This window comes from Dendropsophus ebraccatus, chromosome 10 (genome assembly GCF_027789765.1).
Source record: "Dendropsophus ebraccatus isolate aDenEbr1 chromosome 10, aDenEbr1.pat, whole genome shotgun sequence".
Taxonomy (NCBI): domain Eukaryota; kingdom Metazoa; phylum Chordata; class Amphibia; order Anura; family Hylidae; genus Dendropsophus; species Dendropsophus ebraccatus.
Window position 1 is genome coordinate 90,778,936 of NC_091463.1, and position 63,588 is coordinate 90,842,523.

A 63,588-nucleotide genomic window follows, 5' to 3' on the forward strand; every position below is an offset into this window, starting at 1 on the left:
CCTAAGACAATTCCACTACGCACCAGTTTGATAAATCTCCCCCTATGTTCACAAAATTTTGAAATTGATTGGATGGACGCCATTTAACGGCAAATTACGGATGTAATAACTGCAGGAAAGTGTCCCAGAAGGGTCATAGGAACCACGAGAAACCCCAGAGGAGGGTAAGCGCAGGTAAACGTCCAGGATATTGGCACGGTCACAAATAAACCATCGCACAGTGGTGTGACTCACTATTCTTTTTATTGCTGCAATGCATTTTGGTCTGTATATTGGGTCACAGACCTTTATCAAGCAACTCAGGTTGTAATAACTGTAATTATCAACTAAATTTTAACAGTGTGTGAACATAGCCTTTCTGTGTTTTCTATCCACTCATGGTTTTGGTAGCTAAACACAAACCAAAATACGGAGCAAAAATACTGTGTGGGACCATAGCCTCATGCTGTATAATTCTACTGAATCCTTCCTTCCTTCTCTTCCCTTCCCTTCCCTCCCCACGGCCCGATACATACTTTACTGGGTCTGCACTCCGGCTTGCCTCTGGACATCCCGCTCGCTCAGCCAAACATACGAAATAAGAATTTCTCAAAATCATCTATTTATTTATACTATAAAATATAGATGAAGTTAGAGATGTCACAGTCACATCCATAAAGTATATAGAATTGTTACAGGTGATTTCCTAATGTGCCTTTCTGTCTGTCTCTCCAATGTCTGTTGCTCAGAACATTGACACCTAGTGGGCAATTAATGACAGGCACTCTATATGTCAAGGCGAGCCTTGATGAGTATGTGAGGGAGTTGGATTATGAAAAGAAAATGCAGAAATCTTAGGGAACAATATCTCGTTCTGAACACATAAGAAGTATGGCACTGGGACATGTTCCTTAGCTCCTGTAATATCTTTTATTGTCAGGATGCTACTATGGATACCTAATATATGTTCTGTACAGAGAATTCACATCATATCATATTTGGAAAAATTTTGTATTTAGAATTTTACCTGATTTTTGTACATTTTTCACCGGCCAATCTTTATCTTAGTCTTTAGGTAAATGGGTCCTGATGGCCACCGCCTATAAAAGCCTGAAAACAGTTCTAGTTGAACAGAATATATGTAAAGAAATAACATTTACTCTTGTCAATGATTATGTGCGCTAGTCCATCAAAATAAAAATGTGAGTATGACCTACTGGAAGTTGAGACTATACTAAGCTAGAAGACGTTTTCTGTCACATGCCGACCATATTGGAGTTAAACTTCCACAAGCTGGACAAACTGGAGTTATCTTAGCACATCCCCGCCATGTTGGAGTTATGCTACCACATATTGGCTATGCTGGGTTTGTGCTACCACATGGTGGCCATATTGGAGTTATCCTACCACAGACTGGCCATATTTGAATTATTCTGAAATCAAAGAAATGAATTCCTACAGCATCCAAAATGCAGAAAAAGAGCGTGTTTATTCACACATCAGGGCACAAAATTGCAACGTTTCGGCCATAGGCCTTTGTCAAGCATACAGATACAGTGTTAACAAGATATATATATATGTGAAAGCACTGGGAAAACCCACCCAAGGGGAGGAACAAAAATGGAGGGGGAAAGAGTGAAAACCACAAGGAGAGGAGGTGAGAGGGAAAATCCGGGATGGCATAACAACATATGTAGGTAGTAAAAGATGATAAACACTAATATGATACATAATCCAAGTCAGGTAGTGGTCAAATTCACGTATAAACAGGTGCGATATCGCAATACAATGATGCTCATTCAGTTTGCATAATGTATACAACACCTCCTGATGATATCGCTTGTACGTCCTGAAGGAATCCATATGTCCCGGTTTTGGAAGAAGCCATTCACGCGCGCGATAGCACAAGATAGCTACCGGACGCCAGAGCAGGCTATCAGCGCGTCAGCGTGCGGAGTCTCCCACCGAGCCGGCTTCTTCCAAAACCGGGACATATGGATTCCTTCAGGACGTACAAGCGATATCATCAGGAGGTGTTGTATACATTATGCAAACTGGATGAGCATCATTGTATTGCGATATCGCACCTGTTTATACGTGAATTTGACCACTACCTGACTTCGATTATGTATCATATTAGTGTTTATCATCTTTTACTACCTACATATGTTGTTATGCCATCCCGGATTTTCCCTCTCACCTCCTCTCCTTGTGGTTTTCACTCTTTCCCCCTCCCTTTTTGCTCCTCCCCTTGGGTGGGTTTTCCCAGTGCTTTCACATATATATATATATATATATATATATATATATATATATATATATATATATATATCTTGTTAACACTGTATCTGTATGCTTGACAAAGGCCTATGGCCGAAACGTTGCAATTTTGTGCCCTGATGTGTGAATAAACACACTCTTTTTCTGCATTTTGGATGCTGTGGGAATTAATTTCTTTGGTTTCTCTGCCTGTCTGCAGCCTGGAGGATCAGAGCGCCGGTCCAATGAGGATCTGGACCGGGCTCTTGGTCAGCATAAAACTAGGTGAGGCAGTCTCTCAGAGCTGGCTATTTAGGTTAATACCCTGGTCCCAGCTCCCCCCTGTCTATTCCTGCGTTTCCCGTCCTAGCTCCCTTTGCTTGCTTGTGTGTTACCTGACCTCTGGCTTTGACTTTAGACAATCCGACTGATACTTGTTTTGAGTGCACTTACCCTGTGCAGGGAACTTCATTGTGGTTATCCGCGGCTGCCTAGGGCTGTGTGAGGCTAGTAGGTAGGGACAGTTGGTGGGTTCAGTTTCAGGGCTCACTGTTGTGTCTTGTCCCTACCTGCCCCGTCCTGACATTGCCCCTGCGTTGCCACTAACATCTCTGCCCATCCTATAGACTCCATTCCATGGTTAGGTGGATTCCGTCATCCGCCCAAAGAATTGACATGTCCTATATTCAGGTGGAATAAAGGAATCCACCTGACCATAGAATGGAGGCTATAGGACTGGTTGATATGTGAGTGTCTAGGGGCAAGCAGCGAAATCCGCGAGGACTTCTCACCGTGGATTCCTCAGTGTGAATGCACCCTAAAGAGTGTAATAAAAAATAAACTTTTGACATGTCAGGAAGATATTTCAAAAGTTTTTATCAGTCATGGGTCAGAGTATTCAGACCCTGATCGATCAGAAGAAGACGACCGCTCTGCCACATGATCCTCTTCCCGCTCTGGTTCAGTGTAAAGAAACATACCCCACAGACTTGTATCGTGTAGCTGTCTTCTCACGTGGCACAGAGCCGGGCTTTTTGTGGCTGTGCCTCGCTATATGAAGTAAAATACTAAATCAGTTGACCAATTAAGTCCTCACTACCCCCAGACCACCAGAGATTTTGAAATAGATGAAAGAGAATTTACGTTTGTATTTTCGTCTTTGGTTCTAGATAAAATATCTTCAAGCTTCAAGTTACAAGAGGTTTTTTGGCACCTGCTGTGCCCTACAAGGATCCTAGTGATGGTGGTAGAATAAAGATAATTTCTGAGTATTCAGACTGGACTATTATTTGTATAAAAACCATATAGGAAATTATCAAAAATAAACCATTGAAACAATTGAATATAACTGAGAATCTAAAGTTATTATATTCATAGTAAAAAGAAGTATATTACAGTATAGTGCCCCCCCACACACGCACATCCACCAGCATTCAAGCAGCCTTTGGGTATGTGGAAAATAGGCGTAAACTTGAAGCGGATTCCACTGCACGACCTCGCCTACAGTTCCGCCCTATGACTGCGTGACATTGCTTCTTTTTGAGACCTCAAGAAATTCCCCATATCAACACACCTACACCATCTTATTATGATATAATAAAGCATCACTGACTATAAAATACATAGGATATTTTCCCAGTGGAAGGAAACCTGCAATATTCCATAGCGGTATGCATGAAAAGTTGCTCAAGTCTTCCTTATAGTATTACTTTGAGATGATGCTGCATCTTTTTTGAGCCCATATACCTAACATACAAGGGAAGAGGGTGTTTTTTTTTCTTGAAAATGCTGGGGTAAAGGCAGGTGCAGCACTGGTATCTACAGTATATATATATATACAGTTAGGGCCAGAAATATTTGGACAGTGACACAATTTTCGCGAGTTGGGCTCTGCATGCCACCGCATTGGATTTGAAATTAAACCTCTACAACAGAATTCAAGTGCAGATTGTACCGTTTAATTTGAAGGGTTGAACAAAAATATCTGATAGAAAATGTAGGAATTGTACACATTTCTTTACAAACACTCCACATTTTAGGAGCTCAAAAGTAATTGGACAAATAAACATAACCCAAACAAAATATATTTTTTTTCAATATTTTGTTGCGAATCCTTTGGAGGCAATCACTGCCCTAAGTCTGGAACCCATGGACATCACCAAACGCTGGGTTTCCTCCTTCTTAATGCTGTGCCAGGCCTTTACAGCCGCAGCCTTCAGGTCTTGCTTGTTTGTGGGTCTTTCCGTCTTAAGTCTGGATTTGAGCAAGTGAAATGCATGCTCAATTGGGTTAAGATCTGGTGATTGACTTGGCCATTGCAGAATGTTCCACTTTTTTGCACTCATGAACTCCTGGGTAGCTTTGGCTGTATGCTTGGGGTCATTGTCCATCTGTACTATGAAGCGCCGTCCGATCAACTTTGCAGCATTTGGCTGAATCTGGGCTGAAAGTATATCCCGGTACACTTCAGAATTCATCTGGCTACTCTTGTCTGCTGTTATGTCATCAATAAACACAAGTGACCCAGGGCCATTGAAAGCCATGCATGCCCATGCCATCACGTTGCCTCCACCATGTTTTACAGAGGATGTGGTGTGCCTTGGATCATGTGCCGTTCCCTTTCTTCTCCAAACTTTTTTCTTCCCATCATTCTGGTACAGGTTGATCTTTGTCTCATCTGTCCATAGAATACTTTTCCAGAACTGAACTGGCTTCTTGAGGTGTTTTTTGGCAAATGTAACTCTGGCCTGTCTATTTTTGGAATTGATGAATGGTTTGCATCTAGATGTGAACCCTTTGTATTTACTTTCATAGAGTCTTCTCTTTTCTGTTGACTTAGAGACAGATACACCTACTTCCCTGAGAGTGTTCTGGACTTCAGTTGATGTTGTGAACGGGTTCTTCTTCACCAAAGAAAGTATGCAGCGGTCATCCACCACTGTTGTCTTCCGTGGACGCCCAGGCCTTTTTGAGTTCCCAAGCTCACCAGTCAATTCCTTTTTTCTCAGAATGTACCCGACTGTTGATTTTTCTACTCCAAGCATGTCTGCTATCTCTCTGATGGATTTTTTCTTTTTTTTCAGCCTCAGGATGTTCTGCTTCACCTCAATTGAGAGTTCCTTTGACCGCATGTTGTCTGGTCACAGCAACAGCTTCCAAATGCAAAACCACACACCTGGAATCAACCCCAGACCTTTTAACTACTTCATTGATTACAGGTTAACGAGGGAGACGCCTTCAGAGTTATTTGCAGCCCTTAGGGTGCGTTTACACAGAGAGATTTATCTGACAGATTTTGGAAGCCAAAGCCAGGAATGGATTTGAAAAGAGGATAGATCCCAGTCTATCCTCTATCCTGATCCCTGTTTATAGTCTGTTCCTGGTTTGGGCTTCAAAGATCTGTCAGATAAATCTGTCTGTGTAAACGCACCATTAGAGTCCATTGTCCAATTACTTTTGGTCCCTTGAAAAAGAGGAGGCTATGCATTACAGAGCTATGATTCCTAAATCCTTTCTCCGATTTGGATGTGGAAACTCTCATATTGCAGCTGGGAGTGTGCACTTTCAGATCATATTATTTATATAATTGTATTTCTGAACTTGTTTTTCTAAACAGCTAAAATAACAAAACTTGTGTTACTGTCCAAATATTTCTGGCCCTAACTGTATGTATATATATATATATATATATATATATATATATATATATATATATATATATATATATATAGCTCATACAGATGCAGAAGGCCCTTTATCACTGTAAATATTTTAATAGTCTAGATAAACAGAAGGTTTGTACATAAAGTCTTGCAAGCACTGATAGTTACACTGTGTTGGTTCAAACCTGTTGACACTGGATCAATTACAACAGCCTGGTGTATGACATTGCAATAAATACCTGGCCTAGAGGGAACCATCTTTAGAAGTAAAAACTACATGTGGATACAGTATACTGCAGTCAGTGTGATGCCATTAAAGGGGTTATCCAGCATTACAAAAACATGGCCACTTTCTTCTAGAGACAGCCCCACTCTTGTCTCCAGTTTGGGTGGGATTAGGTTATCCCGTTTCCATTGAAGTGAATGGAGCTTAATTGCAAACCACACCTGAACTGGAGACAAGAGTCATGTTGTTTCTGGAAGAAAGTGGCCATGGACAGCAGTATTTGGCAGTTTTTGAAATGGTTAAAGATTGTGCCTCCCCAGTGGGAATGAATTCATGAGTTATCCAGGGAGCAGGAAAAGTATTTCTTTCCTCACACCCAACACTATTCTTCCCCATCGGTAACATCTCAAAAGTATAACTATGTATTATGATCACAGCATGAAAGTGAAACCAAATTTGCATGCGGCTGCCAATGGCCACCTTTCAGTTTGGCCACGTTGCAGTTTCACCAGCATGTGACCATCACAATTTAAGAAGTTATACTTCTGAGGTGACACCAAGGTGAAAGTAGAGTGTTAGGGAGTGAGGAACGATAATACTTCACTCTACAGATAACCCCTTTAAGCCATTACTCCTGAGTTTAAAATGTCAAATAAAAAATGTGCGCCGAAAAGAAATGTTTCATCTGTTCTCTGCGGAGGTTCCCAGCTTTGGCGCCAAAAAAAAAGTTAGACCAGAGCATGGTCTCAACTCTTCCACCACCACAACACATTGATCTGCCGCTTATTAACATACTGACTTAGAAAGACATTACTGGGGATCCACAAGAAGAGAAAGAAAAAAGTAGCATGGCAAAGATTAATATGGCCCCCATTATGGTGTTGCCACCAGAACAGAAGGGCTTTGGGTTTGGGTTGTGAGATCTTCATGTGACTTTTCCTCTCTGTCAGTTCTAAATTTTAGCAAACAAGATAGATAAATCGATATGGCTCCAGAGGTAGGGCTGGGCGATATGGCCTAAAATTTATATCACGATATAATTTGATGCATGCACGATATAACGATATATCACGATATATAAAAAATTTTTTGTGTGTATACTCACCCCCCCCTTGCCAGTGATCAGCCTTCCCCTGTGCCAGTGATCAGCCCTCCCCTATGCCTTCAGCCCCCTTTGTGCCAGTTATCACCCCCCTTGCCAGTCATCAGCCTTCCCCTGTGCCATCAGCCCACCCTGTGCCAGTGATCAGCCCTCCCCTGTGCCATCAGCCCCCCTTGCGCCAGTCATCAGCCCCCCTTGCCAGTCATCAGCCCCCCTTGCCAGTCATCAACCTTCCCCTGTGCCATCAGCCCACCCTGTGCCAGTCATCAGCCCTCCCTTGTGCCAGTCATCAGCCCTCCCTTGTGCCAGTCATCAGCCCTCCCTTGTGCCAGTCATCAGCCCTCCCTTGTGCCAGTCATCAGCCCCCCGTTGCCAGTCATCAGCCCCCCGTTGCCAGTCATCAGCCCCCCCCCCCCCCCAGTGCCAGTCATCTCCCCTCCCAGTTTTCCAGCCATTTCATGTGCCAGCCATCATGTCCCCCCAGCCAGGGCCATCATCAGCCCCATGCCAAGCCATCTGCCGCCCCCGACCCCTCTGCTACTTACCTTTCCTGCAGGGCTGGCTGATGGGAGTCCGCGAGGCGAGACGGGCCGCGTCTTCTTCCCAGCATGCACTGGGAGACCTGACGTCACACGCATCAGCGCGCTAGCGCGCTGACGATGCGTGAACGGAAGGCCCTGCAGTGCGGTACCACGGAGCGGTAAGTGAGAAGCTTATTCACTACCGCTCCGTGGTATATCGCGATATGACGATATGCCAAAAATCTATATCGTCAACCGAATTGATGACGATATTTTGGCATATCGTTTATATCGCCCAGCCCTATCCAGAGGTTGCACCACTGCTCTTTTCTACAAGGAAAAAAGAGGAAGAAGGGTAGCAAATAAGTGCTCTTTTCATTGCAATGGTGTGCTAGAAATAAGGCTTTTTGTTGATTCTTGGATATTTCTCTTCTATGTATGTGACACATAAAGAAGAACTTATTGTAAAGTATCAGAGTAGAAAGCTTTGTAATATTATGGGTTAATTATTCTGCTTGTCTGTCGTAATATTTAGCTTTATGAAATGCACTTTGTTTCTTTGCCCCCAAAGGACCTCAGATCATTGACCCCTGGTGATAGGTGTTGAGCTAGTTTTTTATTGGGTGAATATAGGGCTATAATAAAGGCTGATCCAGTACACCAGGTCTCCATTTCTCTCGTCTTGTTCAACCATGAGGACCACCACCATCCTCCGACTGATTCTTGGTTGTCTCCTTCATATCACATGGGGGAGCGCCTTCGACCCCTGCTTTAAAGGAAAGGTGCTGCCCTTTGATGTTGAAAATGTAAGTATGTACTCTCTATGCTCTTCCCCGATGAACTACATAAAGAGATATCAAACGTTCTATCAGTTAGGTGTTCGGAACAGGAGCAAATAGAAAAACATGTGGGGTGAATTCAGGAATTAGCACATTCTCTGTCATGTGACTGAGATAGCTGCATATTGTACATCTAAAAGGCAGCAACATATTAAACGTTTAACATCAGCAGAATACCCCTTTAAGGCATATTTTGCTATAAAACATAATATTAGCTCTTAATTCTCCAGTTAGCAGTTATTAATAAATACTTTTGACAGAGACATATCAGAAGTTTTTACCGGTTGGGGTCTCAGTGTTTAGACTAGGCATAGGGGGAGATTTATCAAACATGGTGTAAAGTGAAACTGGCTCAGTCACCCCTAGCAACCAATCAGATTCCACCTTTCATTTTCCAAAGAGTCTGTGAGGAATGAAAGGAGGAATCTGATTGGTTGCTAGGGGCAACTGAGCCAGTTTCACCATGAGTTACACCATGTTTGATAAATCAGTTACTGCTGCAGCATCTTCGGGTCCCCGGCTGAATGATTCTGCCTCCACTTTTGAGACTGACCTTTCTTGACAGTGACAGCCTGCTCAGCCAATCCCTGACAGATATAAGACAGCATCATGACCAGTGATTGGCTGAGCAGGCTGCCACTGCAGAGATACATCCGTCTCTGAAGTGGAGGCAGAATCATCCAGCGAGGGACCCGACGACGGCACAGGAGGACATCGGGAGAGGGCAGAGAGGTAAGAATAGCATATCTGTTATGTTATCCAGCAACATGTTAAAACTTTCAAAAGAGCAGAATACCCCTTTAATAGAGCTGTGCTTGACAGAGACTTACTCGCAGCCCCCATTTAGTATCTAAGCAAGAAAGCATGAAAAAGTGAACAAGGAACTTATTGTACAACATGCAATGATGAGGTGTATTGCTTGCCTTTCAATTCAGATGACTTTGTGCCTCTCTTGATAGATTAGTGGAACAGATTACAAAACACCGCCCGCTAAACGAATCAGTCAGGTGAGTACATTTTGCCTTTTCATCAGTTTTGTCTCCTCCAACACACATCGCACATGCAGCACCTGTGCTAGGTATACAGCCATCTCCCATACAGTACTGTGATTCTTTAACTTCTTCTTCACAAATGGACATAACTGTATACCTGTAATGCTGAGGGTTACTGCAGTCCTACAGTCTACAGTTAGATATTGTACACTGGCTGGGATCTGAGCCACCTCTGATCCTTGTCAATTAACCCCCTAGACACTAGATACCTCAATCTAAGCAATTGTGGCATCTAAGTGGTTGGACAGATGAGATGGTGGGGTCTCTCTCTAATAGCTCATCAGCCTACATGTTGCTCTACATAGGATCACATCTTCAAGTCTCCTAGTGGTAAATAAAAAAAGTGTTTAAAAAAGTGTTTAAAAAAAATCCTAAATTTCTTTTTTACCCAATGAAAAAAGCTTTAGTATTGGAAACAACAGACATACATACTTATTATCTCTAAAGGAAATTGCTATTTTTCTGTAAGATGGAATAAAAAAGTTATCAAAAGGTCACATCTACTCCAAAATTATATAAATGGAAACAACAATTTTTTCCCACAAAAATAAACCTCCTCTCAGTTCTTTCAATGGGAAAAAAACAGTTATGTCGGTCATAATATGGTGATTTAGAAAAAATAAATTACAAAAAGTAAAGTGTTTAAGTGTACAAAAGGTGTGCTATTCCTTCTTACCTCTTCGCCTCCCCCCCCCCCCCCCGTGACACGCGCTGCTGACTCTCATCATCCACACCTCAGTACTACCTCTTATGTTAACACGGCAGCTCCTACAGCATGCCGCACAGCCCCACCTCCTGTTTACGCCCCGACCGCCCTGTCATCACGCTGGGATGTAGGACCTGCCATATTAACATAAGAGGTGGTACTGGGGCGTGGATGATGAGAGTCACGGATGGGGGGCGGAGGTAAAGAGGAATAGCATGCGCCGGGCCCGCCTCCTGTGCTTCACCTGGGCTCATTTGAATATCCGTTCAGCGGGGAAATTAACGGTGACTGGGCATAGAAATTAAAAATGATCCACAGCAGCGTAGTCTACATGTCAGCGCCGACAGATTGGTATGTATATCGCAATATTAGAGGTCAGAAGGTACATTCTCTTTAAAGTTGTCCCAGTATAAAGGCCAATACTGGCTGCTTTGGCAAGGAGTTATTCTGGTTTTCCCATTGCAGGAAGTGATGACATATTACTAGGATATGATATCACTTTCTGATTATTCGGGGACCCAACCTCCAATGGCCATCTGTGGGAATGTGTTGAAATTATCTAATAGTAGCAGGAAGTACCCATGTCAAATGAAAATCATTGAAGGGGGGTAAACCAGTAGTGTAACCTCTCTATTCTCAGGATCAGTAAGGTCCCAGTAGTGATGTTCACTTTCTTTCTAGAATAGAAAACCCATGACAGTACTTGAGGGTAACCTTCATAAACCATGCTGGACACTTGAGGACTTATACTTGCTCCTCTACTAAATTCAGAAAAAAGCCATGATGAAGAGTGTTACTATGCCTGAAATGCATTGGAACCTTTAAAGGGGAACTATGAGCACAGGATGTGTGAGCGGTGGAGGGGGGGGCGGATGACTTAAAGGGGAACTCCGGATAAGAAAAACTTGTTTTCTTTTAAAAGTACATTAAAAGTTATATAGATGTGTCTATACAATGTATTACCGTATCTGTGCGGTTCTGCCACACTGGTAGCTGATAGAAATCCAGGAAGTGAAGAAAAATGGCCTCTCTGCCAATTCACATTGTCTTCTGCTCCCATTGCTCTCCCACCTTAGGAGACAAATATTCCATGCCTCTGTCTCACATTGTGTGTGTTTGCTGATGATGCAGACAGGGGGCAGGGCGTGAAGTCCCAGGAGGCTTGGCTGGATCCCCCAATCCCCTGAGTGATCCACCATCTCTGACCGGCCAGAAGCAGGTGCAGCACTAATTTTACTGATTGTGATGGGTGGGGGACTGTGATGATCTGCTAAGGGAAAGCATTGCATTCTGGGAACTGCTTAACCAGGAAGGACATAAACACAATACAAAACAAAAAAACCCAAACAAATGGATTTTTGGTAGTTTCAAAACTGGGATAGACAGGTAAGTAATGCTTTATGCTTCTGCAGAAGTTTAATTTTTTTCAACCTCTACCTGGAGTTCCCCTTTAATGGCTTTTATTTACATTGTCTAGGAGGAGGATAGCCTTTACAGAGATTTGTTTAAGTTAATTTAGTATTTCTTGTGTCATTTCCATACAGATAAATGGCTTGTGGAACCTCAAAGCCTTAGTGGCCAGAACCACGCTGACTACTCTGACTGTTCTGAATAACGTGCACTATTCCTATGCCAAATTATCTCTGACAGAGAAGGAGGGAACAATTACTGAATTCTTCAATCCGTAAGTTTAAGTGAACAGGTTTCCTCCTCTTCGAGTACTGAATTTCTCTCATTGGGTGAACTGTTCATAGCTGAGTGGTATCCATTATTATTCTGTGGTTGGAGCCCAAATCATATCATGCTATGTATCTTTGTAACATTTGAGGTGGACACTGTTATTATACAGTATAGTGTGGGATATTGTCTGCAATATAGTTGGGCACATAGCGATTATTATGTAAATGAAGCCTTTTGAGTGACCTGAAAACATGTTGTGATATTGTGTTGAATGAGTTTTATGAGGAATGGAAATCCTTAACTAAAGGAAAGGTAAGGTTGTTCACATCTGTAGAGCTTTTGAACTCTTGCTTTTTCACCCACAGAATGGAGGGGATCACTGATGAGCCAATTCATTTACAGAGGGTCTCTGAGGACGTAAAAGTCCTGACTTTTAAAAAAGATGATAAGGAAGGTAAGAGCTCACATGTTATAATATGGGTGGATAGACTTCTCAAGTATCAGGACCAAACCATACTTGAAAAATAGGCCAACTTAAGGTGTATGATTAGGATAAGAAGAACATGGCTGCTATCTTTCAAGTCACAGTCTTGTATGGTGCAGGGTTCTTGCCTGTGTATTCCGAGTGTAGGCTTCGTACATACAGTGGGTTAAGGATGTTATGTCAATGTTATCAACATGACAATATCATGATTATGGTCACGTCACATGACTATGATCTTCAAGGTTCATTACCTAAGGGGCAGTGTAACTAAACATAGAGAGCTCATGTGCGCTCGAACAGAAGAGATAAGCAGCATCTTCTAGTAGAGGTTACAGCTCCTGACCCTCTTTCCCCACATGTGATTTTCTTTGCTCCACATCTCTACAACAGAGCTGTGAATGTGGAAAGTGGTGTGGGGGAGAGGGAAACTGCCATTGATGTGGGAGTTGAAGGGTATCAGTGCTAGTAATGGGGTATGGCTAAGGAGGATGTGAAAACTGCCAAATGGCTAGAGGGATGGGTTATGGTGACAGAAATGCTACACTGTGCTGCTGTTCAGAGGTAAAGAAGTATTTCTTACTTCACTGTGGTGTTGGGTTATACAGGTGGAGCAGTATGCATTGCTATAGCTATAGAACCAGGTAATACAGGTAGAGCAGTATGTATTTCTGCAGTGTGATGTTGGATTAAACACGGGGAGCAGTATGTATTTCTGCAATGTGTTGTTGGGTTATACAGGCATAGAAATGTATTTCTGCTCTGTGGTGTTGGGTTACTACAGGTGGAGCAGTGTGTAGTTCTGCAGTGTGATGTTAGTTTACTACAAGTGGATCAGTATTTATTGCTACAGTGTGGTGTTGGCTAACTACAGAAAAAGCAATAAGTATTGTTGCCTTGCATTGTTGGTTTACTGCAGGTGGAGCAGTATTTTCTGCTACAGTGTGGTGTTGGCCAACTACAGGTAAAGATGTATGTGTTAGTGTTAGATTACTGCAGGTGGAGAGGTATTTATTGCTGCACTTTAGTGTTGGTTTACAACAGGTGGAGCGATATTTATTTCTGAACTGTGGGTCTGGTTTGGAACTGCTCTGGGATATTATGTGCACTACATGGGGGTATTTGGCACTGTGCAGTAATATTTGCATCCTGATGAGGCTCCTACATCAACATGGATTTCGTTGTGGGACCCAAAAACAAAAAGTTTGAGAATCCCTAATTCACATAGTATGTGACAGCTCACCTCTATTCACATCAACGACAATCCTGTTCTTAGGAAGCAGCACATGATAGAACTCTGATGTTTTCTGCCATGAAGATGGATCCACTGTCAGACCAAGCTCATTGATGGCCCATTCTTGCCCCTCTCTACAGCAGGGCCCTCAATTATACATGACCCAAGGAAACTGCGCACTGTGCCTTTGTCTAGTTACAGCTGCGGACCTGTTCACCAGGTTTAGTTCTCATTGGCCATAGAAGAATTGCTTGTTGGTGTCATCCAACCTTAGCTTTGGCTGTTCAGGCATGAAGGGATTGGTAGTTTTATAACAGCTGGAGGGCATGAGTTTGACTCACATAGTCTAGACGACCCTTTAAGAATCATATGGAGGTAGAAGTTGCTTCCAGGCCCTGGTTTTTATAGGGCCCAATGTCCCTTCTGCCTCATAAGACACTAGTATTAGTGTCAGACGTGAGGTCCCTTTATAGATTTTATGCAAAAGTACTGCGGAGACACCATTACTTGTTTCTTAACGTCAGTGAGCCAGCCAGACCTTCCTCCGGGAAGGAACAACCAAGCCAAAGGCGTTTTCCTGTCAAGGAAACCCCCTTAGCAATGTATCCATCCACAGGCAGCTGTTTCAGGGTATTTGCCCCTCATCAGTGTGGAGTAGGATTCTGACTAGTGTGAGCAAAGCCTAGTAAGTGCATTCAGGAGAATGATGGTTGACCTCAGGGAGATCAACCAAACACCGTGGAGACACAATCACATGTTTCTCAATGTCAGTCAATCTAGGAACATTGCCCCCTTTATAGATTTTGCACTGGGTTCAGGAACTTCAAGTTTCTCTATTTGAATAGATCACAATATCAAAATGAAGTGACCATAAATTCCTAAACATGATGTATTGATTCCTCCTCCCTCCAGCCTCTACACTGATCACAATTGTTCAGCTTCACAGCCACGTCTTAATGATCAATCGTGTATCCAATGGCATTATTCAAACATCAGCCCTATACGGTGAGTCCTGTGTATGTAACTGTTCACATTCTCCACTATAGAGATGTCAATGGGAAAAGTTAAAGGAAACCAGAATCACTTTCATGCTGTCTGAACTATTATTCATTGGGGCGCTTCCTAGTGGCTTCTTCCCACCCCAGTCTTGATTGACAGATATCTTCCTGTTAGAGTATAGAGAGGGATCTATCAATTAAGACTAGCAGGGCAGGCAGAACCCACTGGGGACCACCCAGATGACTCATGGTTCAGGCAGTTCTGGTGCTGACAGATTCCCTTTAAAGGGAACCAATCAGCCCAATTGGGCTGATATGGTTCCCTGGAGAACTGTATAAAGCTCCTGAGCAGCCCAGCAGGTACCGGCCATGGCTGCAGCAGAAGCTATATACAGCAGAAAAAGAAGCTTTATTACCTGGGCGCGGCAGGCTGAGGCAGAGCGGTACTCATCTGGGCAGCTCCCGCCAGTGTCTAGTTACTGGTGGAATGATTGACAGGGAGATAGGCCAATATTGGGCATCTCTGCATGTCACATCCCCTCCGAGCGTGCTGACAGGCAGAAAGCGGTGACAAGACACTTGCAGGGAGCAGCCTAGATGACTATCGCCTCTGCCTGCCACGCGCCCAGATAATTAAACTACTTTTTCTGCCGTATAAAGCTCCTGCTGCAGCCACGGCAGGGAACCAGGGAACCATATCAGCCCAATTGTGCTGATTGGTAACCTTTTATGTAACCACTTTAAGTGGTGGTTCTACATCATGTGACCTCATATACTGTCCCATATACTGTACATATGGCAGTAGTACAGCACTTTATGATGGCTATATGGAATTTGGTCTGGAAGGATTACTCAGTTGCTAAATGCTTGATCTTTTTTTTTTTGGGGGGGGGGGGGGGTCCTATTGAATAGTAGTATCGTTTGCCTATTTTTGGAAAAACTATCTACTATTTGGATGAAAAAAAACTGCAGATTCTCTTTAACATCACTTAGAAACAAAGATTTAAAATAAATGATAAATAATAATATTTTAACTGCCCGATGTTACCACTAGGGGGAGCTCACCGCACCTTTTTAAGTTGTTGTTGTTGTACCAGTACATCCATATATAAGGACCCTACATTATTAAAAAATTCTTTTAATGTTACTTACTAAAGGAAAGGTAAGGATGGGCACATCTGTGTATAGTTATTATTTGAAGGTACTCACTTATATAGACCCCTGAGAGCAGTGCCACTTTTTATAGCTATTGTTAGTTGTATTAAATCTAGATTATCTCACATACTGGATCATCCTCACCACCTATCACCTCCTGTCTCTAGTGAGAGCTAGAGCGCTAGCTTCAAATCCACCGATAAATCTGGAAGAGTTCAAAGAATGGGGAAAATGCAAGGAATTAACCTTTTATAAGGAGTTCGACATCACTAATGATTACGGTAAGAAAATGATCATCAGTCACTTCCATTATCATTATAAAAGTTAGGAGATTATTTCATGTCATGTCCGCTGTGTGAAATTCATGGCAGCCATTATGGGGAAGCAATGTGTATCATTAGCAAGCATAGTCTCCATTGATAGTGAACCGCTCGCTTTGGCTACCTAAAGTGATACAAACTTCTACGTGTCACTATGGGTTTAACAGCTTCCACTGTTAAAGGGGTTTTCCGAGCATAACACAACAGGACTACGCTTTATGGCATCAGTTGTATGGTGCTTATGCTACACAATGAACTGGCGTGGAAGCAGTTGGCTCTGTTCACTGTGTAGTGGCCGGACCCAGTTACTGCAGCTCAGCTCCTGTTCACCAGAATGGGATTTGAGTTGCAGTTACACATCACTACCACTACACAGTGAATGGCGGCAACTGCTTCCGCCCCATTCACTGTGTAGTATGGGCTCCAAACAGCTGATGGGCAGAGGGGATGACACTCTGTCGATCAGGGACTGATGAGCTTGGCTGTGGATAGTTTATCTGTATGTTTTATCCAGAAAACCCCTTTAAACTAATATACATTAATGGCTACGGATTTAGAATGTAATGTCCTGAAAGCTCATGTGGGTGTTATGTGGAGGATTCCAAATACTTTTGTCCATATATAATATATATTATTGTGGTTTACGATAACTTGTATTCTTCTCTTTAGCAAATACATGCCCTGGACTTCTTGAAATAAAGACGCCTCTGAATCTGGAAGAATCTAAGGTTGGAGTCCACATGTGTTTTAAAAATTTAAAAGCGTAATATAAGTCAGTGAACATACTCATTCGAGCTCACTATTCGCTCAAGTATCGCGGTACTCGATACTCAAATTAATACCGCGGGGTGGCTTTAATCAGCCAATAAACATGCGAGAGGCTGTGAGGTTCTGCTATGTAGCAGCTCTATGTTGGCTGCTGGTATAGCTGTGATTGGCCGGCTGAATCAGGTGACCTGGGTGTATATAGACCCAGGTCATCTGATGCTTGGCTCTCTTGCAGTCTGTTAGCTGACAGGGAGAGCTGCAGGAGCAGGGACAGAGCAGGCTCAGGACTTAGAATACATAGTTAGGTAGGTGATTACCCAACATAGGCCAACAGTCCTCTTAAGGACTAGTAGGAGTAATTAGTGAGTGTTGGAAGGAAATAGCTGGAACAGTATATTAGAACTAATAATATATGTATACTGTGCTACACTTTTTTGCTGACAGAACTATACTCACTACTGTCCATATTTTTTTCTGCCTAGACTTTTCTCTTTCTTAAAAACAAAGCACAAAAAATTCCTGTGCAATACAGTATAATACAAGCGTTATACAGTCTAACAATTGTCCTAGTGCGACCGGGTAGTGGTGGGGATTGAGTATACACCGCTGTATACTGTGCAGAGCTTTTTTGCTGACAGTACTGTACTCACTACTGTCCAAACTTAAATATAGATATTTTCTGTCACTAGTGTTATCCCTTACTTGAAAACTCTGTTGTATACTGTGCTACACTTTTGTTTGTTGTAAAAGTGGCATAATTCAGGGAGCTAGAAGTCTTTAATGTCTCCATACATGCTCCCCCTTCTGCCCCAGTTCCATTTCTATAGTCTTTCCATTACTTTCTGAGATTTTCAGGTGCACCAGACACCCTCCCCTCTATCGAATAGGGATCCCCCTGAAAAAAAGCTTGAGTCTTCTATTGACCTTATTCGGGTTTGTTACTCAAATGGAATATTCAGATCAGAAAATACTTGACTTATACTCGAGTAATATCCAAGCATTTTACTACTCTCTCATCTCTAGTGGCCATAATCCAAGAATTCGGGGGGAAGTTATCAGTGATGTGATTACTCTATGGGCGTCCCATTGGTTAGGTCTCCAACAGTCAGCCATATTGGTCAGACTACCCTTTTAGAGCTCCCTACCCTCTGATACTGACTTCTCTCATACTCCCTCCACTTCTGTAGAATATCTTTACCACTTGGCATCTTGTGGCTAAATCTCAAAATTCAATGGATCAACATTATAACGTGAGAATCCTCTACACTGCCCGACTGGAGATCAGTAAGACAGAAGGAGAAATTACTCTAAAAGAGATCATCACAGCGTGAGTTCTACCCGAACATTCCCTTCTCCTCAGTGACCCTCTTGGTACTTGATTCCACTTTTTTTTTTAATCAAAGTCAGCCATTTTTTAGAACCGCCTTTGGTCAACCAGTCATCCAACCTGTATATACATCTTGAGTTACTTCCTAAGTCAGACTCTTGTGCCTTCTGTTGCTTCCTATACCAAGGTACACCAGCTGATAGCCACACATGAACCCTGTGAGCTGGCAATGCTAACTCATCCTTTCATGGTCTCCATCCATTTCAGTGGGGGGCACAAATAGCTGGAAAAATCTGACATTTACACAGAAAACAGACTAAGATAACAAACATACCAATGTAACAGAGCAATAAATATTTAGAACAAAGAAGCAGAAATATCTTAGACACTGGAATCCTTTCTTATAGAATGTTCTGGCTTCCTTCCCCCTTAGGCCGCAGGACAACGTTGTCTCAGAGCTGAAGTTTGGAGAACCAACTAAAGGTAAAGACAAAAAATATAAAATGTTAAATTATCTAAATATATGTAGGTATTTGAGAAAACAATGGTGAGCATTCATGCACACACACATTTGTAAGGCCAGATTCAAACGTAACGGATCCACAGCGGATTTTATGCTGCAAATTTGTAGAAAAATCTGCTCTGGCTTGCTTAGGGGGCTCCCTGCGTCTGCAGAGGGGCAGCGCACTGATTGGCTGAGCGAGATGTCCAGCCGGGAACCCCCGAAGCAAGCCAGAACGTTGAGCGGGTAATGTATGTACCGGGCCGTGGGGGGTAACGGGGCGGCATTTACTGTACATACTCGAAGCGGAATGTCTTCTCATTCAAAATGACTGACAAACAATCCGCAGCAGATTTCGCTGCAAATTTGCAGCGTAAAATCCGCTGCGGATCTGTTATGTGTGAATTGTAAGAATGCATATAGAGGGGGCTTTAAGCTGCGGCCGGCTAATTAACTATTTACATGCAGCTGTCAAAACTGACAGCTGCATTTAAATGCTCAAAGAACGGCTTAGCTGGTGGTCTAGTGGGTAGGTCGCCCCTCTCTGAGAGATCAGAACAACTATAATAGAAGTTAAAGTGAAAAAAAATAATAATAATTAATTAATTTAAAAAAAAGCCCTTTCCATAATAAAAGTTGAAATCACGCCCCTATTCCCCATTTTACAAATAAATTCTAAAACATGGGGGGAGATTTATCAAGCTGGTGTAAAGTAGAATTGTCTTAGTTGCCTATAGCAACCAATCAGATTCCACCTTTCATTTTCCAAAGGATCTGTGAAGAATGAAAGGTGGAATCTGATTGGTTGCTAGGGGCAACCAAGACAATTTTACTTTACACCAGTTTGATAAATCTCCCCCATAGTTCGGAATCGCCCAAACTATTAAAGTATTGCATTCCCGATCTCACATGGTAAACAGAGAAAGTACAAAAACCCGCCAAAGTGCAAATTTGCTGATTTTTTGTCACATCAAATAAAGAAAAATTTGAATAGAGCGCTGAGCGCTCAAAAAGTTGCAAATACGCAAGCAAGCTACCGATCATGGCCCAAAAAAATAAAAGCATTAAAAGGAAGCATTTTAAAGGTTTTAATTTATATATATTGTGGACATGTCACGGGAAAAGTGCTCGAGGGGATGTACATCTCACCCAGGTTGATACATAGTGTGAGATGGTGAGTCCAGGAGGCATCTGTGCTCAGCAGTGTTATGCTGCTGAGCTATTATTTATTATTGCCGGGCCTGGACTTACATGGAATGGCAGGTAGGTTTTGGTAGTGGGACTTGCCATTCCCTCCCCCTCGATCCAGTGTGGGTTTTGGGATCAGGTGAGCTCTGATCCCAATCAGCCTGAGAAGGCAAAAGGTGTGCTCAGTGTACAGGTCTCTCTCTCTCAGCCAGGAGTGAACAGCCTGCATGCTGTTTGATGAGAGCTGGGAAGACAGCCGCTGCTGGGGCCTGTTCACACCCCGCAATACTGCCGACTGAAGTGTCAGAGAGGTAACCTGTTTTTGTTAGTTAGCGCCCAGACGGGCAAGACCTTTTGTTTTGTTCTTAAAGCACAGTGTTGCTATATTTCTGTTACGGACTGTTTATGCTGAAAATAAACGCCAAGCTGTTATTTTACAAGTCCAAGTCTGCTGTGAACTGTGTCCAAACACACCATCCCCCGGGAAGATCCCTACAATTGGTGCTGCGGAGCGGGCAAAGCGGTTGCTAGGGGCAACGGTGTGCATCAACTTGGCTACAGCTGCGTATGTCCTGGGTGAAGGCTGCTGCTTCACTCCAAAAACAGTCAAGCAACATGGAGGAAATGATGAAGCAGCTAATGCAAGTGAGTCTGCAACAGCAACAGGCGTTGGTCGCACAACAACAGGCTCAGGCAGCCGCTAAGCAGGATCAGGAGGCTGCTAACCTGCGCCATGAACAGGCATTGGCTGCACACCAGCAGGCTAATCGGCAGCAACAACAGGCTCTGGCAGATGCTAATCTGCGCCACGAACAAGCGATGGCTCAACAACAGAGACTTATTGAGCACCTGATAGCAAAGCAAGAGGCGTCTGCAGGTGCTAATCCCCAGCTGGTGGCAGCAGCCGCGCCAGAGACTTTGTCTGTGAGAAGAGCTGTGCAGCGTGCGCTGCAAAAGATGACTGCTGATGACGATGTTGAGGCCTATTTAACTGTCTTTGAGCGTGTGGCTGAGCGAGAAAAGTTACCCTCCCCTGAGTGGGCAGAGGTCATTGCTCCCTATTTAACAGGCGAACCTCAAAAGGCCTACTATGACCTCAGTGAGCAAGAGGTCAAGGACTATCCTCGGCTAAGAGCAGAGATACTCGCCCGACTAGGAGTTACTGCTGCTGTCCGTGCCCGGAGAGTCCGCAACTGGAGCTACAGTCTGGACAAGTCAGCGAGGTCCCAGATGTACGACCTGATTCATTTGGCAAGAAAGTGGTTGGAGCCAGACACCTCTACTCCTGCACAGATCCTAGAGAGGGTCGTGATGGATCGCTACCTCCGCGCACTTCCTGCTGATCTGCAACGCTTGGTGGGACAAGGCGACCCTAAGAGTGCCGACGAACTTGTCAGCCTTGTGGAGAGGTTCCAGGCGACCGAGGACTACCTCCGTGATGTTCCTGCAGCACCGTCACCTCCCCGGAGTGCCAGACCTGTGCCGTCAGCTGGTAAGAGACTTCCATCTATTGGGGGAGTGTGGAGGGGTGCTGATAGAGGGAAGAGCGCTCAGGAGGCGTCTCAGGGGCAAAAGACTGGTGGTGGTCCCCGGTGGCTAAGTGGCCCTAAAAAGGACTCCCTGCCAAGGAGACCAGGCCCTATCCAGTGCTGGAGATGCCATGAGACAGGACATATGTCTGCCCATTGCCCTCTTACCACTGAGCCCATGGAGTGTGACGCTAGCCGGCGTCAGTCGCTATTTGCGGAGCCGTCTTTTGTTGCAGTCACTGGACTAGAGACTGAACCACAAGTCTGCAACATTACTGTAAATGACTTTCCTGTTAAGGCGTTGCTGGACTCAGGAAGCCTTGTCACCCTGGTGCATGCCAGCCTGGTGACTGGGGACTTTGTGCCAGCAAGACATATGAGTGTGGTATGCATACATGGTGATACAAAGGTTTACCCTATAGTACGGGCTAATGTCGGGACTGAACTAGGCGCTGTACAATATGAAGTGGGTGTGGTTAAAAATCTTATGCATAATGTGATATTGGGGCGTGATTTTCCTTTATTCTGGGCTCTATGGGGAAAACAACAATCCCCTGAAAGGAGTGAGGAGACCCCTAAGTCTATTGCATTACCCACGGTAAATGATAAAAATGTACAGGATGAAAATGATGCTTTTCCTTTGCAGGTCCTGGCTGGTGAGGAAGAGGCTCCTCCCACTGCGCAAAATGTTCCAGACTTAGAGGTGTCTAGGGATAATTTTGGTACTGCACAATTACAGGACCCCACTCTCAAAAATGCGAGAGAGCAGGTCACTGTTATGAATGGGGTACCTCAGGAACCAGAAGCTGAGAAAAGATTTCCACATTTTTCTATGACTAATGATCTCTTCTATAGAGTCACTAAGATTAATGAGGAGGTGGTGGAACAGCTTCTGGTGCCTAAGTCGTACCGGCGTCAGGTACTCGACATGGCCCATAATCATGTCCTTGGGGGCCACTTGGGGACAGATAAAACACAGGAGAGAGTCCTCCAGAGGTTTTATTGGCCTGCAATTTATGCTGACATAAAAAAATACTGTGAGTCGTGCCCCACATGTCAGCTTAGCGCTCCAGTGTCGCATTTTCGCAGTCCTTTGGTCCCACTCCCCATCATAGAGGTACCTTTTGACCGGATCGCAATGGACTTGGTGGGTCCCATTGTAAAGTCGGCTAGGGGACACCAGTACATTCTAGTGGTGTTGGACTACGCGACCCGCTATCCTGAGGCTGTACCCCTAAGAAACACTACCTCTAAAACAATTGCACGGGAATTGTTTTATATGTTTTCCAGGGTGGGGATCCCCAAGGAAATCTTGACTGACCAAGGTACCCCATTTGTGTCAAAGGTAATGAAAGAGCTATGCAAACTGTTTAAAATCTCACACCTACGTACCTCTGTATATCACCCACAGACAGACGGGTTAGTGGAGAGGTTTAATAAAACCCTGAAACATATGTTAAAAAAAGTGGTGGAAAAGGATGGTCGTGATTGGGATCACTTACTACCTTACCTGATGTTTTCTATTAGGGAAGTACCCCAAGCGTCCACAGGGTTCTCTCCCTTCGAATTAGTCTATGGTCGTCACCCTAGGGGTTTGTTGGATATAGCGAAAGAGACATGGGAAAGTGAGTCCACCCCATACAAGAGTGTTATAGAGCATGTAGCACAAATGCAGGACCGTATAGCCACTGTAATGCCCCTAGTAAGGGAACACCTCCAGAGGGCGCAAGAGGGCCAAAGCAGAATTTACAATCGTTCTGCAAGAATCAGGACCTTTAGCCCAGGTGACCGGGTACTCATACTTGTTCCCACGGTAGAAAGCAAATTCTTAGCCAAGTGGCAGGGTCCCTATGAAATTGTAGAGAAGATCAGTGAGGTCAACTACAAGGTACACCAACCAGGTAGAAGGAAGCCTTTCCAAGTTTATCACATAAACTTGATCAAGCCCTGGAAAGACAGGGAATCCTTGGTGGCGACAAAGCCTGTTGGTCATCTGTCACCACCAATCCCTCCGGTCAGGATTGGTGACACCCTATCAGTATCCCAGAAGCAGGAAGCTAAGGAGTTCCTGCAGAGAAATAAAGACAAGTTTTCTGACCTACCAGGGCGTACGCATCTCATTAGTCATCATATTGAAACTGAGCCTAGAAGCAGAGTAAACCTGAAGCCCTATAGGATACCAGAAGCACGGAGGGAGGCGGTATCATCCGAGGTAAAACGTATGCTTGACCTAGGAGTCATTGAGGTGTCCCAGAGCGAGTGGTCCAGCCCGATTGTGTTAATCCCAAAGCCCAATGGAACTTGGAGGTTCTGTAATGACTTTAGAAAGTTAAATGAGATCTCCAAGTTCGATGCCTACCCCATGCCCAGGGTAGATGAGTTGATAGAAAGGATGGGTAATGCCAGGTACATAACTACCCTCGATCTCACTAAGGGCTACTGGCAGATCCCACTCACTCCTAAGGCTAGAGAGAAGACTGCATTCTCCACCCCTGATGGGCTCTTCCAATACGTAGTGATGCCATTCGGGTTACATGGAGCCCCTGCCACTTTTCAGAGGTTGATGGACTTGATTCTGCGACCACATCGTGATTACTCCGCTGCCTACCTCGATGATGTGGTCATTTTTAGTCCGGATTGGGAAAGTCACCTCTGTAAGGTCCAGGCGGTGTTAGATGCCATAAGTGATGCGGGGTTAACCATCAATGCAGAGAAGTGTGCACTAGCCTTAGAGGAGGCCAAATACTTGGGCTACATTATTGGGAGGGGGTTAGTGAAACCACAACTAAATAAAATTGAGGCAATACAGAATTGGCCTCAACCCCTCACAAAGAAACAGGTCAGAGCTTTCCTGGGTATTACCGGCTATTACCGGAGGTTTGTGCCGAATTTTGCTTCAGTTGCAGCCCCACTAACTGACCTGACAAAGGGTGCGAAGTCCGCAATGGTGACATGGACTCCAGAGGCTGAGAAAGCTTTTAAAAGCCTTAAGTCTGCCTTGTGCCAACAGCCTGTGCTAGTTACCCCTGACTTTAGGCGAGAGTTTCTAGTACAGACAGATGCCTCTAACACAGGGTTAGGTGCCGTCCTCTCACAGGTCGTGAATGGCGAGGAGCACCCGGTGATGTACTTAAGCAGGAAACTATCCCCGGCCGAGAAAAACTACGCCATAGTTGAGCGAGAATGTCTGGCAGTGAAGTGGGCCCTAGAATCCCTGAAGTACTACTTACTAGGCAGGAGGTTTAAGTTAGTGACAGACCATGCCCCCCTAACATGGATGAAATTAAACAAGGAGAAAAATGCAAGGGTGACTAGGTGGTTTCTTTCCCTCCAAAACTTTAATTTCATGGTGGAACACCGGCCAGGGAAATTACAGGCAAATGCTGACGCCCTATCTAGGGTACACTGTCTGTGGGGACAAAATGCTCAGCCCTCCGGTCTGAAGAAGAGGGGGGGGATATGTGGACATGTCACGGGAAAAGTGCTCGAGGGGATGTACATCTCACCCAGGTTGATACATAGTGTGAGATGGTGAGTCCAGGAGGCATCTGTGCTCAGCAGTGTTATGCTGCTGAGCTATTATTTATTATTGCCGGGCCTGGACTTACATGGAATGGCAGGTAGGTTTTGGTAGTGGGACTTGCCATTCCCTCCCCCTCGATCCAGTGTGGGTTTTGGGATCAGGTGAGCTCTGATCCCAATCAGCCTGAGAAGGCAAAAGGTGTGCTCAGTGTACAGGTCTCTCTCTCTCAGCCAGGAGTGAACAGCCTGCATGCTGTTTGATGAGAGCTGGGAAGACAGCCGCTGCTGGGGCCTGTTCACACCCCGCAATACTGCCGACTGAAGTGTCAGAGAGGTAACCTGTTTTTGTTAGTTAGCGCCCAGACGGGCAAGACCTTTTGTTTTGTTCTTAAAGCACAGTGTTGCTATATTTCTGTTACGGACTGTTTATGCTGAAAATAAACGCCAAGCTGTTATTTTACAAGTCCAAGTCTGCTGTGAACTGTGTCCAAACACACCATCCCCCGGGAAGATCCCTACAATATATATATATTTTTTTTTTTTCCATTTGTGCAGCATATATTATGGAAAAATAAAAAATTAAGCATGGCAATACAAAGTATAGTTGGTGTCACAAAAAATAAGGGCTCATGTGGGTCTGTAGGTGAAAAAATAAAAGCGCTATGGTTTTTTAACACAAAGAGGAAAAATTGAAAGTGCAAAAATGAAAAGGGGTTAATAGGGAAAAAAAAGGATGTAACAACTGATGAATTTGTGTGCATCTGTTTGGATTAGTTTTTCCATAAACTTCCTTTAGAATAGAAAAAAAAAAACATCAAAACGGATGCTGGGTTTTATATTTTTGGTTTGCCACATTTTTGTGTACGCTATCCAACAAACGGATCCATTTAATTTTTTTTTTTTTTTTTTTAAATAATGGAAGTCAATGGAAAAACAGATCCAAACAGATGCACACAAATGCATGCATCTTTTCACCCATTTTTTCATCCGATTTTTTTCCCCCCCATTAAACAGTTATGTTAAACAGACAGCAAAAAGCCAGTGGGAACCCGGCCTAAGGGTACTATTAGATGGACCGATTGGGGCCAGATAACAACTGTAAACGAGCGCCGATCTGCTAGATCGGCGCTCGTTTACTGGGCCTATTACACGGCCTGATAATCAATTAACAAGGGCTGCAGGGACATCGTTACCGATGTCCTTGCAGCCCTTGCTTAGATGGTGTATATTACCTATCCACGCTCCAGGGCTGCTCCTGCGGTCCGCTTCTCCCCGGGTCCCGCACGCTCTAGCTTCAGAGTGGCCTGTCAGCTGACAGGCCGTTTAGCCAATCACAGGCCGCGGCGGTCCCGGCCTGTGATTGGCTGAGTGGCCTGTCAGCTGACAAGCCACTCTGAAACTAGAGAGTGCGGGACCCAGGGAGAAGCGGACCACAGGAGCAGCCCTGGAGCGTGGATAGGTAATGGATATCGTCAGACGCCGGCCACGCACCGCTATTACACATAGGGATTAGAGATGAGCGAACCAGGTTCGGGTTCGAGTCCATCTGAACCCGAACGTTTGGCATTTGATTAGCGGGGGCTGCTAAACTTGGATAATGCTCTAAGGTTGTCTGGAAAACATGGATACAGCCGATGACTATATCTATGATTTCCACATACACTCACCGGCCACTTTATTAGGTACACCATGCTAGTAACGCGTGGTCTTCTGCTGCTGTAGCCCATCTGCCTCAAAGTTTGACGTACTGTGTGTTCAGAGATGCTCTTCTGCCTACCTTGGTTGTAACGGTTGGCTATTTGAGTCACTGATGCCTTTCTATCATCTCGAACCAGTCTGCCCATTCTCCTCTGACCTCTGGCATCAACAAGGCATTTCCGCCCACAGAACTGCCGCTCACTGGATGGTTTTTCTTTTTCGGACCATTCTCTGTAAACCCTAGAGATGGTTGTGCGTGAAAATCCCAGTAGATCAGCAGTTTCTGAAATACTCAGACCAGCCCTTCTAGGATCAACAACCATGCCACGTTCAAAGGCACTCAAATCACCTTTCTTCCCCATACTGATGCTCGGTTTGAACTGCAGGAGATTGTCTTGACCATGTCTACAGGCCTAAATGCACTGAGTTGCCGCCATGTGATTGGCTGATTAGAAATTAAGTGGTAACGTGCAGTTGGACAGGTGTACCTAATAAAGTGGCTGGTGAGTGTAGCCTTAGGGCTTTATCCAAGTTCAGCAGCCACCGCTAATCAAATGCCGAACGTTCGGGTTCGGATGGAATTGAGCATGCTCGAGATTCACTCATCTCTAGTAGTGATGTGTGGTCGGCATCCGACAATTATAGGTTCTAACCTATATCAACGATCAGCCGATGATCGTTCATGGGCTGATCGTTGTCTTTATTACACAGAGCAATAATCAGTAGATTTGGCCGATTATCGTTCCGTGTAATAGTACCCTAAGTCAGTTAAATACAGTCACTCACACTGGCCAGCCAATCATGTACCTTCATCTTAGGGCTGATTGACCAAAAAAATGCTATAATTCAAACTTTTTGCACTTTTTTCGGTAGATGGCAACATAGCCTTGATCTTTCACACCGATGACGAGTTGCTGCTTTTGGGGGTACAAACCAATACTGGAAGAACATTATATCTTGCTTGTGAGTATGTGATGCAAACATATAATTTATAAGCTGTATTCCTTATCAGAGTAACCTAGGCTTTTTATCATCAAGATAACATACAGTATATTTAACAGTATATATACAGTTTATTTTAAACTGAATGTATTGTTATTTTTTGTTTTTTTTTTGTTTTTAAATTATGGCCTAGTGGCATACTATATATGTACAGTATATGTGTAGTTAAATACTCTAGAGCTTTCTAATAGCTTTCTTCTCTGTGCACAGCCTTTTGTTATTTACTTTATAATTCAATTCTCAGCTTCAGGGTTCAGATCTGTAATAAATCCTGCTAGCCACAACTGTAGTAGGCCCGGCCAGAAGCCTACTTGGGTCCTACACTCGGTGCTATGAGGCCCTTTAACAACTTCTCCTCACGGGGTTGAACATCCCCTTATTTCTCTTCTTCCTGCACTATAACATTTACTCTGATTGGATGCCTGAATATCATCTGTATATACACAAGAATAGTGATGAGCGAATACTGCTCAATCGAATAGATATTCGATAGAATAGTGAGATATTCGAATATTCGATATTCGTACGAATATCCCGCAAATATTCTATAAATATTCGATAAGCGTTCAAATCTCCCAGCTTCCGGTTTTATCCTCCAAATGGTCAAATAGATGTTTTTCACTAATCGAATACTTGTTCCTATAGACTTTAATGGGATTGAATATTCGAACGAATATTCGAATATCTCACTATTCGCTCATCACTACTCAAGAACAACTACAAGAGCTCATTTCTCTCCTCTATGTTTAACAGCCAAGACACCAACCGTAAAACAGTTTTTCATCAAGAAATTTGAGGCCCAGGCTTTTTGCTTTGAGACAAAGTTTAATTACATCATACCAGGAAGCAGCAAGGACAATGGTGGTAAGAATCTACGGATGATGGTAGGATTGTTCTTAGTATAAGAGCCACTTGATATCAGACTGTTTGTGTGGGGGGGGGGGGTAATTTTGCATTGAACTAATAGGCTCTGGGATGTTGTAATATAAAGCACAGCCACCACCAAAGGTATAGAGAGGTAACTATACCGGGTAATTAATAAAGGGGACGCGGTGATACCAGAGCCCCCCTGCCTCTTCATCGGCCTGTTTTACAGCTGATCATTGGGGATGCTGAGACTCCATTGATTTGATACTAATAATACGTTAAAGGAGAAGTCCGGTCAGAGCAATTTTTTTAGCAAGTGCTGGGGAGAATAAAAGAAATAACATGCTCTTACCTCCCCCGTTTCAGCACTGGTGGACACATCCTGCCACTCCGGTTACCAGCCGCTTCCTAGACCGGGTCATGACTAGAGACTAGCGAACTGACTAGCGAACTGGCCAAGGTTCGGGTTCGTATGAACCTGAACTCTCGGCTTCTGATTCCCGATGTCTGCCTGCTCCGTGGAGAGGGTGGATACAGCTGGAGGACCGCCTGGATAACTGGGATACAGCCTATGGCTATGGCTGTATCCCAGTTTTTTAGGTGGTCCTCAGGCTGTATCCACCCTCTCCATGGAGCGGGCAGACAGCAGGAATCAAAAGCCGAGAGTTTAGGTTCAGCAGCCATAGTGGGTTCCCGCCTCAGCTGCTGACTGGCAAAGTGGACCTCACAGATCATGACCCAGGTCTCTGCTTAGACCAGGAAAGGGTTGGGGACCCAGAAGCCGCAGTGGCAGGATGCGCCCACCAGCGCTGGAGCGAGGGAGGTAAGAGCATGTTATTTTGTTTTATCCTGCCCCTCCCCAGCACTTGCTTAAAAAGTGCATATGGCCGGACTTTTCCTTCAAGTCCCACATAACCCCATTAATACAAGGTATACAGAGGCAGGAGATATCGCCCCCATACACACACACTTCTAATTTCCCAATTCATGTGCTTTTGTATTTTAGGAGCTGAAGCTTGTTCTCAGCATCTGAAGCAATGGGTGCCCTCTAGTTATCGAGACGTAAGTCGGTAGCTTTTTCGGCTATGTTCACAAACAGATAAATAAACTCTAAATGCAACTATGAAATAGGTCTAAAACCCGACCGTATATTAAATCTAATAATGTGCTATATTAAAGTCTATGGGGACACAGCCATCTGTGCCCACATTGGGGGAGATTTATCAAACATGGTGTAAAGTGAAACTGGCTCAGTCGCCCCTAGCAACCAATCAGATTCCACCTTTCATTCCTCACAGACTCTGGGAAATGAAAGGTGGAATCTGATTGGTTGGTAGGGGCGACTGAGCCCGTTTCACTTTACACCATGTTTGATAAATCTCCCCCATTGTATATATTGTTATACACTATGCGCAGACTGACATATTTCCATAGACTTTTTATACATGCATGAAGAGGAGCAAAATTATGGTCACCCAGATAGGAAGACAAGTGGACCTAAGTCAATGTGAGCCGCGAAGGATACACAAGAGAGTTTGGCTATGAAAAGAAAATTTTTGAATATTAGTAATTAGGTCACCATAATCTGTCTCCTTCTGGTCATGTAAGTAGATGGTAGTAGGAGCGAGGATACACCTTACACAGCTCCTCTAATATCTTCTTGTGTCTGTATCTTGAGCTCCATACCCCATTACTACTATGGATACATAATACAGGTTCTGTACAGAAGATTTATATCATATTTGGAAACACTTGGTATTTATAATATCACCTGATTTTTGTACATTTTTCACCGGCCAATTTTTATCTTAGTCTTTAGGTAAATGGGTCCTGATGGCCACCGCCTATGAAAGCCTGACAACAGGGCTAGATGAACAGAATATACATAAAGAGATAACATTTACTCTTAAAAATAATGAAGTGCACCAGGACATCAGTATAAAAGAGTGAGTATGACCTACTGGGAGTAGTAGTGTCTGAATTACGGCTCTGAGAATGTACTAAGCTAGGGGGTACCATCTGGCGTTATATGGGAAACAGTCTAGTAGGACATATTCTGTCACATGCCGGCCATATTGGAGTTATGCTCTGGCATGCCCGCTAAAGTGGCGTTATCTAACCACATGGCGGCCATATTCCAGCTATCCTACCACATTCTGGTCGTATTAGAGTTATCCTACTGTACCTCATGGTGGCCATATTGGAGTTATACTACTTCATGGTGGCCATATTGGAGTTATACTATCTCATGGTGGCCATATTGGAGTTATACTACTTCATAATGGCCATATTGGAGTTATACTACCTCATGGTGGCCATATTGGAGTTATACTACTTCATGGAGTTATACTACTTCATGGTGGCCATATTGGAGTTATACTACCTCATGGTGGCCACATTGGAGTTATGCTATGGAATGCCGACCATATTGGAGTTTTCCTACCACATTCCGGCCATACTGGAGTTATTCTACCTCATGGTGGCAATAAACAATGTAGAAAAGAAGATCAGCTCATCATGTGTGCAGCACACTAGTAATGTTGGTCCTCATTAGATAAGGACAGGTGGAAACAATGCTTCCGGGCTGTTTTGCGGTGGCAGCAAACAGAAAAAAGGATGTTCACAGCTCCAATAAAAAGTTCAGAATCTTTATTCAAAGGTTCCTCTTAAAATCCATAGATACAGCATTAAAAAAAACAAGCCATAGTGGCAATACAGGAGTTATCGTACCACATGGTGGTCATATTGGGGTTATACTACTGTACCTCATGGTGGTCATGTTGGGGTTAAACTACCTCATGGTGGCCATATTGGAGTTGTACTACCACATGGCGGCCATATAGGAGTTATCCTACCACATGGTGGCCATATTGGAGTTGTACTACCACATGGCGGCTATATTGGAGTTATACTACCTTATGCAGGCCACATTTAGCATCTTTGTAAGGCTAAATTCACACTGGACATACCTGCAGCGGATTTTACACGGATTCCTCTGCTGTCATTTCCAATGTAATTACCTACTCGCAGCGAGATTGTTATCCCGCTGCGTGCATGTAATTCCCGGCCCCATTAACCTCCTGCTGCCGGGATGATACATCACCTGTTCTACAATCCAGCCGCATCTGAGGCTCCCAGAGGTCCTGCGCAGCCAATCAGTGACCGTGGCGGGCCATGCACTGATTGGCTGCGAAGGACCTACAGGGACCAGGAGCCTCAGATGCAGCTGGATCGTGGAACAGGTGGTGTATCCTCCCAGCGGAAGAGAGTTAATGGTGCCAAGACTTACATACTCACAGCGGGATGACAATCCCGCTGTGAGTATGTAATAACATTGGAAATGACAGGAGAGGTATCCGCGCAAATTTGCAGCATAAAATCCACTGAGGATATGTCCAGTGTGAATGTAGCCTAAAACTGGAAAAATACAACTATTGCAGTTTCAAATACTTGACACTCAAGACAGTGAGACTGGCCCTGGAATCCAGAATAGTTCAGCTAAATCAGGGACAGTTGGGGGTAGATAGATAGACTACTATACAGATAGTCCAATACAGTAATGGGTCCTTACAATTTTGAGCAGGGCTTTAAAGAAAAATAATGGGAAAAAAAATGTTAAAGAGTCACTGTCGTTAATTTTTTATTTATTTTTGCAGAAATCAATAGTCCAGGCGATTTTAAGAAACTTTGTAATCGGATTTATTAGGCAAATATGCCATTATCTGCATTTAAAAAGCCTTTTCCCAGGTCCCCACCTCCTCTCCTTTCTGTCATCCACTGCTTAGAATCAGGAAATCTCAACGGATCCTGTCTGTGCTATGGAGAAGGGAGGAGATGGAGGAGAAATCATGGCAGCAGAGAACAAAGGTTTACACAACAGGGCAGCTGTTCAGAGGGCTATTCAGAGGTCAGATAGGTCAGTGGGGACATCAGAGGAGAGAGAGAGCCCGGTGATGTAGCTTTTTTGGTGTCTGATTTCCCTCTCTCCATAGGAGAACAACGAAATAAGGGGGGAGAGCTTCAAACTGCTTTTTCATGATAAAAATTCATTTTTCGGCTAATAAACTCAATTACAAAGTTTCTTAAAATCGCCTGGACTATTGATTTCTGCAAAAAAAAATTTAATGACAGTGACTTGAAGGGGTTGTAGCAGCGCCACTATTCTCAATAGGCGGTGTGCGGTACTGCAGCGAAGTCCTATTTCCATAAATCATAGATCACTAAATGTTATCTTATTCCAGGCTTTCCTACAAAGGATTTGCAAACACAAATACAGACACCCAAGGCATTGATGTATATGTGGAAAAGACATCTGGACAAGTCACTTCTATAGGTAACACTGCACAGATTACTAGAATTGAGTGTCAATCCAACCATGGTGCACACACCCCATAGTAGAACCCAGAATATAATCTACCCAACTGTGACTTGTATTGTTAATATATCAGATTCTGGGGGGCTCCAGCCACCATGAGGAGCGTCAGATTGTCTACAACAGGGATGGGGAACCTTTGGCTCTCCATCTGTTACTTAAAGGGAATGGGTCACCTAAATTTTCATTTACAGATTAGAGTCAGATACAAAAAAAAAATGTTCTTTATTTCTAATCTTTTTCTATTTTCCGAAAGTAATTTTTAGAAATTTTAGTTTTTGTACATTGTTATGGGGGTTGCCATCTTGGCTGAGCTGTTCTTAACAGCATTTAGTGACATGCTTTACAGCAACACTCATGGACATAGACCACAAAAGATAGAGTCTTTCCTCTTAAAGAGGTACTCCGGGCTGGGGTCATTTTCTGTGCACGGCCAGGGAGGGGGTGGATATAGAAGCTGCTGGTCACTTACCTCCCTGGTTACAGCATGGAGTCGCCGGATCGCGCCGACTTGTTATTCCATCGGGCTGCCGCTTCCTGGTTTGAGCAGCAGCTTGAGACATGACGTCTCAAGGCCGCTTAGCCATTTAACGGCCAAGGTGGGACTCCGCTACGACTGCTAAATGGCTGAGCTGCGTTGAAATATCACATCTCAAGCCGTGGCTCAGACCAGGAAGCGGGGGGGATTGGGTGGAGCGATCCGGGACCCAATGCTGGAACCGGGGAAGTAAGTGACAGGCGGCTTCTATATCCACCCCCTCCCCAGCTGTGCACAGAAAATGACCCCAGCCCGGAGTACCCCTTTAAGATAATTGTGAAACATTCTTTTGAAGAAGTCATTCCACAGGGAGCGGCTATTGTCTGCTCTATCTCCTGGTAGGGCAAAAGGCCCACAAGGGCCCCCTCTTTTCGGAAAGTCACAGCCCAATCCAAAATATCTAATGACAATGAAACTTCACTTTTATTATGTAACATAAAATAATAGTACGTGAGAAGAATTTTTTAAATAAAATCTCTCCTTGGGTCCCATGCCACTGCAATGTTGTACAGATAACTTTACCACAGCCTCCTCTTATCACCACAGACACAACAGGAAGTCTCAGCTTAGGTTAAGCCCCAATGGTGAGAATGAGAACTACAGGACATTCGGATTATTTTATAATATAGCTAGAAAAATGAAAAATTAGAAAAGATGTCACCAAAAATTATTTCAAAATATATTCAACATATAACACTTTTTAAGTCATTTTCTGATGCCCCTTTCCTTTTAACTAAAATTCTCATGATGCCAGGACAGGCCAAAGATTCCCAGAGCATTGACATGGTCGGCCTCAATGGCAGGTGCTATAAGTAGCGACTATAAGACTATACGTCCCAAAGATCTGTTAATCATCCATACCTTTCCTACAATACCATAGGGCCTGTGGGATCTGCAGTGACGCCATATTGTCAGTCAGATGAGCAGATATATTGATGTATATTCACTATCTCATGGAATTTTTTTTAAACTTCACTAATTATATTTTATTCTAATTATATTAGAGTTTGTGTGTACAGTCCAGCAGGCAGGATGTATGACACCATTCACCTTACCTGTCATGTCTTCTCTCTTCATAGTTTTCCGGCAGAATGAAACCACCGTCCACACAGTGAGCCCCAACTGCAAGATTATCTCTAATGAGAAAAGACAGCTTCTATACTGTATGTACCCTGTGACCTGTCCGCCTACTAGTTACAGTATAGTATATCCTTCTATGGGGCAAGAGAGCAGTATTATAGTAGTTATATTCTTGTATATAGCAGTATTATAGTAGTTATATGCTTGTATATAGGACCAGGGTCGGCGTTAGGGGGGGGCAAAGAGGGCAGTTGCCCAGGGCCCCCATCCCCCAGGGGGCCCCCTGCAGCTGCCGTGATTCCTGGGTGTCAGATTCAGGAATACATGGCAGCAGCCTGCACCAGGGCAGATGGAGCTCTGCTCTAAGCACAGGCTGACAGAGTGGCTGCTGAAGGGACACCCCCCTCCCCCGCCTCCTCCCCTGAGGTCCCCTGCACTGAGGAGCTGCTGCTGCTGCTGGAGCCCACACTCCCCCTCCCCTGAGGTTCCTTACACTGGGGGTCCTGTCCTGCTGCTGGAGCCGACACCTCCCCTCCCCAACCTTCTCCTTCCCTGAGGTCCTGTACACACCAGGCTTCCTGTCCTGCTGCAGCTGGTGTAATGTTACACTGCTGGCAGTCCGGACAACAAGAAAAAGGAGGAAGAAACCAGCAGCAGCAGCATGAGGCTCCCAGTCCGGCCCTGTCATCAGCTGCTGAATTATTAACTACCAACTACTAATGTAAGTATATGTGTATAGAGTGTATATAGTGTATGGGTGTACTGCTATATAATGTGTATGGGGGGTTGTACTGTTCTATAATGTGTATGGGGGGGGTGTATTCTTATATAATGTATAGTCAATGTGTAGGTGTGCGTGTGTGTGTACTGGAGGTTTACATATACATAGTGTTTTTAGATATATGTGAGAGTGTATATGTGGGTACTAAATAATGTCTATGGGTGTGTGTGTGTGTTTGTACTGTTATATGTGTTTGGAGGGTGTACTAATATATAATATGTATGGGTGTGTGTGTGTGTGTGTGTGTACAGTTATATCATGTTTGGGGGGTCGTACTGTTATATAATGTGTATGGGTGTGTGTGTGTACAGTTATATCATGTTTGGGGGGTCGTACTGTTATATAATGTGTATGGGTGTGTGTGTGTGTACAGTTATATCATGTATGGGGGGTCGTACTGTTATATAATGTGTATGGGTGTGTGTGTGTACAGTTATATCATGTTTGGGGGGTCGTACTGTTATATAATGTGTATGGGTGTGTGTGTGTGTACAGTTATATCATGTTTGGGGGGGTCGTACTGTTATATAATGTGTATGGGGGTGTGTGTGTACAGTTATATCATGTTTGGGGGGTCGTACTGTAATATAATGCGTATGGGGGTGTGTGTACGGTTATATCATGTGTTTGGGGGTGTACTAATATATAATGTATATTCAGTGTGTATGGTGTGTGTCTGTGTGTACTGGATATTTATGCATAATAATGTGTGTTTAAATATGTGTGAGATTGTATGTGTGAGGCCAGGTTTACACTACGTATAACACCGGCCGTTCTGTGACCCGGTCGAATCGCAGAACCGGCGGTGTTACTGAAGATCAGCCTGGATGGTACAGCAGTACAGGCCGAATGATCTTCACTTCTGGTGAATTCGGATGTAGGCGCACCTGTGTGCACCTGCATCCGAATACACCGCTGCTCACAATGGAGTGTGTGGCCAAAGCCAGACGCTCCATTGTGTGAACTGACAGCTTCTCTGTGGCCACTATTCAATGAATAGTGGACACAAAAAACGGACATGACAGTTTTTAGTGTGGCCAGATAGAACCCCGGCTTGAGTGTATACCATGTGTATGTATATATATGTACTATGTGTATACACTCCTGCCAAGATTCCATTAGTTTCAATAGAACGTGTATTTTGTATAAATCACGCCCATTGTTGCAAATTGCAACAACAGCCGTGATTGATACAAAACATACGTTGTGTGAACATAGCCTGAGACTGTGTATGTCTGTGTTCTCATGTACAAGTAAACATCACAATGCGTAGTGGATATAATACAATGTAGTGCACCTGGCTAGTAACACCTCAATATGGAGTAAATATAAAGGGCCTCAATACATAAGTATTATAAAAAGTGGTAATTATATATATATATATATATATATATATATATATATATATATAGTATAAGGTGTATTGTATTATATTCATAATATATTGAGGTATTAAAGCGGTGCTGTCATTTGTCATATCTTGTGACATGTCATTCAGAGACCTATGGGGATCACCACTTATAAGCGGGTGATGTGCGCAGTGCAAGGTCTGATTTCTAGTCTGTGAGTGAGTGAATCAGCCAGGGAGTGAAGTGCTCTACTGTGTGCTTCACCCACTTATAACTGACAATTTCAGCAGGTCTCTCAGTGACATGTCAGAGGTTTAGATCAGTGACAATACCGCTGTGCAGCGCAGCTCTTTTCTGCCCAATTTGACATTGGCTATGTAGAGAAACTGCTGCACGCCATGTGGCACAGCTGCCAAGCAAACCATCTAATGCAGGTACTAGAGGAGCAAAGCAGATCTCCTTTAGGGTACGTGCACACGTACCGACTCGCAGCGCAAATCTTGTTGCAAGTTTGGCAGTGAGGTCCGCTACGAGTTAATATCCTGCCAGGTCCTGTGCACACATACTTGCAGCGGTCTGAAAGGGGTTATCCAGTGCTACAAACACATGGCCACTTTCCCCCTACTGTTGTCTCCAGTTTGGTTGGGGTTTTGAAATTCAGTTCCATTGAAGTAAATGGAGCTTCATTGCAAACCGCACCAGAACTGGAGACAACAGTAGGGGGGAAAAGTGGCCATGTTTTCGTAGCGCTGGATAACCCCTTGAATGACTGCTGCGAGTATGTAATGCAGCCACCCCCTTAACCCCTTCCTCCATTCCCACCCAGCTCCCGCTCTCTGTATACATTACCTCTCTCCTGCACGGGGTCCCGGCATACTGCTCTCCCGCCCGGCCAATCAGTGTGTTGCCCAGCCGCAGCCACTGATTGGCTGGGCGGGAGAGCAGGACGCCGGGACCCTGTGCAGGAGAGAGGTAATGTATATACACAGCGGAGGAAGGGGTTAAGGGGGCAGCTGCATTACATACTACCGCTGCGAGAATGTGTGCACAGGACCTGGCAGGATATTAACTCATAGCAAATCTTGCTGCCAAACTCGCAGCGAGATTTCCGCTGTGAGTCAGTGTGTGCACGTACCCTTAGTGTGCATTTACATGTAGCGAGTTTGCAGTGGCTTTCATGCTGCAAGTTTCTCAGCAAATCCGCTGCAATACTCAGTATCATTATAGTCAATGGCCCGGGATTCATTCTACTACGAGAATGTAGTGAAGGCCATGTTTAACTAATTAGATGCCAGTAAAAATAATAACCAGCCCATGATTACCTGCTCATGCTTACCTGTCCGCTTTTACCTGTCCATGCTCCTGTTTGAGGAGTCTCTGGGTCCCTGCTCACTGATAGCCGCTCAACCAATCACAGGCTGCAGCAGGACAGCACATTGAGTGGCTGAGTGCAGAGACCCAGAGACTCATGGAGGAGCGTGGCGAGGGTGCGCAGGCAGGTAAGCAGTTGCTCTTTATTATTTTTACTGGCAGTTAATTAGTTAAACATGGCGGTCACTACATTCCTGCAGCAGATATTCAGAATGCAGGGCCAGAACTAAGCTATGTAAATGGATGACGAAACACTGCTTCCAATCTACAGCAAACATGGTACATTTAATTGGGGCCCCATTTTTAATTTTGCCCAGGGCCTCACTTAGCCTAAAACCGGTCCTGTATAGGAGCAGTATTATAGTAGTTATATTCCTGTATATAGGAGCAGTATTATAGTAGTTATATCCTTGTATATAGGAGCAGTATTATAGTAGTTATATTCTTGTATATAGGGAGCAGTATTATGGTAGTTATATTCTTGTATATTGGGGCAGTATTATAGTAGTTATATTCTTGTATATAGGAGCAGTATTATGGTAGTTATATTCCTGTATATAGGTGCAGTATTATGGTAGTTATATTCCTGTATATAGGTGCAGTATTATAGTAGTTATATTCTTGTATATAGGGAGCAGTATTATAGTAGTTATATTCTTGTATATAGGGAGCAGTATTATAGTAGTTATATTCTTGTATATAGGAGCAGTATTATGGTAGTTATATTCTTGTATATTGGGGCAGTATTATAGTAGTTATATTCTTGTATATAGGGAACAGTATTATAGTAGTTATATTCTTGTACATAGGAGCAGTATTATAGTAGTTATATTCTTGTACATAGGAGCAGTATTATAGTAGTTATATTCTTGTATATAGGAGCAGTATTATAGTAGTTATATTCCTGTATATAGGAGCAGTATTATAGTAGTTATATTCTTGTATATAGGAGCAGTATTATGGTAGTTATATTCTTGTATATTGGGGCAGTATTATAGTAGTTATATTCTTGTATATAGGAGCAGTATTATGGTAGTTATATTCCTGTATATAGGTGCAGTATTATGGTAGTTATATTCCTGTATATAGGTGCAGTATTATAGTAGTTATATTCTTGTATATAGGGAGCAGTATTATAGTAGTTATATTCTTGTATATAGGGAGCAGTATTATAGTAGTTATATTCTTGTATATAGGAGCAGTATTATGGTAGTTATATTCTTGTATATTGGGGCAGTATTATAGTAGTTATATTCTTGTATATAGGGAACAGTATTATAGTAGTTATATTCTTGTACATAGGAGCAGTATTATAGTAGTTATATTCTTGTACATAGGAGCAGTATTATAGTAGTTATATTCTTGTATATTGGGGCAGTATTATAGTAGTTATATTCTTGTATATACAGTAGGAGCACTAATATAGTAGTTATAGTGGAGTGGAGAAACAGGTAACCGCACTGCTCGGCATATATACTGAAAAAATGGTGATGGTGTAAGTAAGAAAAATACTTTGTTAACCGCTCAAATAAAGTAACCAAAAAACAGTGCTAGATAAATGATGGAAGCAAAATGATATGTAGAGAGGAGAGAAACATTTCCAGTAGGGATGAGCGAACTTTTGAAAAGTTCAGTTTGGTTTGATCTGGTGAACTTTCGTGAAGTTCGGATTCGTACGAACCGAACCTAAAACGAACCTTGCAATAATGGCTGAATAATAGCAGCTACAATAGTGGGAGTCTGATAGGGTATAGTTTAGTTGCAGTTGCTATTACAATGAAAAAAGTGGAAAAAATCAAAGTGCAAAAATAGTGAAAAAAAATTAGCCAAGGTGTAAGTGATTACACAGGACATAGGACACAAAGTTCCTTGGGCCCAGTAGGGTGGAAAACAGACATTTGACAGTGGAACCAGCAGCAGTAATAGTAATGTATTGGACGCAGTGTTGAGGAGGGGGAGGAGGAGGCAGTAGCACTTGATTGCAAACAGCCCAGTATGATTGGGAACAGACTATTTGAGGAGGAGGAGGCAGTACTTTATTGCACACAGGCCAGTATGATTGCGAACAGACTATTTATGGAGGAGGATGGTCAGCCTTGGAGCGGTGGCCTGGGATTCCTTGCTGATGATGTTGGTTACCACACTTTCCAGAACACGGACGTGTGGGATGATGTCCTTGTGTCACATCCGCGACCGCAGCACATACCTCTCGCCGCTTTGCTGCTGCCCCATCTCCTGCTCTGTGCCGGGGCTCCTCCTCCAGCTCCCTGTAAGCCTGAAGGGCGCGTCCCTGTCTCCTAGGGAGCGCGCGTGCCGGCTCTGCTATAACTTAAAGGGTCACTGTGTCTTTAATTGACTGCTGCTCTGCTCTGAGATTCTCCTATAAATTGCAGCCCTGCCCCACCACAGGTGTTGGAGCCTCTGCATGCTTCCTAGTGTGTTCAGTCCCAGCTACCTGTTTGTGCCTATCCAGTGTTCCTGCACATTGTTTCTGCTATCTGCGGTTCCCTGTATCCAGCTGCCTACCTGCCTGTCTGCCTGCTTGCCTACTGTTCCTGCTACACCTCGTCCGCCGTCACTAGCAGGGGCTGGCTGGCAGATTTTAGCCTGGGGGGCAAGCACACGGCACTGGCCCTTGACTGGCAGGCTAGCGGCCCATCCACCACCCTGGCCCTTACCTGGTATTACCCTCCCCAAATAAGTGCGGGAAAGGAAGATTACACATGCGCCACAGAATTATAGTATTGTGGCCAGTGTTCCCAGCCACTAAAAGCAATTGTGATATACATCTATTGGATTAAAGGGAACCTAGCTCCAGGTGCACAGCATAGTACCTTAGGATGCCTTTAAACAGAGAGATTTATCTGACCGATGTTTGAAGCCAAAGCCAGGAACAGACTATAAGCAGAGAACAGGTAATAAAGGAAAAACTGAGATTTCTCCTCTTTTCAACTCCATTCCTGGCTTTGGCTTCAAAAATCTGTCAGCTAAATCTGTCTGTGTGAATGCACCCTTAAGGTACCATGCTGTGTACCCGGTGACCCTGTTATCAGTGCTGTAATGCCCTTTTGGTTCTCTTATCATGTTAAAACCATCAGCCCTGAATCTCTGCAGCACCAGCTGTTATCAGAGGATGTACTACAACTCCCAGCATATCCTGAGGGCTGCAGACTGTAAGTAAATGCTGGGAGTTGTAGTGTTTGCAGCTGTTGTACTTGGAGGATTCCTGGTGTATTGTATACTGGAGGCTTTGTGAGAGATCAGTATACAGAGTTCTGTGGGGGATCAGTGTGTGGATGTGACCCCAGAACAGAACTAATAGGGGATAGAAGAAATATATACCGTTACTGACCAAATCCAATACACCAGTATATAAGAAACATATATTGTCACTGTGACCACAACCATTACCACCCCATACTAACTAATACCACCACACCGTAACTGAGATCCAGTATAACAAGACCAATAATACCAGTATAAAAGAAACAAATATCACAACCCCTTCACCACCACCGCCATTACTAACTAACATCCACCGTACAAATACCAGGATCATCCACATAGAAGGTTCTCATTATTAAAATGTGTCTGCTGGTTGTGATCTCATGTGTAATCAAAGATACATAATGAACTGCTAGATAGCTATTTCCTACTGGATCTATCTATCTATCTATCTATCTATCTATCCATCTCCTATCTATCTATCTATCTCCTATCTATCTATCTATCTATCTCCTATCTATCTATCTATCTATCTATCTCCTATCTATCTATCTATCTATCTATCTATCTATCTATTTATCTATCTATCTCCTATCTATCTATCTATCTATCCATTATCTATCTATCTATCTATCTCCTATCTATCTATCTATCTATCTATCTATCTATCTATCTATCTCCTATCTATCTATCTATCTATCTATCTCCTATCTATCTCCTATCTATCTATCTATCTATCTCCTATCTATCTATCTATCTCCTATCTATCTATCTATCTATCTATCTATCTCCTATCTATTATCTGTCTGTCTGTCTATCTATCTATCTATCTATCTATCTATCTATCTATCTATCTATCTATCTCCTATCTATCTATCTCCTATCTATCTATCTATCTATCTATCTCCTATCTATCTATCTCCTATCTATCTATCTATCTATCTCCTGTCTATCTCCTATCTATCTATCTATCTATCTATCTATCTATCTATCTCCTATCTATCTATCTCCTATCTATCTATCTATCTATCTATCTATCTATCTATCTATCTATCTATCTATCTATCCATTATCTATCTATCTATCTATCTATCTATCTATCTATCTATCACCTATCTATCTCCTATCTATCTCCTATCTATCTCCGGTATAAGAACACTGACAATAGAACACAGTTGTCAAACTCCGTCCCTCCAGTTGTTACAACACTACAAATCCCATCATGACTGGACAGATAAACCATGACGGGAATTGTAGTTTTGCAACATCTGGAGGGACATAGTTTGACACCCCTGATAAGTTAAAAGACCTTATAAGTTATTATAGTGCAGTTACATTCAGTGACTCACAGTAGGCGTCTTCTCTGCATGAAGAGACGTCCACTTTTCCTTTTCTTCTCCATCCGGCTCCGGCCATCATGAAGGCTTCTCTGGCCATGACTCCTCCTCTCCACGGGATCTGTCAGACAGACATTTTAGGCTTCTTGCTCCAGCAACATCCTCATCAATACATCCCTCCATATAGAATAGCCCCCGCTGCACATCTCTCCATATAGAATAGCCCACCTGTGCATCCCCCATATAGGATAGCCCCCCCCTGTGCATCCCCCCATATAGAATAGCCCCCTTGTGCAACCCCCCTCGTAGAATAGCCCCCTGTGCATCCCCCCTCATAGAATAGCCCCCTGTGCATCCCCCTTCATAGAATAGCCCCCTGTGCGTTCTCCTTTATAGAATAGCTCCCCCTGTGCATCCCCCTTATAGAATAGCCCCCCTGTGCGTTCTCCTTTATAGAATAGCTCCCCCTGTGCATCCCCCTTATAGAATAGCCCCCCTGTGCGTTCTCCTTTATAGAATAGCTCCCCCTGTGCATCCCCCTTATAGAATAGCTCCCCCTGTGCATCCCCCCCTCATAGAATAGCCCCCTGTGCATCCCCCCTCATAGAATAGCCCCCCTGTGCATCCCCCCAATATAGAATAGCCCCCCTGTGCATTCTCCCATATAGAATAGCCCCCTGTGCATCCCCCTCATAGAATAGCTCCCCCTGTGCATCCCCCCCCTCATAGAATAGCTCCCCCTGTGCATCCCCCCCTCATAGAATAGCCCCCCTGTGCATCCCCCATATAGAATAGCTCCCCCTGTGCATCCCCCTTCATAGAATAGCCCCCCTGTGCATCCCCCTTATAGAATAGCTCCCCCTGTGCATCCCCCCATATAGAATAGCCCCCCTGTGCATTCTCCCTTATAGAATAGCCCCCCTGTGCATCCCCCCTTATAGAATAGCCCCCCTGTGCATCCCCCCAATATAGAATAGCTCCCCCTGTGCATCCCCCCATATAGAATAGCCCCCCTGTGCATTCTCCCTTATAGAATAGCTCCCCCTGTGCATCCCCCCTTATAGAATAGCTCCCCCTGTGCATCCCCCCCCTCATAGAATAGCCCCCTGTGCATTCCCCCAATATAGAATAACCCCCCCTGTGCATCCTCCCATATAGAATAGCCCCCATGCACCCCCCCCCCATATAGAATAGCCCCCTGTGCATCCCCCTTCATAGAATAGCCCCCCTGTGCATTCTCCTTTATAGAATAGCTCCCCCTGTGCATCCCCCCCTCATAGAATAGCTCCCCCTGTGCATCCCCCCTCATAGAATAGCCCCCCTGTGCATCCCCCCCTCATAGAATAGCCCCCCTGTGCACCCCCCCTTATAGAATAGCTCCCCCTGTGCATCCCCCCCTCATAGAATAGCCCCCTGTGCATCCCCCCTTAATAGAATACCCCCCTGTGCATTCTCCTTTATAGAATAGCCCCCATGCACCCCCCATATAGAATAGCCTCCTTGTCCATCCCCCCTCATAGAATAGCCCCCTGTGCATCCCCCTTCATAGAATAGCCCCCCTGTGCATCCCCCCTCATAGAATAGCCCCCCTGTGCATCCCCCTTCATAGAATAGCCCCCCTGTGCATCCCCCCTCATAGAATAGCCCCCCTGTGCATCCCCCTTCATAGAATAGCCCCCCTGTGCATCCCCCCTCATAGAATAGCCCCCCTGTGCATCCCCCTTCATAGAATAGCCCCCCTGTGCATCCCCCCAATATAGAATAGCCCCCCTGTGCATCCCCCTTCATAGAATAGCCCCCCTGTGCATCCCCCCAATATAGAATAGCCCCCCTGTGCATCCCCCCTCATATAATAGCCCCCCTGTGCATCCCCCTTCATAGAATAGCCCCCCTGTGCATCCCCCTTCATAGAATAGCCCCCCTGTGCATCCCCCCAATATAGAATAGCCCCCCTGTGCATCCCCCCTCATATAATAGCCCCCCTGTGCATCCCCCTTCATAGAATAGCCCCCCTGTGCATCCCCCTTCATAGAATAGCCCCCCTGTGCATCCCCCCTCATATAATAGCCCCCCTGTGCATCCCCCTTCATAGAATAGCCCCCCTGTGCATCCCCCTTCATAGAATAGCCCCCCTGTGCATCCCCCCAATATAGAATAGCCCCCCTGTGCATCCCCCCATATAGAGTAGCCCCCCTGTGCATTCTCCCTTATAGAATAGCCCCCCTGTGCATCCCCCCTTATAGAATAGCCCCCCCCGTGCATCCCCCCAATATAGAATAGCTCCCCCTGTGCATCCCCCCATATAGAATAGCCCCCTGTGCATTCTCCCTTATAGAATAGCTCCCCCTGTGCATCCCCCCTTATAGAATAGCCCCCTGTGCATCCCCCCTCATAGAATAGCCCCCTGTGCATTCCCCCAATATAGAATAAACCCCTGTGCATCCTCCCATATAGAATAGCCCCATGCACCCCCCCCATATAGAATAGCCCCCATGCACCCCCCCATATAGAATAGCCCCCTGTGCATCCCCCTTCATAGAATAGCCCCCCTGTGCATTCTCCTTTATAGAATAACCCCCCCTTTGCATCCCCCCTTATAGAATAACTCCCCCTGTGCATCCCCCCTTATAGAATAGCCCCCTGTGCATCCCCCCCTAATAGAATACCCCCCTGTGCATTCTCCTTTATAGAATAGCCCCCCTGTGCATCCCCCCCTAATAGAATATCCCCCCTGTGCATCCCCCCTCATAGAATAGCCCCCATGCACCCCCCCATATAGAATAGCCTCCTTGTCCATCCCCCCTCATAGAATAGCCTCCTGAGCATCCCCCCTCATAGAATAGCCCCCTGTGCATCCCCCTTCATAGAATAGCCCCCCTGTGCATCCCCCCTCATAGAATAGCCCCCCTGTGCATCCCCCTTCATAGAATAGCCCCCCTGTGCATCCCCCCAATATAGAATAGCCCCCCTGCGCATCCCCCCTCATAGAATAGCCCCCCTGCGCATCCCCCTTCATAGAATAGCCCCCCCTGTGCATCCCCCCAATATAGAATAGCCCCCCTGTGCATCCCCCTTCATAGAATAGCCCCCCCTGTGCATCCCCCCAATATAGAATAGCCCCCCTGTGCATCCCCCTTCATAGAATAGCCCCCCTGTGCATCCCCCCAATATAGAATAGCCCCCCTGTGCATCCCCCCTCATAGAATAGCCCCCCTGTGCATCCCCCTTCATTGAATAGCCCCCCCTGTGCATCCCCCCAATATAGAATAGCCCCCCTGTGCATCCCCCTTCATAGAATAGCCCCCCTGTGCATCCCCCCAATATAGAATAGCCCCCCTGTGCATCCCCCCTCATAGAATAGCCCCCCTGTGCATCCCCCTTCATAGAATAGCCCCCCCTGTGCATCCCCCCAATATAGAATAGCCCCCCTGTGCATCCCCCCTTATAGAATAGCCCCCCTGTGCATCCCCCTTCATAGAATAGCCCCCCTGTGCATCCCCCCAATATAGAATAGCCCCCCTGCGCATCCCCCCTCATAGAATAGCCCCCCTGTGCATCCCCCTTCATAGAATAGCCCCCCTGTGCATCCCCCTTCATAGAATAGCCCCCCTGTGCATCCCCCCAATATAGAATAGCCCCCCTGCGCATCCCCCCAATATAGAATAGCCCCCCTGTGCATCCCCCCTCATAGAATAGCCCCCCTGTGCATCCCCCTTCATAGAATAGCCCCCCTGTGCATCCCCCCAATATAGAATAGCCCCCCTGCGCATCCCCCCAATATAGAATAGCCCCCCTGCGCATCCCCCCTCATAGAATAGCCCCCCTGTGCATCCCCCTTCATAGAATAGCCCCCCTGTGCATCCCCCCAATATAGAATAGCCCCCCTGCGCATCCCCCCTCATAGAATAGCCCCCTTGTGCACCCCCCCTCATAGAATAGCCCCCTGTGCATCCCCCCTTAATAGAATACCCCCCTGTGCATTCTCCTTTATAGAATAGCCCCCATGCACCCCCCATATAGAATAGCCTCCTTGTCCATCCCCCCTCATAGAATAGCCCCCTGTGCATCCCCCCTCATAGAATAGCCCCCCTGTGCAACCCCCCTCATAGAATAGCCCCCCTGTGCATCCCCCTTCATAGAATAGCCCCCCTGTGCATCCCCCCTCATAGAATAGCCCCCCTGTGCATCCCCCTTCATAGAATAGCCCCCCTGTGCATCCCCCCTCATAGAATAGCCCCCCTGTGCATCCCCCTTCATAGAATAGCCCCCCTGTGCATCCCCCCAATATAGAATAGCCCCCCTGTGCATCCCCCCCTCATATAATAGCCCCCCTGTGCATCCCCCTTCATAGAATAGCCCCCCTGTGCATCCCCCTTCATAGAATAGCCCCCCTGTGCATCCCCCCAATATAGAATAGCCCCCCTGTGCATCCCCCCATATAGAGTAGCCCCCCTGTGCATTCTCCCTTATAGAATAGCCCCCCTGTGCATCCCCCCTTATAGAATAGCCCCCCCGTGCATCCCCCCAATATAGAATAGCTCCCCCTGTGCATCCCCCCATATAGAATAGCCCCCTGTGCATTCTCCCTTATAGAATAGCTCCCCCTGTGCATCCCCCCTTATAGAATAGCCCCCTGTGCATCCCCCCTCATAGAATAGCCCCCTGTGCATTCCCCCAATATAGAATAAACCCCTGTGCATCCTCCCATATAGAATAGCCCCATGCACCCCCCCATATAGAATAGCCCCCATGCACCCCCCCATATAGAATAGCCCCCTGTGCATCCCCCTTCATAGAATAGCCCCCCTGTGCATTCTCCTTTATAGAATAACCCCCCCTTTGCATCCCCCCTTATAGAATAACTCCCCCTGTGCATCCCCCCTTATAGAATAGCCCCCTGTGCATCCCCCCCTAATAGAATACCCCCCTGTGCATTCTCCTTTATAGAATAGCCCCCCTGTGCATCCCCCCCTAATAGAATATCCCCCCTGTGCATCCCCCCTCATAGAATAGCCCCCATGCACCCCCCCATATAGAATAGCCTCCTTGTCCATCCCCCCTCATAGAATAGCCTCCTGAGCATCCCCCCTCATAGAATAGCCCCCTGTGCATCCCCCTTCATAGAATAGCCCCCCTGTGCATCCCCCCTCATCGAATAGCCCCCCTGTGCATCCCCCTTCATAGAATAGCCCCCCTGTGCATCCCCCCAATATAGAATAGCCCCCCTGCGCATCCCCCCTCATAGAATAGCCCCCCTGCGCATCCCCCTTCATAGAATAGCCCCCCCTGTGCATCCCCCCAATATAGAATAGCCCCCCTGTGCATCCCCCTTCATAGAATAGCCCCCCCTGTGCATCCCCCCAATATAGAATAGCCCCCCTGTGCATCCCCCTTCATAGAATAGCCCCCCTGTGCATCCCCCCAATATAGAATAGCCCCCCTGTGCATCCCCCCTCATAGAATAGCCCCCCTGTGCATCCCCCTTCATTGAATAGCCCCCCCTGTGCATCCCCCCAATATAGAATAGCCCCCCTGTGCATCCCCCTTCATAGAATAGCCCCCCTGTGCATCCCCCCAATATAGAATAGCCCCCCTGTGCATCCCCCCTCATAGAATAGCCCCCCTGTGCATCCCCCTTCATAGAATAGCCCCCCCTGTGCATCCCCCCAATATAGAATAGCCCCCCTGTGCATCCCCCCTCATAGAATAGCCCCCCTGTGCATCCCCCTTCATAGAATAGCCCCCCTGTGCATCCCCCTTCATAGAATAGCCCCCCCTGTGCATCCCCCCAATATAGAATAGCCCCCCTGTGCATCCCCCTTCATAGAATAGCCCCCCTGTGCATCCCCCCTATATAGAATAGCCCCCCTGTGCATCCCCCCTCATAGAATAGCCCCCCTGTGCATCCCCCTTCATTGAATAGCCCCCCCTGTGCATCCCCCCAATATAGAATAGCCCCCCTGTGCATCCCCCTTCATAGAATAGCCCCCCTGTGCATCCCCCCAATATAGAATAGCCCCCCTGTGCATCCCCCCTCATAGAATAGCCCCCCTGTGCATCCCCCTTCATAGAATAGCCCCCCCTGTGCATCCCCCCAATATAGAATAGCCCCCCTGTGCATCCCCCCTCATAGAATAGCCCCCCTGTGCATCCCCCTTCATAGAATAGCCCCCCTGTGCATCCCCCCAATATATAATAGCCCCCCTGCGCATCCCCCCTCATAGAATAGCCCCCCTGTGCATCCCCCTTCATAGAATAGCCCCCCTGTGCATCCCCCTTCATAGAATAGCCCCCCTGTGCATCCCCCCAATATAGAATAGCCCCCCTGCGCATCCCCCCAATATAGAATAGCCCCCCTGTGCATCCCCCCTCATAGAATAGCCCCCCTGTGCATCCCCCTTCATAGAATAGCCCCCCTGTGCATCCCCCCAATATAGAATAGCCCCCCTGCGCATCCCCCCAATATAGAATAGCCCCCCTGCGCATCCCCCCTCATAGAATAGCCCCCCTGTGCATCCCCCTTCATAGAATAGCCCCCCTGTGCATCCCCCCAATATAGAATAGCCCCCCTGCGCATCCCCCCTCATAGAATAGCCCCCCTGTGCATCCCCCTTCATAGAATAGCCCCCCTGTGCATCCCCCCAATATAGAATAGCCCCCCTGCGCATCCCCCCTCATAGAATAGCCCCCCTGTGCATCCCCCTTCATAGAATAGCCCCCCTGTGCATCCCCCTTCATAGAATAGCCCCCCTGTGCATCCCCCCAATATAGAATAGCCCCCCTGCGCATCCCCCCAATATAGAATAGCCCCCCTGTGCATCCCCCCTCATAGAATAGCCCCCCTGTGCATCCCCCTTCATAGAATAGCCCCCCTGTGCATCCCCCCAATATAGAATAGCCCCCCTGCGCATCCCCCCAATATAGAATAGCCCCCCTGCGCATCCCCCCTCATAGAATAGCCCCCCTGTGCATCCCCCTTCATAGAATAGCCCCCCTGTGCATCCCCCCAATATAGAATAGCCCCCCTGCGCATCCCCCCAATATAGAATAGCCCCCCTGCGCATCCCCCCTCATAGAATAGCCCCCCTGTGCATCCCCCTTCATAGAATAGCCCCCCTGTGCATCCCCCCAATATAGAATAGCCCCCCTGCGCATCCCCCCTCATAGAATAGCCCCCTTGTGCACCCCCCCTCATAGAATAGCCCCCCCCCCCCCCCCCCCCCCGGTGTGGCCACATGTTAATGGGTTTAAAAAAAACGAAAAACAACTCACCTCTCCTCGGGCCGGATCTTCAGTGTGCAGCAGCTTCTCCCTGCTGCTGCAGCGCGGCGGCTCCTCTCCTCTCCCTTTCCTATCAGGTCCTCAGCGGCGCGTCAGGGAAGTGACGTCACCGCTGGGGACCTGATGTAGGTGCCTGCAGACGTGCCTGCGTACAGCACGTCTGCGGCTCCTGGGGGATCAGGAGGCCGGAAGAGACTGGGGGAATAGCGCGGCGGCCGGCCGCGCTATTCTTTCAGTCTCAACTACTGTAGAGAGTCGGCCGCGCGTCGCGGCCCACTCATTGGTGGGGAAGACCGGCCCGGGGGGCACATGCCCTCCTGCCCCCCGGCCCAGCCCGCCCCTGGTCACTAGCAAGCAAAGCCAGGGGTAGCGACCTGGGGGTCGCCTGCCGCAGCAAGTCCATTCCGCCTTGCGGCGGGCTCTGGTGAAAACCAGCGGCCCCTTAGACTCCGCTCCCTGGTGCAGCTTACGCCATCGCTAGTGACGGTCCAGTGGATCCACGACTCCAGTCGTTACAGTAGGCTCCAACAATGAATCCCAGCGAGGTGCCTGACATCTGTGACATCGCCAGAGTGGTCGCCCAGCAGGCTCAGCAGATTCAGCAGCAGTCCCAGCAGATCCAACAGCTGACTGCCGCCTTACAGCAGCGCACCGCAGCTCAACGGTCGCCTCCAGCATCACCGCCTTCTACGCCTGTGCCGTCTCCTCTTGGGCTGAATCTACGGCTTGCACTTCCATCCAAATATGGTGGAGATCCCAAGACGTGCAGAGGATTCATCACCCAGTGCGCTATGCATATTGAGCTTCCCTCCAACCAGTTCACCACTGAGCGCTCCAAAGTGGCGTTTGTCATCAGCCTCTTGGAGGGGAAGGCCCTGGCCTGGGCTACACCACTGTGGGACCGAGACGACCCAGCTACTGCCAACCTCTGGGCCTTTCTGGCGGAGTTTCGCTGTGTTTTTGAGGAGCCAGCCCGAGCTTCGTCAGCAGAGACCGCTCTCCTTAACCTGCGACAGGGGAACTCCTCTGTTGGCGAGTACGCCATCCTGTTCCGCGCGTTGGCGGCAGAACTTGACTGGAATGAGGCTGCCCTGGTTGCCACCTTCAAGAAGGGTCTGTCCAGTCGGGTGAAGGATGTGCTCTCTGCCCGAGATCTTCCGACCTCTCTGAACGACCTCATCCTTCTGGCTACCCGGATTGATGTCCGGTTCTCCGAGAGATAGGAGGAGGTCCGGCCAGAGCGACGACAAAGCCTCCCTCGTCGCACCTTCCGGCTGGCACCGGCCTTCCAGAACCCAATTACCTCTGCACCCCAGCCTACTTCTAAGGAGCCCATGCAGGTGGAACAAGCTCGTCTGACCCCTGAGGAAAGAACTCGCCGTCGGGAGCTGAACCTCTGCCTTTACTGCGGTGCCTCTGACCATTTCCGTCTGAACTGTCCTCAGCGTCCACAGCGTTCGGAGAATGCCCACACCTAGGTCCAGTAGGAGAGGCCTCCCTAGGTGTGAATGCTTCCTCTCCAAAATTGTCCATGCCAGTTTCCATTTTGGCTCCTTCTGGGGAGAGCTATCAGTCCACTGCTTTCCTTGACTCGAGGTCTGCTGGCAGTTTCATAGCGGCAACGTTGGTCCAGAAATGGCAGCTACCTGTGGTCCGGCTTGCAAGATCTCTGATCTATGATGTTTTTCGCTTCCAGACTGCTCCACTAATCCTCCAGGTGGGCGCTCTGCATCGGGAGAAGATCACTCTCTACGTCTTGCCCCGTTCCTTTTCAGCCATCCTGCTGGGTCTCCCTTGGCTGCAAGTGCACTCTCCCAATTTAAACTGGAAGACCGGGGAGATTCTACGTTGGGGTCCGGACTGCTCGAATCGGTGTCTGAAGACTCCTCAGCTCAGGTGTTCTATGTCTCCACCGGACTCTGTCAAGCCACTATCTGGTCTCCCAGCAGAATATCATGACCTGACAGATGTGTTTTCTGCAAAAGAGGCTGACACTCTACCTCACCTACCATATGATTGTCCCATTGACCTCCTTCCCGGGACCTCTCCCCCTTGTGGTAGAGTGTATCCTCTCTCTGTTCCAGAGACTGAGGCCATGTCCTCCTACATTAAGGAGAATTTACAGAAGGGCTTTATCCGCAAGTCCACGTCTCCTGCCGGCGCAGGATTCTTCTTCGTCCAGAAGAAGGACGGTTCTCTCCGTCCATGTATCGATTACCGAGGCCTTAATAAGGTGACGGTGAAGAACTGGTATCCCCTTCCACTCATCTCCAAGTTATTTGACCGTCTATGTGGAGCTCGGGTCTTTACCAAATTGGATCTAAGAGGAGCCTACAACTTGATCAGAATCCGTGAGGGGGACGAGTGGAAGACCGCTTTAAACACCAGGGATGGGCACTACGAGTATCTGCTCAAAAATCAACCGGAGACAGCACTTCAGGGTGAAAAAACGTGATGCTTTTATTCACATCCTACTTCCCCAACGTTTCGGCTGGTTCTCAGCCTTTCTCAAGCGCTTGAGAAAGCATCACGTTTTTTTCACCCTGAAGTGCTGTCTCCGGTTGATTTTTGAGCAGTTGCATTTGGACGGAGGGGTCCTGTCTTGTGAGACGAGCACTCTATATCTACTGTTTCTACCTAGGACTTTGGCCTGTGCTGTTTCCTTGAACTGTTATTACTACGAGTATCTGGTCATGGCCTTAGGCCTTTGTAATGCCCCCACGGCCTTCCAGGAGTTTGTCAAAGATATCTTCCGTGACCTCCTCTACATCTGTGTCATCGTGTACTTGGATGATATTCTCATCTATTCCCCTGATCTGCAGACTCATGTGGCTCAAGTACGCCAAGTGCTACGTCGACTTAGGGCTAACTGCCTGTATGCCAAATTGGAGAAGTGCGTGTTCCACCAGCCCAGCCTTCCCTTTCTTGGATACATAGTCTCCGATCGTGGATTGCAGATGGACCCTGCGAAGCTCTAATCAGTGCTTCAGTGGCCACATCCCCTTGGACTCAACGATTTAACGATTTTTGGGCTTTGCCAATTATTATCGGCAGTTTATTCCGCATTTTTCCACCCTGGTAGCGCCCATTGTGGCTCTTACAAAGAAAGGAGCAGACCCTAAGCGATGGCCTACTGAGGCTGAACAAGCCTTCACCAGTCTGAAGTCAGCCTTTGCTTCTGCTCCGGTTCTGTCCCGTCCAGATCCCACCAGGCCTTTTTCATTGAAAGTCAATTCTTCTTCTGTAGGTGCTGGAGCTGTTCTCACACAAAGGGACTCTTCGGACAGGGCCAGGACCTGTGGATTTTTCTCTAAGACCTTTTCCCCGGCTGAGAGAAACTACACCATAGGGGACCGTAAGCTATTGGCGATTAAGTTGGCCCTAGAAGAGTGGCACCATCTTCTAGAGGGAGCAAGACATCCATTCAACATCTTCAAGGATCACAAAAATCTTCTCTACCTCCAGTCGGCCCAGCGACTTAATCCCAGGCAGGCTCCATGGTCACTCTTCTTCTCCCGGTTCAATTTTGTCATCCACTTCCGTCCTGCAGAGAAAAACATGAAGGCCAACGCCCTCTCTCGAGCGTCCGACGTCCTGGGACAAGTGGAGATCATACCTCCTGACCGCCTAATGCCGGTCGCCACCTCAGTCCTTCGGAATGTTCCTCCCGGAAAGACCTTCGTGCCTGCGGAACTCCGTAAGAGAATCCTGAAATGGGGACATTCTTCCTTGGTTGCCGGGCATCCAGGGGTCCACAAGACTAAGCTATTGATCTCTCGTCTCTACTGGTGGCCAAATTTATCTAAAGACGTCAGAGATTTTGTGGCTTCCTGCACCACCTGTGCCAGAAATAAGTCCTCTCGTTTAAGACCAGCCGGTTTGCTGCTCCCCTTGCCAGTACCAGATCGCCCCTTGACCCACATTGGCATGGACTTCATCACCGATCTGCCCCCTTCTGCAGGGAACACAGCCATTTGGGTGGTTACAGATCCCTTTTCTAAAATGTCTCACTTTGTGGCTCTTCCTGGTCTGCCGTCCGCTCCTCATCTGGCCAATTTGTTTTTCCAGCATATCTTCCGTTTGCATGGACTACCTCAGCATATCGTCTGTGATAGAGGGTCACAATTTATCTCCAAATTTTGACATGCTCTCTGCTCCCAGCTCCAGGTGAAGTTAGACTTTTCCTCGGCTTACCATCCCCAGACCAAAGGGCAAGTTGAGAGAGTAACTTTCGCTCCTGTTGACAAGTTTTGGCTTTCCGCCAGATATATACGCCTCAAGATCCCCAGTTACAAGTTGGGCCCACGCTTCCTAGGACAATTCGTGGTGTTGAGACGCGTTAATCCGGTCACCTACAAGCTTCGCCTGCCTCCCACCATGCGGATTCCCAACTCTTTCCACGTCTCTCTCCTGAAGCCGGTGGTCCTTAACCGTTTCTCCCAGAAGACCATCTCTATTCCTCCGCAAACAGCATCTTCTGACATCTACACTGTTAAGGACATCCTGGCAATGAAGACTGTTAGAGGAAGACGCTTCTTTTTGGTTGACTGGAGAGGTTTTGGCCCAGAGGAGAGATCCTGGGAACCTGAAACCAACATCTTAGATCGGGATCTCATTAAGAACTTCCTGCAGGCAAGAAAGCGGGGGAGGCCAAAGGGGGGGGGGGGTACTGTCACATCCGCGGCCGCGGCACATACCTCTCGCCGCGCCGCTGCTGCCCCATCTCCTCCTCCAGCTCCCTGTCAGCTCGAAGGGCGCGTCCCTGTCTCCTAGGGAGCGCGCGCGCCGGCTCTGCTATAACTTAAAGGGTCACTGTGCCTTTAATTGACTGCTGCTTTGCTCTGAGATTCTCCTATAAATTGCAGCCTCACAAAATGGAGGACAACCTGAGAGCGCCGGGCTTGACATCATTGGTAAGACCCCGGGGCAGGTTGGACTGCAGTCAAAGTGGTGGATGGTTGCAAGCTGGTGGAGGCAGAACTCGCCCCCTAAAGCACCAGGGAGGTGACAGTGGCAAGAATGGGCTAACTTTATGGTGATCTTCTGGGGGAATGTTGACCAATGGGCAGTAACAGACATGTACTGCCCTTGCCCATAATTAAATGACCAGACATCAGCACTGGGGAGTCGCCAACATTTTTCAACTGTGCAGTGATGGGACAGCCGATGGGACTTTCTTTTTGGACTTTTTTGGTTTCTGGGACAGTGATGGGACTTTCTTTGCTTCTGCGACAATGATGGGACTTCGTTTTTTGGACTTTTTTTGTTTCTCAGCCAGTGATGGTTTTTTGTTTTTTTTTTGAAAAAAAAAAACACAAAAGTTTGGCTAACCCCTATTTTAATCTAAACTTCAGTAGTTAAAATCCAAAGCAAGATGAAAAAAATACTAAAAAGTTTTTCATACAAGCCTCCTAGGGATAAACTGACACGTTTCACTTTATTTTCTCCTATTTCTATGTACACTTCAATTCCAGGTCGTGAAAACCAAGTGCCTACTCTCAGTGAACTGATTCAGTTTGTAAAGTTCTCGACTTGCCGGGACCTCAACAAGATTTTGATTCACTCATCCTTAGGTGAGTATTAGACTCCTGTATTTATCCTGGGGGTCAGAAAGATAAAAAGTCCAACATTTGCACTATTACATGTAGCTATGTACAATCCATCACTTAAAGGGAATCTGCAGCTCCGCACTCCTACCACTGGTGCTGACAGTGTACTGTTGTCTGCAGTCCCCTAGTGAGCATAGTACCTTTAGGTAATTTGTCTGTGCAGTACATTATGCACAATCTCAGGTCTCATACTGTAATGAAGAGTCAAAGAGGAGTTGAGGCTCGGCGTTTATGCTACACTCTAGTACACCTCCCCACTGCTTCCTTCTCCCTCTCCTTCATAAATAATCTCTACTGCCAAGCCTCCTGCTTGCTTAGCTGTCAGTCAGTATCTGCCAACAGAGTACTGATCTACAATCAGAGACACTGGCTGATAGCTGAGCGAGGAGGAGTCCGGGCAGCATTGATTATTCATGAAAGAGGGAGAAGGAAGGAGTGGTGAGACGTGCCAGAGTGCATCACAAATGCTGAGCCACAACTCCTCTTTGACACTTCATTACAGTAGGAAACGTAATCCAATGCACAGACAAATTGCCAAGGTACCTTGCTCACTAGGGCGCTGCAGACTACAGCACAGTCACCACGTCAGGTAGAGCACAAGTGCTGACAGATTCCCTTTAGTTCTGGCCAGTAGCAGATTATAAAAGGTCCTTTTCGGGAGGTAGCCCGGGGACCTGAGCTCCAGGGGGGCCCACGGCCACCAAAAAATACTTTCAATGTTGTGTTGTCCAGGCTACAGTTCTGGCATGATTTGCAAAAATTCACTGCTTTTTTACCACAATTTTGCACAAATCAGGGCACCATGACATTATCTATCCTGTACTATAAGCACCACGCTAGTGCTGCCATAGTTACAGTGGGATGGGGGGCCCAGGCTTGGTGAACAGCCCGGGGCCTAGAGTAAAGTTAATCTGCCCCTGGGTCCGGCACATAAGCAGATTTTATAAGTTGTTTTATTTTTCAGCGACTTCCTGCTCTGAGATCCCCGCTGAAATCAGTATCCTAGATGTGGAGAAGGTAAAGTTAACACAATGTTACATAGTCCAAGGCATGTCGAAATCTCTTTTTGCAGTCACTACGGACAGTCCCCTTATTTTTAGCACAGGAAACATTTGCCCTGTAGCTCCTATTGTCAGACAGGTTTAAATAAAAAAAAATAAAAAATAAAAAAAACTTCCATGTTATGTTAAGTAGAAAGTTTTCCTTAAAACTACAGATCAGGTATAAGCCACGACCACACTACTTTTTTTGTCCATTTGATGGACTTTTTTTTAGCCAAAATAATGGACTTTACTTCAAATTAACAGATATTGTTTAGTAATAACGTCAGTTTTTTTGGTCTCAAAATGACCAACATAAAAAAAATGGCCGTGGAACGACCAAAAAAAGAGGTTTTGTGGTCATGTGGTGCATTATATTTCCCATCAGATTGCCGGTACATGGAACCTCGCTGCTGTTGCCACCAATATTACTGAGAGTAATAAGAGGTTTCCACACTGGATACGATTTACTGTGAAGAATGGAGAGGTGACACTCACAGAGGGCACCTGGTAAGAGACACAATCTTGGTTTGCAACAGTAATGTATCTGATTTAGAAGAGGACAACTCATGGTGGAGCCAAGGCTGAACATCCTTTTGCAAACTTTTAGTCACAATTTATTACAGGTATGTCTATGCCATGTCCTAGAAACCAAATGTTTCCAGGTGGTGGCACCATATCTCATGGTGTTGCCACTCTTGTGGGGACAGGTAAAGTCCTGAACCACTAAGATGGTCTCATTTTGGTATCAATAGGGTGCTGCCTTAATAGCAGTCACTAAAGGACACCTCCCTGACACCATCATAGCTATAGTGGTCCACCAACGTCTTGTCCATTATGAAGATCTACTAATATAACATATGTAATTCTAATACATACTGTACCTGACACAGTCACCCACAAAGGACATGTTAAAGGGGTACTCTGGCATGAGAAAACTTATGATATCATGCTGCAGTTATATTGGGCGAGGAAGCTGTTTTACTGCCGAAATGAGTCCATCTCGGAAGTGGTGGCAGGATCATTCAGCGGAGGACATTGAGGGAGCATGGTGAGGGAAGAATAGCTTTTATGTTATATTCTGTATAACAGCAGCTATAAATACAGTTTCTTATGCCGGAGTACCCTTCAAATTAAGATTTTATGCAATTTACTGAGAAGCTGAAATAATTTGAATTGTTTTCTAAAGATTTTAAATAGGACAAATTACATCTATTGTGATATCATTGCAGGACGGGTACAGTCAAGAAGATAGGAAATAATCGACTTCAATATACCAAAGGTAAGGACCATCTCACAGAACATCTCCCGAGATCATTGCATATACTGTTCCTGCCTCACAAATTGTTGGGTATTTCCCAGATGATGGACAAGTAAAGGAAATGAAATTTCACGAATCTCTGGGAGACTCCCTTCTGATCTCTTCTGAAGTTGGCGGAAAGACCTCCTTGGCTCTCCTCTGTAAGTGTCTGCATCAAAATAAACTACCGAAGGATGATTTTTGGTTATCTAATAACTTGTTTCAGAGTATAGAAATGGCACTTTTTTACCTTGTTCATTACATTTTTTTTCCTTTTAATTTTACAATGCGTGAACACGACCGTTTCGTTTACCTTAATTAATGAAAATACATAACGCAGTATTCTTGATGTACTAGACCTAGGATTAGATATCTGTCCTCTCTGTACCTCCACCACTGAGTATGTTGCTTTGTCTTCTATTGATTTTTTTCTATCACATCTATTTCAGCAAAATCCAACCATGCCAGCCCCAAAGCTCTCCTAAAGTTTAGACACCTTGCAGCCTGTACGTTTACCCCTGTGGTATTCTTAGAGGACTAGAGGTAAGAACTGGCTGGGCGGTGGTGCCACTTCAGTGGTATTCTCCAAGATTAAAGGAAATCCCCTATTCACAGGATATAGGATGGTGTAGCAGTGTATTTGCTTGATCATTGCTCCATTTACTGTCTGCAGGATGTATTGACATTGCTGAGCACTGAACCTAACAATACTGACACTTATTCCCTTGATTAGCAATTGACCTTGATCCTCATGATTGGTGGGGCAGCAGTCAGCAGTCAGAGTTATCAGCTATTATGTACTGTAGATGAGGGTTGAAGTTGACCTTGATAACTACTGGTTATCAGTAGTAGAGCTTTAGTACTGCATTGATCTAGTACTGCATTTATTAATTTGTACTCGACTAGTTCCAGAAGGTTTACAGGAGTTATGCAGCATTAGAAAAACATGGCTACTTTTTTTTAAAGACAGCACCACTCTTTTCTCCAGTTCAGATGTGGTTTGCAAGTAAATGTGTAATCAGTAAACGACGTATTGTTTAAATAATGTTTTATGTTAAAGTAATTTTTAAAGAATTTTTGGTGACTTTTTTTCAAATTTTTTATTTTTCTATCTAGATGATAAAATTATCCTAAATTCTTGCAGTTTTCATTCTCACCACTGGAACTAAAACTAATCTGAGACTTCCTGTTATGCCTGTGGGGATAAGATGAGGGTGCTGTAAAGTGAGCTTTACAGCATTGCAGCATCATCTGACACCTGTAGAGGAGAGAATAGCAGTTCACTGTGAAATGACCTCTTCATGGGTTACAGAGCGTGCTCAGTAATGTTTCACTTTGATCTTAAGGGGACAGAGTCTGTCTATTGTAGACTCTATGTCCATGAGTCTTGCTGTAAAGCATGTCACTAAATGCTGTTAGGGACAGATTGGATAACATGGCAACCCCCATAGCAATGTACAAAAAGTAAAATGAAACAAAATACAGTTAGAAAATTGAAACAGTTTGAACAATTTATAGTATCTGACTCTAATTAGTACAAGAAAATTTAGATGACACATTCCCTTTACGCTTCATTCACTTTAATGGAACTCAGATGCAAAAGCCCATCCAAACTGGAGACAAGAGTGGCACTGTCTCTGGAAAAAAAGGGGGCATGTATTTCTAACATTGGATAACCCCTTTAACTGTTGTATGGACTAAAGTCTTTTAGTTTTAGAGAAAAACTTTGTGGGATGTAGAATACTGGGCCCTTCCCAAGGCACAACAGCAATTAACCAATGAACCCCTCACTACCCCCAGACCACCAGGGATTGGGAAATGGATGAAAGAGAATTTACATTGGTCTTTTTGTATTTGGTTCTAGATAAAATATCTTCAAGCATAAAGTTGCAAGAGGCGTTTTGACACCTGCTGTGCCCTACAAGGATCTTAGTGATGGTGGTAGAATAAAGATAATTTCTGAGTATCCGGACTGGACTATTATTTGTATAAAAACATGAACAAAATTAATGGAAGTGACCACATATAGCTGAGAATATAAAGCTCTTCTGGCTCGGCCTTTGGTTGCATACACTTACAATGCAGGCAAATGCTGAGCCGGTAGAAATCTGTCTCCTGTGTACGCCCTAACGGATAGCCCGCTGGCAAGATTTTTGTGGCGTATCCTGCCTAAATGATAGGTACCCTTTAAACTAATATCAGCGGTAGCGCCCTCTGCTGTTCCTTGTTCTGCTGATTTCTGTGTCCACCTTCTGCAGCCTGCACTGGTGGACGCACATGTTCAGTTGCTAGCCTTCTCACTATGCATTAATACCCAGGTAGGAATTTTTGCATCATACGTTTCTTTTATGGACTTCCAAAAGTCTGTATAGGTAAAGAGTAAGAATCAGTACTACATAAATCAATTGTCTGTCTCAGTGTACATGTACAGGCTTATAGAAGTGTATAACTCTCAGATAATAAGAAACATAGACTGGTAGGCATTGTGGGATTGAAAACTTTAGGAGAAATTAGATCCTGTGGCAAAATGTATAAGTGAGATCTCTGGAGCTGTGTGCGAGGGACCCCTTTCTATGCAGGTCAGCGAAGGTAACCATGAGTGGGTAACTAGGTGAGCTTGGGTAATAACATATTGAACAAGAACCAGACTGTCATATACTTGGCCACATGTTCCACACTGGTGTCCACCGACAGAAAGCGGAGAGACGGGAACTGCAGAGAAGTGAGAGGTTAAGAGTAAGAGGTTAAAAAGAGGGGAAATGGATAGATATAGAATGGTGTAGTGACCACCGAGAGGTTTTTAGGCCAGATAGCACTGACTGGGACTTAGAAGAGACATACACGCCTACCTGCAGTTATTGGCCGAGAGGGGGTGCCTCTGTAGGAGGTGCGGGGGAACACGGTAGGTAAGTATCACATTTTTCTTTTTTACACTAGGTCTAGCAACATTTAGAAAACTAATTTATACTGGAATACCCCTTTAAATACACATTGAGGCTAGGTTCACACTATGTAACTGTGCGGCTGTATTTTTATGCGGCTGTAAATGTGCGGATGAAACTACGGCCGTGGGAAAAAATAGACATGCGGCTCTAAAACATACGGTCATTTACTTTGAAATCTGGTTCAACTAAAAATAACAAATAAAATCTTAAGAAAGTGATGGAAACACCTCTGGATGCATCTGGGAAGCAGGGAACACAGTTTACATGAATTGCTATTACCGGGGTTTGCGATCCTCTGCACTATAGCCGATGTCTCTCATGGTTAATCTATTAAAATAATAAAACACATTTTCGTTGCCTTTCGTTGCCAAAGTGCCTTTCGTTGTTCAATAATTAAATTTAAACTAATCCATCATTTTGCAATTAAATATACTGTTAAAATAAATATATATATAAATAAATGTATATTTATATATATATATTTATTTTTTGACAGTATATTTAATTGCACAATGATGGATTCGTTAGAATTAAATTATTGAACAACGAAACTGAATTTATTTCATCGAAAATGTGTTTTATTAATTAAATATTAATTAGTACAGGAAGCTCTATAAGCCGTTAATTCATATTGCCGGCAAAAGAGCATTCTGTACTAATCATCACTTTACTTTAATGAAAACATCAAATGTTTCTTCTAATTATGTTATCACAATAGCATTATTAGAAGAAACATTTAGAATTATATGTGCGCTCAGCTGATTGGCTGATCGGCTCAGCGCACATATAATGAGCCGGTCCGCAGTACAGTGACTTCATTGTGCTGCGGACCAGCGAAGAGGACACATCAGGGTGAGTATAGAGCTCTCCCCACCCCCTCCCCAGCACTGCACCCCTCCCAGCAAGGAAGGGGGGCCAGTTAACCCCTTTCTTGCTGGGATGGGTGCAGTCTGACATCAGTCTGGCCCCCAAGGGGTTAAGGGGGATGCAATACATCCTCCCTTAACCCCTTGGGGGCCAGACTGTAAGCAGCGATCTGTAAAGATGCTGCATACTGTAAGGAGCACAACACCGCTCACAATGATGGGTGTTGTGCTCCTGTTTGTGTGTTTTTTGTGTGTTTCTCCCTTTTTGTTTTTCAGATATCGGTATCCTGTGGATTACTTCGGATTCCGTGGACTACGTCGATGACCAGCGTTTTTTTTTTTTTTTTTATAAAATGGTCAATGAGGGGTGTGGGGGTGTTTTTATTTGAATAAAAAAATTTTTTAACTTGTGTCTTGTCTTTATTTCTTTACTTTATAGACTTAGTAGTGGAAGCCGTCTAATAGATGGAATGCATTACTAAGTTGGGGCCTAGTGTTAGCCGGTATAAAATGGCTAACACTAACCCCCTATTATTACCCCAGTACCCAATGCCACCAGGGGTACTGGGAAGAGCCGGGTGCCAGTGGTCCCGGAGCGTCAAAATTGGCGCATAGGGTCCCCCCTATTTTTATAACCAGCCGGGTTAAAAACCAAACGACAGCAGCCTGGTAACACCAGGGTGGGAAGAGCCATTGGTTTAGGCCCTCCCCAGCCTAAATCTTACCAGCCTGCTGCCGCCCGGTCCAGGAGCGCCAATTTTGACGCTCCGGGACCACTGGCACCCGGCTCTTCCCAGTACCCCTGGTGGCATTGGGTACTGGGGTAATAATAGGGGGTTAGTGTTAGCCATTTTATACCGGCTAACACTAGGCCCCAACTTAGTAATGGATTCCGTCTATTAGACGGCTTCCACTACTAAGTCTATAAAGTAAAGAAATAAAGACAAGACACAAGTTAAAAAATTTTTTTATTCAAATAAAAACACCCCCACACCCCTCATTGACCATTTTATAAAAAAAAAACATTAAAAAAACGCTGGTCATCGACGTAGTCCACGGAATCCGAAGTAATCCACAGGATACCGATATCTGAAAAACAAAAAGGGAGAAACACACAAAAAACACACAAACAGGAGCACAACACCCATCATTGTGAGCTGTGTTGTGCTCCTTACAGTATGCAGCATCTTTATAGATCGCTGCTTACAGTCTGGCCCCCAAGGGGTTAAGGGAGGATGTATTGCATCCCCCTTAACCCCTTGGGGGCCAGACTGATGTCAGACTGCACCCATCCCAGCAAGGAAGGGGTTAACTGACCCCCCCTTTCTTGCTGGGAGGGGTGCAGTGCTGGGGAGGGGGTGGGGAAAGCTCTATACTCACCCCGATGTGTCCTCTTCGCTGGTCCGCAGCACAATGAAGTCACTGTACTGCGGACCTGCTAATTATATGTGCGCTCAGCCGATCAGCCAATCAGCTGAGCGAACATATAATTCTAAATGTTTCTTCTAATAATGCTATTGTGATAACATAATTAGAAGAAACATTTGATGTTTTCATTAAAGTAAAGTGATGATTAGTACAGAAAGCTCTATTGCCGGCAATATGAATTAACGGCTTATAGAGCTTCCTGTACTAATTAATATTTCTTTAATAAAACACATTTTCGATGAAATAAATTCAGTTTCGTTGTTCAATAATTTAATTCTAACAAATCCATCATTGTGCAATTAAATATACTGTCAAAAAATAAATATATAAATATACATTTATTTATATATCTATTTATTTTAACAGTATATTTAATTGCAAAATGATGGATTCGTTAGAATTAAATTATTGACCAACGAAAGGGACTTTATTACAAAGAAAATGTGTTT

General features: G+C 45.5%; 1 protein-coding gene across 1 annotated transcript; it reads left to right on the top strand.

Moving 5' to 3' along the window:
- Positions 1 to 8,406: 8,406 nt before the first annotated feature.
- On the top strand, positions 8,407 to 59,866 carry LOC138766335 (uncharacterized). Its single transcript, XM_069943873.1, has 22 exons — positions 8,407 to 8,555; positions 9,548 to 9,595; positions 11,891 to 12,030; positions 12,392 to 12,480; positions 14,654 to 14,746; positions 16,062 to 16,175; positions 16,884 to 16,942; positions 18,170 to 18,309; positions 18,743 to 18,792; positions 27,622 to 27,711; positions 28,504 to 28,614; positions 29,624 to 29,679; positions 30,430 to 30,563; positions 32,859 to 32,950; positions 34,607 to 34,690; positions 55,426 to 55,524; positions 56,525 to 56,577; positions 56,989 to 57,110; positions 57,833 to 57,882; positions 57,963 to 58,061; positions 58,350 to 58,443; positions 59,765 to 59,866. Exons 1-21 carry the CDS (start codon positions 8,442 to 8,444, stop codon positions 58,439 to 58,441), a joined length of 1,929 nt encoding a protein of 642 aa, XP_069799974.1. The 5' UTR covers positions 8,407 to 8,441; the 3' UTR covers positions 58,442 to 58,443; positions 59,765 to 59,866.
- Positions 59,867 to 63,588: the final 3,722 nt, after the last annotated feature.

Excerpts from the sequence above, each read along its gene's own strand:
- LOC138766335 (XM_069943873.1), top strand. The coding sequence starts at position 8,442 with ATGAGGACCACCACCATCCTCCGACTGATTCTTGGTTGTCTCCTTCAT. Across the intron at positions 12,481-14,653 it reads TAAAAAAGATGATAAGGAAG|CCTCTACACTGATCACAATT; the intron begins GTAAGAGCTCAC and ends TCCTCCCTCCAG. Across the intron at positions 57,883-57,962 it reads TCGACTTCAATATACCAAAG|ATGATGGACAAGTAAAGGAA; the intron begins GTAAGGACCATC and ends GGTATTTCCCAG.